The sequence below is a fragment of the Aotus nancymaae genome, unplaced genomic scaffold, assembly GCF_030222135.1.
Source record: "Aotus nancymaae isolate 86718 unplaced genomic scaffold, 86718_ANA_hifiasm-v0.15.2.pri h1tg000017l, whole genome shotgun sequence".
NCBI classification, from domain to species: Eukaryota; Metazoa; Chordata; class Mammalia; order Primates; family Aotidae; genus Aotus; species Aotus nancymaae.
Window position 1 is genome coordinate 1,463,706 of NW_026988429.1, and position 72,089 is coordinate 1,535,794.

General features: G+C 41.0%; 1 protein-coding gene across 1 annotated transcript; it reads left to right on the top strand.

The window, feature by feature from the left end:
* Nucleotides 1-22,100: 22,100 nt before the first annotated feature.
* POLE4 (DNA polymerase epsilon 4, accessory subunit) lies at nucleotides 22,101-30,452 on the top strand. The gene is made up of 4 exons (XM_012452132.2): nucleotides 22,101-22,354; nucleotides 22,803-22,887; nucleotides 23,565-23,606; nucleotides 30,134-30,452. Exons 1-4 carry the CDS (start codon nucleotides 22,136-22,138, stop codon nucleotides 30,145-30,147), a joined length of 360 nt encoding a protein of 119 aa, XP_012307555.1. The 5' UTR covers nucleotides 22,101-22,135; the 3' UTR covers nucleotides 30,148-30,452.
* Nucleotides 30,453-72,089: the final 41,637 nt, after the last annotated feature.

Below are 72,089 nucleotides of genomic sequence, written 5' to 3' on the forward strand. Positions count from 1 at the left end.
GCTGAGCTGTGGCAGACCCCAGGGCAGTTGGGACAAATGACAGCCCTGTCTCTAGACAGGGACATACATAGGCCCTGACCCTTGCTTTTTTCCCTTTTGGGGCCCTCTCTGAATCTCCACTCCATGTGCAGGGTTGACCTGTTACCTTGAGGAACTCTAAGATTTGCATCAATGGAGTTGTGTGAGGGCTCTGTGGCTTGGGCCCTGTCCAGGAGGGCAGCCTGACAATTGGATTGTTTCTGCCGGCTGGTGCCATTGTGTGATATTGAGTCACCAGAATGGTGCTGACACACTGCTTTTGGGTGATCCTCTCATCAGGCACAGGATGAGTTCAGGGTACTGGGCTATTGATGGTCAGCTGTTAGCACCTGGGCTGGGCTGTGTGTGGGGGCCCGTGCCTCAGCTCTCACCTGCTCATGTTCCTCCATGGTACCATCTCTGACTTGTAGCACTCAAAGGCATAGGAATGCGGCAGCCTCCTTCACCTTGTATATCCATCCCCTTGCTGCTGGCACCTAAGGTTGTCACCCCATGCCCTCCTCAGTCTCTGTACCACACATCAGGAAGTCCTCCAGTGGTGGCTGTGCCTGCCTTCTCTGAGGCCTTTAAAGACCCTGGCTTTGCCACACCAGCAGGGTCTTCCAACCAGTGCCTTGCCTCCAAATGATATGGCGATGTTTTGCTTTCCCAGGTCGATCTCAAGCCATTCCCAACAAGGAATGGACATCCTTGTGTGAACAACACAGTTTCTCTTGCTCCAAACACGTCTTCTTGTGTTTGCTCCCTTTTGGTGGTGGTGTGCAGAAGCGGAGGTGCAGGAAATGTGGAAAGAGACTACATTCTAAGAAAGTAGTGATATACGTGGTTGGAAGGTGTGTCATTTATATTAACACTATAAAACCCCAAATGAAAAATAAGTAATCATTCATACTATCCTGAGTATTCTGGGAGAGGCTTGCATTTTTGGTCATCATTAATGAAGGACAGAAACAACCTCTGACAGAGCGGTTGGATGCCAGTATTTGCAGGTGCCATGACAAACGATGCAGCACCATCAGTAAAGATGCAACCAGCTTTACACAAATGGCATCAGAGACCTGCAGAGGCAAAAAACCAAAACCAAAACCATATTGTTTCAATAGAAACAGATTCCAAGAGCCATGACATTGTGAGTGACAACAATGTTGCTGCCTCTTTCTTACCACAGGAAATAAAACATTAACCAAAAGAGCATGGGCAGATGTTTCCTGGATCTGAACAGGAATAGCTGCTGTCTGGACTCTATGAAGAATCTTCACATGCTGTGATAGAACAATAAACACATGTGTAAGTACCTTTTCTCTACAGATTATTCTAATCTTTATTGACAAATGTGAACACCTCACATAGAACTGCACATTTTGAAACACCTCTTTAAATTAAATTGTTTAGATAGACAAGGGTCCTATAAAATATTTTTTCAGGGCTTTGTATACTAGGGGTGGCCCTGGTTACTGGTGATCTTGAAAATACTGTCTCAGTGGCCTGGTGGTGATAAATACCTCACTGGAGTAAGTACAAGGGGAGTGAGAAGAGAGAAAAATTAGAGACAATGAATATAGACAAGTTAATGCAAAAGACTTTTTCTGTAAATAAGAACAAAGAAATGAGGCAGAAGTTGGAGGGGTGTGGGGTCCAGAGTGTGTTTTCCTTTTAGATGCATTCATGTATTTTGTTAGGAATTGTCCAGTGGAGGGAGGAAATTGATGCTTTAGGGAAAGGAGAGAGAAAGAGAGAGAGAGAGAGAGAAAGAGAGATAGAGAGAGACACACAGAGAGAGACAGAGAGAGAGAGAGAGACAAAGAAAAAGACAGACAGAGAGAGAGAAGCAGAGTGATTTTCTTAAGCAGGAAAGAGGGGATGGGAGTCTGATGGGAGAAGTAGAGGGATATCCTCAGAGAGGAGCCATGACACTTCAGTCACTCAGATGGTGGGAAGTCAAAGGACGTGGGTGTAGATGCAGTGGGTGTGCAGATGCGGTGGATGTGCAGGTGCGGCGGTGCCAGCTTGCAAAAGCTCCCAGTGCTTCTATTTCTTTTGTGAAATGGGAATCAAGTTTATCACGGAGGGAGTGAGTAGGTTGCGGAAAAGGTGTCTTATGTTTGAGGAGTGAGGAGAAGGTGTCAAATAATCATCCAGGTGAGCAGGTTAGTGAGCAGCATGAAACTGTTATTGGATTGCTGGCCACAGTAATGACCATTTGAGACCTAATGACAAGATCAGTTGGATCAATCAGTCGGGTTGTCATTGTTGTTTTCTCTCCCCACATACAGCTGCACAGGGGCCAGTGTGGAACAGGCACAGAATTTGATTTCACCAGGGTTGAGGTGCTGGTTATCACCTCTTGCCTCTCAGTACCAAATCCACCTTCATTGCTTGCTTGTGATATTGGAATCTTTCCCCTTGGTTAGCTAGCATGATATTATATGCTTCATCAGTAGGGGATACCAGAGGATGAACAGTATTTCCTAGTTTAATGTGTGTGTGTGTTTGTGTTTCTTTTTCCTAGCCAGGCTTTTGTAGTGCACAGTGACCAGCAGCGTATGTTCCCGTAGGCATCTTCTCCCAGGACCCCAGAAGGTGAATTGCCAATGAGTCCTGCCAGCAGCGCCCTCAGTGACTTCACTGCCTAGTAAGCCATGGCTGTGTATTTCCCATCAAGGTCTGGATCTTGGCTCGGGTAGTGGGGGCTTCTCTTCCATAGTCATTCCACCTCGTGTGCTCTGCCTCAGCCTGGGGATAGTGGCCGCTCCCTGTACATGCCGGTTCTCTATTTTTGTTGTAGTTGTTGTTGGAGACACTCTTGCTCTGTTGCCCAGGCTGGAGTGCAGTGGCAGTGGTATAACCTCGGCTCACTGCAACCTCTGCCTCCCAGGTTCCAGCGCTTCTCCTGCCTCAGCCTCCTGAGTAGCTGAGATTACAGGCGCGTGCCACCGTGCTCGGATAATTTTTTGTATTTTCAGCAGAGACAGGGTTTCACTGTGTTAGCCAGGTTGGTCGTGATCTCCCGACCTTGTGATCTGCCTGCCTCAGCCTCCCAAAGTTCTGGGCTTTCAGGCATGAGCCACCACACTTAGCCCAATAATTTTTTATATTAAACTTTCTTCAACCAAATTATGGTTTCTCTCTTATTTGGACCCTGGGTGAAACAGTTGGGGTTTTAAAGTGAAGAATTGTCAAAGTGATGTTTATCACTTCTTTTCATTTCTGTATTTTTATTGCTCCTACTTTCTGTCTCCTTCCTCAGTAACATAGAAAGTTGTTCAAATGTCTCCATAAAACAAAATGGAAGCCATAGTTGGCTTCTTATCTTCCTTTAGTTACTGCTGTGTTTAATTTTACAATCAAGTTCCTCAAAAGAGTATACTCTGAATCTGTGGTAGAAAGAACTGTTGTTCCCAACTCCTGGTTTCCCTCTATAACAGGGTGACACAGCCCTGCCCGTGGTGTGACTTGCCCATCCTCCCTGAAGGGACGTGTGCACATCCCTGCTCCACCGATGTGGGCTTGGCCTTAATTGTTGCTTTGATCCATGGAACGTGGGTGGCAGTGACAAAGCACCAGTTCTAAACACAAGGTTTATGAGTCAAGGCATATTTTGGTTCATCCCTCTCAAGCTTCTGCTCTCTGCCATGAGAAAAGCATGTCCCACAGTATGGCTGCTTTTTAGGCCTGGGACCTGGAATGACAAGACAGGCGGAGGCCAGCTGAGGGCCTGCTCTGTGGATAGGGTTGTGACTACCCTCCTGCTCTTTTCTGTCTCAGGTTCAGGAATTAAGAAAAGCAACAAAAATATTCCGAGATTTTATTAGACTTTCAAAACTTTGAGTGTTACTCATATTTCATCCTTAGTTGCTGAAGAAATGACTTTCATACCTAGGAGACACTTAAGGGGGTACGTTCTCAATGAAGTGACAGCCATGGGGGAGGGAAAGGCTGATGCATGTAAGAACTTCAAGGTCCTGGCATCTCAGGACAGGTGTTTAGGAGTCCTGTTTACATAAATAAAATAGGTAGAGAGGATATTGAAACAGAGGCTGGGCCCTAAACTCTAGTGTATTAATTTGCTAGAGCCGCCATAACAAAATACCACAAGTGAGTGGATGAAACACTGGCATTGGTTATCTCACAGCTCCTGAGGCAAGACTTCAGAAACCAAAGTGTTGGCGGGGTTGGTTCCTTCTGAGGGCAGGGAGGGAAGGGTCCGTTCTAGGCGTCTCTCCTTGGTCTATCAACAGCTGTCTCCTTGTTAGTATTGTATTCCTGCTGTACGTGTGTCTTTCTCCATATTTCTCCTTTCTATAAGGACACTGGTCATATCGGATTAAGGCTCACTCCTTAATGACTTCATTTTAACTTAATGATCTCTCTAATGACCCTATATCCAAATAAGCTCACATTCTGAGGTACTGATAGAACTACAACATGAATTTTTGCAGAGACAGCATTCAACCCATAAAAACTAGGATTAATATTCCCGAGAACAAGGGGTAAGCAAAGCCTCCTCCTTCATCTTGGGTGAGGGGAGTCTTCTGAGTAGATAAAAAACTCCTTTCAGAGTAGAAAAGAGCTGAAGTTCATCCAGTGCAAGTCCTGAGTGAATTCATTCTAAGGTCCCAAGACAAGGAGAAAGATAAAACAAAAGCAAAAAAGGACGTATCACTGAAGGAGATGTGCTCTACCAGCTTCCAGCAGCAGCAAGAACAGCGGGGACATAAGCTCCAGTGACCAAGGCTGCCCAGGTCACCCTTTTCAGGGGGCAATGGGGGCAGCAGCAGAGGCATAGTGGGTTCTGGAGTCAGAAGACCCAGCATCTTCTACTGATGCTCATGCTGCATGTTTTTTTCAATCTTAGCAACTACAATCAAATTTTGATCCCAATGGGGAGCACTGTTTATAGGTTCAGCTGAGGATTAGGTTCCATAGGAAAGAAAGACAATGAAGAGAAACACATTGGACAAATTGATGGGAGACTGTGCCATTCACCCTCTAGTCTTTGACCATAGACAAAGTTTAAATAAGGTTATGTAGATAGGAAGAAAGACTCGGAATGGGGAAAGAACCAGGTAGGTGACTCATTTAATTCTCCCAAAAGCATTTTACTTATCTGGGCTTCTTTGCAACTCTGACCATATTGTAATATTAATTAGTCACTTGCCATTGTTGATATTTGTGTACCCTCCCACTGCCATACATTTATATGTAGAAGCCTTAACCCGTAATATGACTGTATTTGGAGATAGGGTCATTACAGAAGTAATTAAGGTTAAATGAGGGTTTATAGGTAGGGCATTAATAAGAAAAGACAACAGAGAGCTCCGGCTTACTCTCTCTCTCTCTCTCCTCCCTCTCTTCTTTTTTTTTTGCACATGCACAAAGAAGAGGTCATGTAAGCATGGAGCCAGAAGATGGTCACCATCTACAAGCCAGGAAAACAACCCTCACCAAATTGGCTGGTACCTTGATCTTGGACTTGGACTTCCCAGCCTCCAGAACTGTGAGAAACGAATTTCTGCTTAAGCCACCCAGTCTGGGATATCTTGTTATAGCAGCCCAACTGGACTAATGCAATTTGTTTAAATTATGTCTTCCCTAATAGAATGCAGAAACCAAGCATCTCCATTTCCCAAATATCACGAGTACGTAGCATGGTAGCTTTCACATGGCAGGTACTCAATAAATATTTGTTGAATGAATGATTAGTAAATCAATAACATAGTAGATATTAATGTCCTCATTTTAAAGTGGAGAAAATTGACAGATATAAAAAGATGCTTAATACAACCTAGGGACACAAATGGCATTTCCTTAACCAAAGTTAGCTGAAAGTGAGCCAGGATCAAATAACATCTTCAGATACAGACTACACTAAAGGTTGCTTTAGCTGATCCATGAGAAGAGTCACATTTGTTCCAATTTCACTCTAGTGTCCTCTCTGTAAAAGGGATTAGAATTTGCCAGTCCACGTCTGGTTCATTACCTATAAATCAATGCCCTCAGAATCAGTAGACAGACACAAAGCTTAGAGGAATTTAATTGCCAAAGGCAACGTGGGGATATGAAAGTATGAGCATTTGCTGTCTCCTGAGAGACCTCACAGGGTGGCACTGCCTTGGTCCAGGTTCTGGTCAATGCCCTGCAGGCTTAGAAACTGGATCTGTCAGCACACTGAATGTGGATCCATCTCTCAGCTTCAACTCTAATTAATTAAGCTCAGAGAACTGATGCATGAAGCCAGCATGTCAATTTATTGATTCACAAGAGGAATAAAACCACCACTGTGTCTGGAACACTTGTCTCCACAGCTTGCACATTCTTTCAATGAAGTCAGAACTCCAAGGAGAGCAAGTTATCAGAAGGTTGCTTAGTGAGCATGGAATCCAAACCAGCGAGCTGGTTAGATAATTCAAACATTTAATGGCATTAAGCTGGGAGAGCCGATACTGCCACGTTTACTGTAGGAATGGCCTTTCCTAATGCGTTGGATTATTCAAAGCCATTGGCTGAGGCACCGTCTCCAGTGGGCATTTCTTCCATGGGCTCTACTGATGTTCACTGTCCTCATGCTCCTGTTTATATGCTTTTCATGGCCAACTAACGCTGCTTTGACTGGCTCTTTTAGTCTTTTTACTTGCTAGGCTTTCAGAGACATTCTCTCTGTGTCAGATGACTTTATCCATCGGTTTTGATCTGTTTTGTATAATTCTCAGAGGATAATCTTATTTCTTTAATTTACTCATATTTGTGAAAGGCCTCACCAAATTCTTCAACAGCCAGATAGATAGATGGCTTCTTGTAGTTCTGTCTTACTTTATTTGAAAGATATATTTGAGAACACTTATGAGAGACTTTACGTCTCATCTTTGTACTATGCCCAAATCACTCACTTTCTCCATTTGTAGATAATCTTCCACTTAATTACTACTTGTTGATTTTTAAAATTGGCTCATTGAGTACCATAGACCTTTGAACAATGCAGGAGTTAGGAGTGCCAATCCCCTGTGCAGTTGAAAACCCATGTGTAACTTTTGACTCCTCCAAAGCTTAAATACCAGTAGCCTACTGTTGACCAGAAGCCTTGCTGGTAACAGTTGATTAACATGTACTTTTGTATGCCATATGTACTATATACTGTATTCTTACAGTAAAGTAAGCTAGAGAAAAGAAACTAGCATTAAGAAAATCATACGGAAGATAAAATATGTTCACTATTCATTAAGTGGAAGTGGGTAATCACGAAGGTCTTCATCCTCATTGTCTTCACATTGAGTAGGCCGAGGAGGAGAAGGAAGGAGAGGTTGTACTTGCTGCCTCAGGGGTGGCACAGGCAGAAGAAAATCCAAGTGTAAATGAATCCATGCAGTTCAAACCCATGTTGTTCAACAGTAAATGGCAATGTGATCCATAACCTGGGACATTCCACAAGATAACTCACTGGATATTTCCAACTGTTAATATCAAGAAAAGTTGGGTGGACTGTTCTGTTAAAAGAGTCATCATGATGAAGTAGAATGCTTGAAATGTGATTGGATTCAGGTTAAAAATATAAATGTGACTCTAAGAGATATTGTTGAGAAAAAGGTGGAAACTCAAATATGAACTTGTTATGAAGTGGTCTTATGAACAATTGCTAATTTTGTTTGGTGTAATAATGATAATTATTATAACTATGCTCCAGAGATGTAGGTAGCGTATTTAGGGCTGAAGAGTTACAATGTCTGAAACTCAGTGTCAGATGAATCAGCCAAAAACAAATAAACAATGTCTACCAAATGTCTATTTATCTGCAGAGAGAGAAGCAAACAGGGCAAAATACTAGCAATGTCAACTCTAGGTGAAGAGTAAATGAATATTTATTTTACTGTTCTTTTTTAAAAATTTTACTTTAAGTTCTGGGATACATGTGCAGACCGTGCATGTTTGTTACGTAAGTAAACATGTGCCATGGTGGTTTGCTGCACGTATCAATCTGTCATTTAGGTTTTAAGGCTTGCATGCATTAGGTATTTGTCCTAATGCTCTGCCTTCCCTTATTTTACTGTTCTTTCAACTTTTCTGTCTGTTTGAAATTTTCATACTAAAAGGTTAGAAAAAACAATATAATGTACTATAATAATAAGTGGTTTATAAATATAAGTGGTAAGAATAAAAATTGAGCAATAATTTACTAAAAAGTAAAATTTGAGAACCTAGGAGATAATTCTCTCTTGGGAAATTGGGTAATTACTTCACCTCCGTAGGTTTCTGCATTCTCACTTCAAATCAGGGAGGTAGAGTTGGATTAGGAAAATCTTTAGTGTCTATTGAGGTTTAATATCCTAGAATTTGATGTAAAGTATAAATGTGCTCAGTTTTGTTTGTGCCCTCTTCTTGGATAAAAAGACATCCTTTGACTATGGCAAAAAACAAACAAAAAAACCCCCCAAACCCTGCATCAATTCGATAAATAATCCTCCCCATTGATATCACTGTTTTCTTTCTGCACATCTTCTCACTGATATTTAAATGCTGAGCTTACATTTCCATGGGCATGCTTAATGACTAAATAATAATTGAATTCTGAATCAATCAACTGACCAATCAGTAAGCATTTATTAAGCAGCTCCTTTGAAGCCATCTATCTGTTAGGTGCTGTGGGAGCACGAAAGAAATAGAACATCATCTCTGCCTCAGGGAATTTAGTGTTTTGGGAAAAACCTGAGTGGTATATACAAAGCAGTCAAGGAACAACCTAGGACCTTTTAGTCCATTAGGATTTCCAAAAATAGAAAGAGAATGGAAACTCACCTGGCCAGGAGAAGCCAGTGGGAAACATGCCACAAAGCAAAAAGAGCAGCTCATTTCATTGTGGTCCACCAGTTATTTATGTGTTTATCCTTTTCCCTTATTAAAGTCTGATGTCTTAAAAAAGCAGGAAAGTGAGGCAGGTCAGCAGGGGATGTAAGTTGGGAGGAAAGACAGGTGGAGGCAAGAATTTAGGCAGGAGCCACAGTGTGGGTTGGGCAGGTGAAGGTCAGGTAAAAGAGGGTAACCAGCCATGAATGACCCAGGCAGGAGCCATATCCAAAATGTTAGAAAGATCTATTAGGAAGTTGTTCCAGGCTGGGTATGATGGCTCATGCCTGTAATCTCAGCACTTTGGGATGCTGAGGCAGGTGTATAACCTGAGGTTGGGAGTTTGAGAAATCCCGTCTCTACCAAAAATACAAAATTATTATTCTTAAAAAAAAAATAGAAAAAAGAAAAAAAGGCTGGTCCGATGGTAGTGGGTTATCAGAACTTATTAACATTAATATTAGTGTCACTAAAGTTGGTATACAACCCCTTGCTGCTAAATTTGACTGGCTTAAAAAAAAAAAGAAAAGAAAAAAAGTAGTTGTTCCAGGCCAGGCACAGTGGCTCATGCCTGTAATCCCAGCACTCTGTGAGGCCAAGGTGGGTGAATCACTTGAGGTCAGGAGTTTGAGACCACCCTGGCCAACATGGAGAAACTCCATCTCTACTAAAAATGCAAAAAACTAGCCAGGCATGGTGGCACACGCCTGTAACCCCAGCTACTCAGGAGGCTGAGGCCCAGCTACTTGAGAGGCTGAGGCAGGAGAATCGCTTCAACCTGGGTGATGGACGTTGCAGTGAGCTGAGATCTTGCCACTGCACTCCAGCCTGGGTGACAGAGTGAGGCACTGTTTCAAAAAAAAAAAAAAAAAAAAAAAAAAAGTCATTCCAGGAACAAGGGTAGAGTCAACACAAGAGGGGAACTTAGCTACTGAGGTCTACAGAAGGCTAGGATCTGAGTTAAGCACCAAGGTTAACTCCCAGGGAAGCCAAATGTTCATAAAAGGAAATCTTTCCAAATTGTAAATATCAGAGCCTGCAAGGGAAAGTCTAGCTCCTCTGTGCCAGGGGCTGTGTTCCCACTCACCAGCTCCACTCACTGACTCTGTCTGTGGCCGGTGCTGTGGGCTTCTAAACTCTTAGCTTCATTAGCTGCACCTGCCCTTTTTTCCCATAAGATATCAGGACCCTCAGAATCTTCCTTCTTATCAGAAATTTGGGTTTTGATCTGGGTCTCTGGACTGAACTCTGACACTATTTAAGTGTTTGCAGACTATTTTGACAGAGGTAGTGATAATGATGCCAAAAAAGGGAAGCCAGTTTTTATTAGAATGTTGGTCATCTTGAATAATCCATTCCCCCACTTCCACGGGACAACTTCAAGGAGATTTATAAAAGGCAAATATGATCTCTACTAATGAGATATCTTCAGAAGACAGAATTAAAGCAAAATTAATGCACACAGAATTCCTAATTTCAATATATTTATTATTCACATTTCTCCTAGACACACATACACACACACACACTCTCTCTCTCTCTCTCATGCACAGATAATTCACAGTGACTAATCCATTCAGTACTGTGGACATAGTGGCTAATCCATTCAGTACAGTGTTTTCAAGGGTAGTAAAGATAATTTGCCTCCAACGTATTCTATTCTTAGGGACTCCCTGCTAAGGTAATTATGTCCTCATTCATGTCTGGCATGAATGTTTGCTCTTAGAGTGATGATGTGAAATATCAACATCCTGCAGGACCTAGTCTGGCCTGGAAGAAGAAGAGATATGTCATCTCTATGGTCTTTGATCTCGGTAGGCATATTTATTCATCAGGTACACAAATGAAAATTTACACCCTCGGCCACATTTTGTAAACTGTTTCTTCATTTGTTGCAGTCTTATTCTGATGGGAAAATTTTCCTTTCCTTTTCAAATTTATTTTATTATTATTTTTTAAATTAGAAGAGCAATGCATATTCTCGTAACCATAGAGATAACACCAAGATCTGAAGAGAAAAACTTAATAATCTCGGCCTCCTACAACCCTTTCTTCCCAGCCTCCCTAGGTAATAGCAAATGTTAATAGCCTGGTACCTCTGCACATCTTCCTTCCTTCATGATTTCTCTACGTGCACGCGTGCATGCGCACGCACACACACACACACACACACACACAGACAGTATGTGTCCAGGGGTCAGAAGTGGCTACAGAGATGGAGTCTTTATTATTAGGGTGAGAAAATGATAAGACAAAACAAGTCACCCTTCCATTTCTACCTCCATGGAATCTAAATTTGTATTTTTTATAGCCTTTTCAGCACTGTCTTAATGGTCTTGAGAACATAGTACCTTGAAAATGTAAAAATAGAGCCAAAAGGGTGAAAGCTCCTCTCACTGCTTCTGACAGGGACGGTTACTTCTGTGGGCTTTAGCTCTGCCAGTTCTCCCTAGACTGGGGCAGGTGGGTAGTGACCACCAGGATTTCGGCATATATTAAGTGCCAAATAGAAGCAAATATTTGTTTCTATTACTAGAGTTAAACAACAGAAGCCTGTATTCTGACCAGAGGCCTGAAATCTACTACTTGTGAATTAGTTAAGCAGCCGCCAGTCGAATGTGAACCAGCCTGGAGTAGGGTGGGCTGCAGAGGCAATCAAGGTGTCATGAAGACCCTGTTTCTTTGCAGCATGGCCTCCCAGCCTAAAATATACAATTAGGTACTGGAAGGCACACTTTCTGATTGTGGAGAAGCCATCCAATTTGGCCATGGTTTTGCATAGGAGCTAGGTTGGAAATTCAACTAGAGCAATTTAATGTCTAATGGCAAAGCTTCCTAATCATGGAATGAAAGCTACCTCAAAGTGCCTGGAGGCTTGAGCTGAATGGTGAGATCTTCATTGCCCCGCCTTCTCTGTGCTGAAGTTTGCTGACTTGAGGAGACCTCCCCTGAGAACAAACCCTCCCCCTCAGCAATAATGCTCAGCCCTGGCAAGTCAGTCAAGTGGGAAACTTGCAGTACACTTGGCTCAAAGGACTCACCAGTTTGCCCTACTGAAGGATGTTAACCTTTGCACACTGTTTTTGACATTTAATTTTTCCTTCAATTTAGTGCATGATTTTTTTTTGTCTTTCTAGTAAATTTATTTAGTTAGTATTATTCTTTTCCTATTTTGTCTTTTAAACTTCTGGTTTTTAATCTTTCATATTTTATATTATTTGTTTTTGGTGTTCATGCTTCTTAATCTCTTTTCTGCTATTTTATCTTATTGTCATGATAATGGTATAATTTTATTTTCAGTAAGCCCCTTTTAATAACAACTTCATTTATTTCCACATAAGGTTTTATCTGGCTTTGACCATGACTATGTAAGGGGACAGCAAAATGGAGCCACAGTGGGAAGATTGCGTAGCGATCCCATGGCCAAGTAAAGAGGAAACCTTTACCCCAAAGAAGCCTTTTCAGCAACCCAACTACTTCATCCATTTTTCTCAAAGTTGAATTTTCTTTCACAAAAACCCTTGACTTCGTTATTCAGTAGCTCCTCAGACATAGAAAAATAATGTCTACATCTACCAAGGAGATATCTGAACCACCAGTACTTTCTGTAGCATCTTCATTTTGGTTGACCTGGGCAGCTCGTGGGGCACAGAGGTGAAGGGAGGGGTCTGAGGACGGAGTCCCCAGGGCTGTGGGAGGAAGGTCTAGTGGACTGGAACCATTGTATCTGTCTGGGGACTCCCTCCTCAGACCCATCCCTTCACAGAACTGGACAGAGGCTCAGATGGATAAATTGACAGAAGTCGGCTTCAGAAGATGGGTAATAAAAAACTATGCTGAGCTAAAGGAGCATGTTCTAACTCAATGCAAAGAAACTAAGAAACCTGATAAAAAGTTAGAGAATTGCTAACTAGAATAACCAGTTTAGAGAGGAACATAAACAATCTGATGGAGCTGAAAAACATAGCACAAGAACTTCATAAAGCATACACAAGTATATCAACAGCTGAACCAAGCAGAAGAAAGGGTATCAGAGTTTGAAGACCACTTTGCAGAAATAAGGCATGCAGATAAGAATAGATAAAAAAGAATGAACAAAGCCTCCAAGAAATATGGGACTTCATAAAAAGACCAACCCTGCAATTGATTGGAGTATCAGAAAAAGATCGGGAGAATGGAAACAAGCTGGAAAATACACTCCAAGATATCCAAAACACTTCCCCATCCTAGCAAGACAGGCCAACATGCAAATTCAGGAAATACAGAGAACACCATTAAGATACTCCATGAGAAAATCAAGCCCAAGACACATAATCCTCAGATTCTCCAAGGTCAAAATGAAGGAATAACTGTTAAGGGCAGCCAGAGAGAAAGGCCAGGTCACCTACAAAGGGAAGCCCATCAGATTAACAGCGGACGTCTCAGTAGAAACTCTATAAACCAGAAAGATTGGGGGCCAATATTCAACATTCTTAAGGAAAAGAATTTTCAACCCAGAATTTCATATCCAGCCAAACTAAGCTTCATAAGTAAAAGAGAAATAAAATCCTTTCCAGACAAGCAAATACTGAGGCATTTCATTACGAGCTCCTGACAGAAGACTAAATATGTTAAGGAAAAACTGGTACCAGTCACTGTAAAAAGATACCAAAATATAAAGAGCAATGACACTATGAAGAAACTGCATCAACTAATGTGTAAAGTAACCAAATAGCATCATGATGACAGGATTGGATTCACACATAATAATACTAACCTTAAATGTAAGTGGGCTAAGTGCCCCAATTAAAAGACACAGAGTGGCAAATTGGATAAAGAGTAAAGACCCATTGGTGCGCTGTGTTAAGGAGACCCATCTTATGTGCAAAGACACACATAGGCTCAAAGTAAAAAGATGGAGGAAAATTTACCAAGCAAATGGAAAGAAAAAGAAAAAAGCAGGGTTGCAATCCTAGTCTCTGACGAAACAGACTTTAAACCAACAAAGATAAAAGAAGACAAAAAAGGGCATTACATATGGTAAAGAGAACAATTCAACAAGAAGAGCTAACAATTCTAAATATATATACACCCAATACAGGAGGACCCAGATTCATAAAACAAGTTCTTAGTGACCTTCAAAGAGACTTAAACTCCCACACAATAATAGTGGGAGACTTTAACACCTGACTGTCAATATTAGACAGATTAATGAGATTTGAACTTAGCTCTGGATCAAGTGGACCTAGTAGATGTCTATAGAACTCTCTGCCCCAAAGCAACAGAATATACATTCTTCTCAGAGCCACATGGCACTTATTCCAAATTGACCACATAATTGGAAGTAAAACACTCCTCAGCAAATGTAAAAAAACCTGAAATCATAACTAACAGTCTCTCAGACCACAGAGCAATCAAATTAGAACTCAGGATTAAGAAACACTCAAAACCACACAATCACATGGAAATTGAACAACCTGCTCCTGAAGGATTTTGGGTAAATAATGAAATTAAGGCAGAAATCAAGAAGTTCTTTGAAACCAATGAGAACAAAGAGACAACATAACAGAATCATTCACAAAAATCAACTCAAGATGGATTAAAGACTTAAATATAAAATCTAAAACTATAAAAACCCTGGAAGACAACCTAGGAAATATTCTGAACATAAGACCTGGCAAAGATTTCATGATGAAGATGCCAAAAGTAGTTGCAATAAAACCAAAAATTAACCAACTAAAGAATTTCTGCACAGCAAAATAAACTACTGTCAGGGAATGGTGGCTCATGCTTGTAATCCCAGCACTTTGGGAGGCCGAGGCAGGTGGATCAGTTGAGGCCAGGAGTCCAAGACAAGCCTGCCAACATGGCAAAAACCCACGTCTACTAAAAAAAAAAAAAAAAAGTCAGCCAGAATATGGTGGCATGCACCTGTAATTCCAGCTACTCAGGTGGCTGAGGCATGAGAATTGCTTGAACCCAGGAGGTAGAAGTTGCAGTGAGCCAAGATTATGTCACTGCACTCCAGCCTGGGTGACAGAGAGAGAGAGAGAAAAAAAGAAACTATCAACAAACTAAACAGACAACATACAGAATGGGAGAAAATATTTGCAAACTATGCATCTGACAAAGGTCTAATATCCAGAATCTATAAGAAACTTAAACCAATTAACAAGCAAAAACCACACAATGTTATTAAAAAGTAGGCAAAGTAAATGAACAGACACTTTTCAAAAGAAACATACACACAGCCAACAAGCATATGAAAAAATGTCCAACATCACTAATCATTAATGAAATGCAAATCAAACCACAAGGAGATACCATCTCATACCACTCAGAATGGCTATTTAAAAGTTAAAAAATAACAGATGCTGGTAAGCTTGCAGAGAAAAGGGAACACTTATATACTGCTGATGGGAATGCAAATTAATTCAGCCATTGTGGAAAGCAGTGTAGTGATTTCTCAAAGGACTTAAAACAGAATTATAATTCTATCCAGCAATCTCATTATTGGACCTAGACCCAAAGGAATATAAATTGTTCTATCATAAAGATACATGCATGCATATGTTCATCACAGCACTAGTCACAATAGCAAAGACATGGAATTAACCCAGATGTCCATCAGAGGTGAACTGGATTTAAAAAATGTGGTACATATACACCATAGAATACTAACGCAGCCACAAAAAGAGCAAGATTATATCTTTTGTAATAACATGGAACTGAAGGTTATTATCCTAAATGAACTAACATAAGAACAGAAAACCAAATACCACATATTCTCACTTATAAGTGGGAGCTAAACACTGAATATACATGGACACAAAGAAGGGAATAACAGACACCCGGGTCTGCTTGAGGGTGAAGGGTGGGAGGAGCATGAGGATCAAAAAACTCCCTATTGGGTACTATGCTTATTACCTGGGTGATAAAATAATTTGTACACCAAATCCCCGTGACATGCAATTTACCTATATAATAAACCTGAACAAAAAAGTTGAGAAAGGTCAAGAACTGCTGCCTAAACAATTTATTTAAACACTGAACTGATTAAGAGTAACCTTTTCCTTTGTATCTTTTGTTTCTCCCTTTTCTTTTTCTTAATGTGCTTTCCCCTTGTAATGAGTTGGTTTTTAAGTGCTTAAGTAATTCCTGTATCCCAAGATTTCCAGGGACAAACTTATGATACTTCAGTTTTGTTCTCTTTATTTTTTCCTTTTAAACAGTCTGGTGTTTTTGTTGTTGTTGTTTTTTCTTTTTGTTACCCTAGTATGGCCTCTATTGTCCTTATGATTTAACCATTAACCTCCCAGATATGTGTCTGTGTATGTATACATTTATGTACAGATATATATTCATGAACAAATATAGTTACAATGATGACAATGATGTCCTGTTAAAATAAATTAATTGGAAGGCCATTAGGCTGAGTGCTCAGCCTAATGCAGTGGGTTTCTACATAGCCAAACTGAAACCCAACTCAGCATGAACAGCCATATCGCAGGAAAACAAAGCTTAAGTTTAACCAGTTAGACACTGTTGGGATGGAATTTTTCCCTTGACCTTGACCCCCTTTGTGGGAGGCAAATGGAGTAGCTTGTTTCACTCAGCCTGCCACTGGCCACTCCTCAGGATAGGGAGCATATGAGCAAGAAGAGTGTGGGAACCAGAGTGAACTAATGCTGGAACTGGCAGGTTGCTCCTCTCTGGAGGGAGAGGGCTCTGTGCAGGGCCCTGTAGGAGTGTCCCAGTCTTTGCCCTTTCGGCATTTGGGTTCTTGTCCAGTGTCCAGGAAGAATCAGATTGCACAAATGGATTGAAGGTAGCGTATATCGAGGATTTTGTTGGGTGATGGAAGTGAAAGTGGCTGTCAGCAGAATGGGGAGTTGGAAAAGGGATGGTGCAAGAAGAAGGTGATTGTTCCCTGAAGCTGCACTGTCTGAAGTTAGCTGCATCTATCCATAGTCTCAGACACTCAATTGCTTCTCTGCTTACTGCTCAGCCATTTGTATCCCTGATGCTCAGCTGCTTGTATTGCTCTGCCAGTTAGTCTTTTTATGTGCACAGGGTAGGGGAGGGACAGGCCAAAAAGGCTACATTCGGGTGGAGAAACAGGGTCAGCTGTTTTCTCTTAGGGCTGCAGTTCCAGGCTTAATGGTGGGGTTTAACTGGAACCCAGCCATTCTGTAACACTGCCAACTCCCCTCTAACTAGAAACTTTATGGCTATTGCTCTACGTTAACCAATCAAATATTTTCTTTGTCTTGCTTCCACAAATACTTTATAAAACATTTCCCCTCCCACTACCTCAGTGGAACACAGACCCACTTGTGGTTTGGCACTACATGATTCATGAATCACTATCTGCTCAAATCAACTCTTTAAAATTTTAATGTGCCTAAGTTTATCTTTTAACAACACACACATGTACATACAACACATAGATGATTGTTTTTAAAAATAATTCAGAAATGTAGTGTTACTGATTCCTCCACATACATATCTCCTGGATAGAACACTTACCCTAGTAGGGTGGATAGCAAGCTGTCTTTAATCTCTAGTTTATTACATAAAATACCTCACAAGTTAAAAGAAAAACTTTAGACAAGTTAAATTTTACAGAGTTTAATTGAGCAAAGAATGATTCTGAATCAGGCAGCCCCAACACAACCAGAACAGGTCCAGAGTGACTCTAGGCCTGCTGCATGGTAGGATAACACCTATGGAGAGAGAAAGGAAAATGATGTCCAGAAAACAGAAGTGATACAGAAATAGCTGGACTGGCTACAGCTTGAAGTTTGCCTTATTTGAACCTGGTTTGAACAGCTGGCTGCCTGTAATTGGCTGAAACTTGGCTATTTCTTATAAGAGTAGGTGACCATTTTCACATCAAGTTACCTTGCATTTCTCTACATATGAAGAAACCTTTAGGCCAAACTTAAACTATGTACAGAGACAGCTTTAGGCTAACCTTCATTTAACACACATCAGTTTACTTTTTGCACTAATTTTCATCACATAGCCTTATAAAGATATTTTTAGCCTTCATTCTATTTGAACTGGAATGTAAACTTTGTGTGTGGCTTTTTTGAGCTTTTCAACCTCTGTCTTCCTGTTTCTTCTGCCTTTTTTCCACGGAAACTCAAAAATTGTGAAACACGATTTCCCTTTCTAACACACCTTAGTGCTGTTGAACACTCATAGGAAGTCCTGTCTGGTCTCCACAAACCCTTTGTTAGTCATAGACCAGGGAAAGAAGGATGGGACTGGGTCAAGTTGGGAGACATTCAAGTGATGAGGGAAAAAAAAAACCCAAAAAAACAAAAAACATGAAGGGAGAAAAAACGGAGAAAAGGAGGAAAGGCAAGGAAGACAAAATTGGGAAGAAAAGGGGGTTGAAATGAGAATCTTCTGAAAGCCAAGTTGACTCAGCCCTTTCAAGAAATCTTAACTCCTCCTGCCCCTGTCAGAGGTATGTGAACCAGAGCAACTCCATCTTGAATAGGAGCCAGGCAAAATGAGGCTGAGACCTACTGGGCTGCATTCCCAGATGGTTAAGGCATTCTTAGAATTTTGGTCACAGGATGAGATAGGAGATAGGAGGTCGACATAAGACACAAGTCATAAAGACCTTGCTTAAAAACAGGTTGCAGTAAAGAAGCTGGCTAAAACCCACCAAAATCAAGATGGCCAGGAGAGTGACCTCTGGTCGTCCTCACTGCTACACTCCCACAAGTGCCATGACAGTTTACAAATGCTGGCAACATCAGGAAGTTACCCTATATGGTCTTAAAAGGGGAGGTGTGAATAATCCACCCTTTGTTTAATATATAATCAAGAAATAACCATAAAAATGGGCAAGGCTGCTCTATCTATGGAGTAGCCATTCTTTTATTCCTTTACTTTCCTAATAAACTTGCTTTCACTTTATGGACTCACCCTGAATTCTTTCTTGCATGAGATTCAAGAACCCTCTCTTGGGGTCTTGATCGGGACCCCTTTCCTGTAATTTTTCTGGTGACCACGAAAGGGATTATAGTGACGAAACCGTTGACCCAAAGGCTAACTTTGGGTAAGTGGTAGGGTCGGGTAACACCCCCACTATTGTCAAGTGTCTTATGTTAATTCAGAATTTAGGCCAATTTAGTACTTAGCTACTTTGAGATTGCTGGAATATAGCTCTTGTGAAGTGTTCTTGTGCAATGTGACACAAGAATCTGGCCATGCTTTTGTGAATTTTGTGTGGAGCTTTCCATGAGTGAGCGAGTGTCCACAAATATAATCTGAAGAGAACTCAGGACTGAGGCCCTAATGGCAGCTCTGGTTCAATTTTCAGCAACTTATATCCTCTTCTGAAGATTTAAATTCTGGGCCAAGACTCTTATTCTCTTATAGTAGAGTGTCTCTGTGCTAACTCAGGGTTGGGGCTCAGAACATGATACCCCAAAGTATGGTACCTTAAAATGCTGAGTACTTTGAACTGAAGAAAACTGGAAAGGTCTCAGAAGCAAGGTCTTTGTGAACTTCTCCTGTTCTGTTTCGCGCTGTAAGCAGTAGAAGTTATTCAAGTTACTGACAGTGAATTGCAGCAACCTCTATTCTTGTCTCCTCAGAAGAAAGCCGTTGACTGAGGGGCATAAGGCAAAAGAAGAGACTGAGGCAAGTTTTAAAAGCAGGAGTGAAAATTCATTAAGCTTTAGAGCAAGAATGAAAGGAAGAAAAGTACATTGGGAAGAGGCCCAAGAGGGTGACTTTAAGGACAAGTGCAAGGTTTGACCTTTTGACTTGGGGCTTTATATGTTAGCTTATTTCTGGGGTAGAATCCCTTCTACCCTGATTCTTCCCAATGGTCTGCTAGTGCTGGGGAGGGGAGCGCGTGCAGTGTATTTATTGGAGTTGTATGCATGCTCATCCGAGGCTTTCTTCCCTTTTCTAGTGGAATGCCCCCAGAAGGTCATATACCAGTTAAATTCCACCATTTTGCCTCTTAGTGTGCATGTGTGAGCTTGCTTGCCCAACTCCTGAGATCTCATCAGGAAGCTGCTGATCACATTTCACGGTTTTTCTATTTATAGGGAAACTGCCTTTCCCTGGCATTGACTGTGACCAATTACTTTAGAGAGGTAGTGTTACCACTGCCTGACCATCACCTGATGGTTGCCTGACATTCCTGGTGGAGTGTGGGGGCCCTAGCCTTCCCTGTTCGTGTCTGACTAGCTACCCACTGTAACACCATCACTCTTTGCAGTGAGTCATGGAAACCAGAATTCCTCTTTCCCAACGCAGGTCATAGAAACTAGAACTCCCCTTCCTCCAAGCAAGTTGTAAAACCTAGAAAGGTTATTCTCTGCCTTCTCCCTTGAAGACCCTTATTCCAGAAGAGTCCTGCCCTAATACCAGAAGAAATGCTACACAGAAAGGCCAAGAAGAGTATGAACAGACCAGCCTTGCTGGGTTTCCCCATTCAGTCTATTACCATTAGATCATCATCATTCCCTTTTTGTCCAATCACATTTCTTTTTAAGACACAGGGTTTCTGTCGCCCAGGCTGGAGTGCAGTGATGCCATCGTTGCTCACTGTAACCCTGAACTCCTGGGCTCAAGCAACCCTCCCACCTCAGCCTCCCAAATAGCTAGGACTATAGGATCACCATGTCCAGCTAATTTTTTTTTTTTTTTTTTTTTTTTGGAGAAATGCGGTCTCCATCTGTTACCCAAGTTGGTCTCAAACTCCTGGGCTCAAGCTGTCCTCCTGCCTTGGACTCCCAAAGTGCTGGGATTACAGGCATGACCCACTGTTCCAGGCCTCTAATCACATTTCCACACAGCTATTTGTGTGTTATCAGTGTCAGCTGTGACCCTGATAATGAGTAAAGAAAGGTGTCACACCTTTCCACCCCTACACCAGTCAGAGTGAGGGGAGTGATTTCAGATGTCATTTAATTCAGCTTCATCTTGGCTTCACCACATTCTATTGAGTGTGTGTGACTCAGTAACCACTCTGCACCTTGTTTCAAATGTTTGAGAAACAAGGCTAAGCTTATTTTGTAAAATAAAGTTAAGATATTTACCTCAATAGGGTATTATGAAAATTACAGAAGTGTGATTTACATAAATATAAAACTTTGAATCATGCACATAGTAAATGCTCAAAAGTGTTCACTATTATTATGATTGACTTAGATTAAACCTGTTGTAAATATTAACTGTTCCTCTATGCTATCAGATCTCAAAGTGTAGTGTGGGGATTCATGGGGGTGGGAAATTTCTACAGATCCTTTTCAGGAGTCCATGAGGTCAAAATTATTTTCTTAATACTACCAAGAGGTTGTCTTTTTTCCTTCTCATTCTCTTAAGTAGATGCAGTACAGTTTTTCAGAGCTACCTGAGAAGAGCTAATGTTAACAACAGAAGCAGCTAGAGAATCCAGTTCTCACATGAAATCTGACAGTAGACTTTTCTTACCAAATTTATTTTTAAAAAAGTCACTTGTCATAAAAATGTTTGTTAGCTTGTAATAAATTAGTGATTTTTAAATCAGTGTTTTAAAACTTTGTTGTAATTCCAATATAGTAAGTATTGATATAACCGACAGAAAAAAGCTCCTTAGGCTCTTTAATAATCTTTAAGACCATAAAGGGATCTTGAGGTCAAATTTGAGACCCAGAGCTGTGATGCAACCACTTTTTGAACAAACGTGGATGCCTCATTACAACTTCATCCCTTCCAGGCTCCACATCTTTTTCTTGTTTCCTCTGCCTTGGCTGAATTTCTTCCTTTCTGCCTGCCAAAAGCCTTACCCCTCCTTCAAGAGCATCTATAACTGGTTATCCTTGAATTTGGTCCAGATTTTGCTGCCTTCTTGGCACCCTCTTCCCCAATGCTGGGCCCTCCTGGGAATGTCCGGGCCTCCCTCGGACACGTGCCTACGAGGATGTACATTCTTGTGTTGACGGAGGCTCTCTTGCGAGCTGGGTCTAGACTTCTCCCCTTACCAGCCCCGCACCGGCACCAAGGGCGGTGCCTGGGCTCCACAGGCCCAATGGGACTAGAGGGTGGCTGGTAGCGTCAACCAAGTCCACAATAGCCCAGAGGTGGCCAGGCGCACGGGAAGAGCTAGAGCCCGGTCCCCGCCCACTGGGATTCCCGGGAGAGCCCCGCGCGTAGGGGCGGAGCCGCGCGCCAACACAGGGTGTGGCCTCCAGCCCGCGCGGGAAAGGGCCTGCGCCGCATGCGCGCGCACAGTCGGCGGCCGCGCAGCACGCTCAGTGCCGGGATGGCGGCGGCGGTGGCGGCGGCTTCAGGAAGCGGGACTCCCCGAGAGGAGGACGGACCCGCTGGGGATGCAGCGGCCTCGCAGCCCCCAGCGCCAACGAGTGCGCCTGGGGCACGTCTCTCGAGGCTGCCTCTGGCGCGAGTAAAGGCCTTGGTGAAGGCGGACCCCGACGTGACGCTAGCGGGACAGGAAGCCATCTTCATTCTGGCACGAGCAGCGGTGCGGCTGCAGCGGGAGGGCACGCGGGGGCTGGGGGAGGGGAGCGCGGGCGGGGCCTCAGGGTTTTCCGGGGGCGGGGCTTAGGGCGGCGTGGGCAAGGTTTTGAGATGTGGGCGTGGACCCGGAAGGCGGAGGGAAGAAGTCGGGAACCTATGCGAGTTGTGTGTTTTGTTAACACTCTTCATATTGAGGACCCGGATAGTGAGTGACTTTAATTTGTATCTCCAGGGCCTCATACAGAACTTGTAGGAGTCTCTAGTGAATGAGGGAGAATACTGGGAAGAGGGTAGTGGAATCCACCTTCATGAAGTCCAGGACAATCTTAACTTCCAGAACATTTTCTTGCCCCTGAGCCATTCTCCCTTTCTGCCCCAACTCACAAACTGGAGCCCTCACCTCCTCAGTGTGCTAGAACCCATTACTAAAACTCTGCTTTTTTACTATACAGGAGCTATTTGTGGAGACCATTGCAAAAGATGCCTACTGCTGCGCTCAGCAGGGAAAAAGGAAAACCCTTCAGAGGAGAGACTTGGGTAGAGTGACACTGCGTGTCTGGGGACAGACAAGGGAGAGCTGGGCTGGTTTCCCCTTGCGCGGATTGAGAAGACATCACTCTGATCTGAGAGGTGCCACAGCGTCTCTCCCCATGATGGTTTCTGTTGGCCACAATGCCAGGAAACCCTGCCTGTAGTGTCTGCCTGCTTGGGGTGGTGGGGGCAGAGTGTGAAGGCGTCTGGGTTTGCGAAAGCTGACTGGATCCCTTCATACTTTCTGCCAAATTGCACCTGAAAAAGATACTTCTTTTTCACTTGCAACTGGGGATTTGATTTCTGACTCTTGTCTGGCTGGTAACTCTCACCTTTGTAAACTTTTATAGACCATATTCTCAGGCTCCCTGCATGTATTGCCACATTCTTCTCTGATGACTTTCAGAGCAAAGTGAATAAGTAATATAGGTTTAATTTAGGAACCTCCCAGCCCCCTGCATTGAATGGATTTGCCTATGGTTTTCTTAATCTTCTAGAGAGACAGCTAGTATATATAAGAGTTGCTGGTAGTGTAGATATGGATATCAAGGCAACAAGGGACGCATCTTATAAATGTGCTCATTTGCCCAAAGCCTTATGCCCTTCACTGCAGATTGTGCTGTTTTGGGACTGACGTCAGCATGGCTGGAATTAGTCAGGTGTTCCTTTACCTTATGTTTCAGATAATGCAATAGAAGCTGTGGATGAATTTGCTTTTTTGGAAGGTGAGTTCTCTGTCAGTGGGCAGTCATTTCTACCTGTCTTTTGCATGTTGATGTGAAATTGAAAACCTCATAAAACGGATGCCTGGTTCTTGTTTTTGTAGGGATAATTCTTTCTCCATACTTGCTATTAGGATAGAAAAAAGTAACTTGCTAAACTTAATGAGTTTTGGTTTTCTTCTTTGGGGAATTAAAACTTCTACCTAAAAATTGCTAACCATAAAGAAATAGAAGGGAATATAAAGATCCCAGTGGAGTTAGATGAATTCAAAATTTTGATTCCTGCCTTGGTCGCCATCCCTAGCTATCAAGCTTGCCACCCTTATCATGTTAGAGATCAGAAACAATTGTCAACATTTAAAGGGTCACTGCCTGTTCCTTTTTCTTCAACAATCTGTGTGAAGTGATTATTTTGCTGCAGTAAGACTTGTTCTTGTCTGTATTTATTTGTTCTTAGGAGTCATGGATTAACTTGTGTACTAACTAAATTTTGTCTTTTTGTTTTGTTTTGTTTTGAGACAGAGTCTTGCTCTGTCACTCAGGCTGGAGTGCAGTGGCACAGTCTTGGCTCACTACAACTTTCATCTTCCAGGTTCAAGCAATTCTCTGCCTCAGCCTCCTGAGTAGCTGGGATTACAGGCACCTGCCACCACGCCCTGCTAATTTTTGTATTTTTAGTAGATACGGAGTTTCACCATCTTGGCCAGGCTGGTCTTGAACTCCTGACCTCGTGATCCCCTCCCCCACCCCACCCCCGGCCTCCCAAAGTGCTGGGATTACAGGCATGAGCTACTGTGCCCAGCCAGTTTTGTCATTAAAATAGCAAATGTTTGAAATACCTCATTTTAGCTACCTTGCCTTAGAGCTATTTCTGCTACTTAATTCTTAGATCAGCTTACTCTTCACTACATATATATAGTCAAGTGCTGCATAGTAACTTTTTGGTCAGCTCTGGACTGCACACGTGAGGGTGGTCCCATCAGGTTATAATGGAGCTGAAAAATTCCTGTTGCCCAGTCAGTCATAACATCCTAATTAAATACATTACCTTTTCTATCTTTAGATATGTTTAAATACACTTACCATCGTGTTACAGTTGGCCTGCAGTATTCAGTACAGTAACATGCTGTTCAAGTTTGTAGCCTGAGAGCAATAGGTATACCCCGTAGCCTAGGTATGTAGTAGGCGATACTGTTTAGGTTTGTGTAGGTACATTCTATGGTGTTCACACAGTGGTGGGATTGCCTAAAGATGTGATGCATCTTTCTCAGAATGTATCCTTGTTGTTAAGCAACACATGACTGTATTTTGATTGAATAGCTTAGCAAAAGCCATGTACTCTCAGTTCATTCTCCCAGGGTGTTCTCATTACCTCCTCCAAGCCTTATTACTTTCATAAGTCTCTTGATTTTTTCCACTGTTTTTTACTCCTTTGTTCTGCATCTCCATGTCAACTTAGGCCACTGGCCCTTTTGATAGATATTTTCTAAATGTCTCATTAGATACATTGCCATGGCCAGCTACATGCCTAGACTATTGAGCATTCTTTTAATTTGTAGATTTTTCTTCAGCATCTCTTTCCACCTACTCATTTTTCTTAAAATTAACTTTTGTTAGTTGCTCACCTAAGGTAGGCACTCCTTGTGACAGACTTTCCATAAGTTCTCCAGTCAAAAATGTTTGGAGCCTACTTTACCTCTTCATGTTTAATGACCAGCTCTTCAAAGACATGAGTGATATGATCATATTTGTAGTTTAAGTACACAGCATTGCGGCTCTGGGGATAATAAACTGGAGGGACTAGGAATAGAAGTGGGGAGGTCTTATGTAGTTTTCCTCTCTAGCCTCTGTCACAGCATAGTGCTTGGCTTGGATTTTTAATAAATGGCCATTTATTGAATGGTTGCTGTGTTCATTTTCATCCTCTGCTTTCATCCTCATTTATCTCTGTAATGGAATCCCTCTGCTCTATCCTACATTGGTAGATGTGAATGTTAGCCATCATAGCACCTACGGGTTCAGTCTGCATTGTATTTTGTTGTACTTAGTAAAATAAATGTTCTTACGTCCTTAGATGTGTATGGTATAAGTAAAAACTTTTTTTCTTTTTTATAAGCAATATAGATTCATGTTTAAAAATCAAATAGTTACCTAATGGCTTACAATGAAGTACAGCTGCTGCTGTCCCACTGTGTTTTGAGCTTTTCTGGTGGTTATGTTTATTTCTAACTAATATGCTTACCCATTGATTTGTCAGTTGTAGATGGTATGTGTTGACTTCCTGCTGTGATAAATGAAAATTTGGCTAACCTGTAGAACCCCATAAATCCCCTCCTGACTTTCTGATTTTTGGTAATTGTATCAATAGTTTTAGTTTCTTTGCCTTTGCAGTTTGTATAACATACTAGAATGTCTTTGGTGGTGATTGTGTCCAACTTTTAATGTATTTCTTGACTCCCCAGTTTGTAAAGTATGACTGTTAGTGAACATATCCCTTTTGCCTTTTTAGTTCACATGTAGCTCTCAGTTTGTGTTGTCTATACTGGTACTTTGACGTTGTGAAAGCTAATAACATTTATATCTTATCACAATTAAATCTTCCATGCTTTATCTCTGGTTGATTGTAGAAGTTGAAAACGAAGACTGTGAACAGTCTTTTTCTACCCTCTCTCTGTCCCTTAATTCCACATTCAGGTCCCCTCCCTGCAAACAATGGTTGCTAGTTTTCTTGTGTAATCTGGATATTTTATACAAATATGTTTATATATATATTCTTTTTCTAAGTCTTATGAAATACAACACATGTAAAGTGTGTGCTGTAAATGTGAAGTCAATAAATGATAAAATGAACACCCTTGTAACCACCATGTAGGCCAAGAGATAGGCTATTGTCAGCTCCCAGAAGTCCCACATGTATTCATTCTTCATCATACCTCTTCTCCCCTTTCCGACATTACTGTATCCTGACTTTTTTGGTAAGTACTTCCTTTTCTTTATAGTTTACTATATAAGCATGCATCCCTGAACACTTAGGTTTAGTTTTGTTTTTTTAAACTCTCTGAAAGTGGAACCAAACCATAAGCATTTGCTGGTCAGCATCTGTCACACAACTGTTTTCTTTAAGTTAACACATTTATGAGATTCATCTGTGTGATTGCACATAACTCATTTGTTCATGTTCCTTGCTGCATGGCAGTACCACAGTTGAACTATTTCAATGTTGATATTTGGGAAACCTTTTTTTTCCCTGTTATAAACAATTTGCCATGAACAGTCTTGTACATGTTTCTCTAGGGTGAATGTGTATGTATGTATGAAATATATAATACTGCTGGGACCTAGGATATATAAGGTATTCATATCTCCATCTTTGGCAAGTACTGCTGAACTTCCTGTATTCCAATTCACATTCCTACCAGCAGTGCATGATAATTCCCATTGCTCCTCATTCTTACCCGTACTTGGTATTGCCAGAGTTTGATTTTTGACAAGCTGGTATTGAATGTAAGTGATAGTTGCATTGTGGTGTTAATTCATATTGCCCTGATTATGGGTGACATTGAGCATCTTTTCATGATCATGTCCAGTTTTTTTGAGGGGTGTCTCTTAGTGTTCTGTTAGGTATTTTCGTTTTTTTCTTATTGATTTATAACAATGCTTGGTATATTTTATTTCGTTTTTAATTTTAATTTTTTTTTTTGAGATGGAGTCTTGCTTTGTCATCTAGGCTGGAGTGCAGTGGCTCAATCTCTGCTCACTGCAGCTCCCCCTCTCAGGTTCAAGAGATTCTCAAATAGCTGGGACTACAGGCATGCACCACCACGCCTGGCTAATTTTTGCATTTTTTGGTAGAGATGGGGTTTTACTGTGTTGGCCAGTCTGTGTTGACCTCAAGTGATCCATCCGCCTCTACCTCCCAAAGTGCTGGGATTACAGGCGTGAGCCACCGTGCCTAGCAGTGCTTGTTATATTTTAGATCTTAATCTTTTTTAGTGTATGGGAAATATCTTTTCCTGCTGTTTTACACCTTAAAAAGGTTGTCTTTTGATAAGCATTAAAAGATAAAGGTAGTCAAATGTATCAATTTTTTTCTTTATAACTAGTGCTATTTGTATCCATTTTAGAAAATTTTCCCTACTCTGTGGTCATGAAGACATTCTCTTGTATGCTAAAATCTTGATAGTTTTGTCTTTCATAACAGTGGTGTTGAATTTCTGTGTATTGGGTTGGGGGTCCAGTCTCATCTGTTTCTTCATAATTAGATATCCACTTGTTCATAACACCTCACTGCTTTGCAGTGCTGCCTTTCTTAGCAGCTATCAAGACTGTTTCTGGCCTTTCGGTTCTTTCCATTGTTCTATTTGTATCTCTTTTGCATTGATGGGTATTCTCACATCAGTATTACACTGTCTCAGTTATGGTAGCTTTATCTGAGAGAGCAAATCTTCCCACCTGGTTTTTTCTAAGTATCTTTGCTATTTTTGAATTTTTGCATTTTCATATACATTTTAGAATCTGTCAAATTCCACAAAAAGGGATATTAATTGAGATTGTATTGAATTTATAAATTACTTTGGGGGAGAAATGTTATCTTTAAAATAGTGAACCTCTCAGTTCATAAATATAGTCTACTTTTCCATTTATTAATATTTAGTTTTTAATAAAATATTTTACCTGAAGAAATCTTGACATTATTTTGTTAAATGTTGTTCTCTAGGTACTTACTATTTTTCATGCTATTGTGAATGGTATCTTTCTAAGGAAAATTTTATTTTCTAAATATTGCTGTATTTAGCAATACAATTGATTTTATATGTTAATTTTGTACCTAGCATCTTGCTTAGCTCCTATTTTTTGTTTTTTTACTTAAAAATTTTGTTTTGATTCAGTTCTTACTAATTTTAATGACATATCTGTTGATTTTTGAATTTCATTAATTACATAATAGTATATCATCTGCCAATAACAATAATTTTGTGAAATTCTTTCCAATCCTTATCTTTTTATTTGTTTTTTCTTACCCTACTGAACTGGCTAGAATCTCTAGTACAGTGTTGCATGGAAATGGTAAGAACAAGCATTTTGACTTCCAAGGAAAAGCTTTCAGTATTTCCTTAGTAATTATACTCACTGTAGATTTTATGTAGATTTTTTAAACAGATTATGCATGTTGCATCCCTGTTTATAAGAGAGATTAGTATTTTTTTCATACCGTAAGCATCATACAATTCATTGGTAATTATATGCTTTTTATCTTTTTTTTTTTTTTGAGACAGAGTCTCACTCTGTTCCCCAGGCTGGAGTGCAATGGCACAATTTCAGCTCATTGAAACCTCTGCCTCTTGGGTTCAAGTGATTCTCCTGCCTCAGTCTCCTGAGTAGCTGCAATTACAGGCTCACACCACCATACCCAGCTAATTTTTGTATTTTTAGTAGAGATGGGTTTTGCCATATTGGCCATGCTAGTCTTGAACTCCTGACCTCTGGTGATCCATCTGCCTTGGCCTCCCAAAGTGTTGAGATTATAGGAGTGAGCTACCACACCTTGCCCACTTTTTATCTTATCTATTCTCTGGAAAACTTTTTGTAAGATTGGAATTATTTTGTTTTGGACTATTTGGTGGAATTCAGTGATGCTGTTAGAGGGGTTGCAATGCCAAATTTGGTTATTGGATAGTTTAGATTTTCTGTGTTCTTACTGAATTTCTTCTCTCTCCTTATTTTACCAATTTCGAAGAGTTGTGTGTTAAAAATCTGCTATGATTATGGACTATTTCTTCTTACATTTCTGGGTCTATCATTATATATTATGAAACCATGTGATTAGATATATACAAATTTAATATTGTTACATATTATTGGTGATTGAGGCTTTTATATTTGTAAGTTGGCTATTATTATTTCTAATTGTGCTTTGTTGCCTAAAGTCTATTTTGTTTAATAATATTAAAGCTTGTCAGCTTTCTTTAGTTAGTATTTGCATGGTATGTGTTTTTGTAAATTTTTAATTTTTATCTTTCCATGAATTTGTAAACAGGATTTAACTGGATTATTTTCCTAAATTCAGACAGTCTTTAACTGGAGCATGTAGTTCATTTATGTTTAACGTAATTGGTCATATCTATGAGTTTGAATCTATTGTTTTAGTTTGTCCTGCTTTCTATATTCTTGTTTTATATAATGTATTATTTCCTTTCATTTTTGGCCTTCTTTTAGATTATTATTTGATTTTTTATCAGCTTGAAAGTTAAATATTTCTATTCTTTTAGTGATTACTCTATCAGTTAACTTTGTAAGTCCTTAATTTATCAAAGCCTAGTTAGTACCTTTCCCCTCATTCTGAACAAATTGAGATCTCAGAATCCATTAACTCAGTTTTCAAATTCCTTGTCCCCTAATTTATATGCTGTTATTGTCATGTATTTTTGATTTGTCTTTGTCAAAAGACTGGGCATTAACTTTGCCCAGTTTGTTACGCTAACCCAGCTCCTGAGGTCTCGTGCTGTACTCATTGCTCTTTGTATGTTTAGGTACTTTGGATTGATTGCTGAGTGGGACAGTTTTGTGAGCCTTCATCTGCAGCCTTCAGTTCACCCCTCTCTACAGGCCTCAGCTTTGAAGAACGGAGTCTTTGCACTTAAACACACTCTTCCTGTTCTGCTGTCACCTATGCTGGTATAAGCAGAGATCTCATCAATTAGCTTTTCTCTGCAAGGTCTTCCACTACTTCTGTCTTCCATGTCAAGCCTGGATGCAGCCGCTGCTGCTTGGAGCAGAGATGAAGAAATGTTCTGCATAAATGGCTTACTGAATGATGAGGACCAGAATAAAGGTTTTTGATCAGCTTTAGTCTAGTGTGCTTTATAATCTCACCTTTGTTCTTGCCCTGTGACTGGAGAGCCACCATACCTGGTCACAGACCTTCCTGATCTTTCCTTCCAGCCATTCTAACCTGCAGTCTTTTCATTAATTTTGTTCTCTTATTTTTCCAGCACATCACCAGAAAGTGGTTCCAGAATTTATGGAACACCATTTGTCCTCAGGAGTTCAAATAAATATGGTCCTAGTTTGAGCCAGTTCATTATTTTGTTAAGTTTTATTGACATATAATCCACATACCCTATATTTCACCAATTTAAAGTGTACAATTTAGTGGTATTTAGTATATTCACAAATGTGTACACCAATCACCACAGTCGATTTTAGAACATTTTCATATGAATGGAATCATGTAATAATGTGGTCTATTGTGTTTGGCTTTTTTCACTTTTAAGTCTTATCCATGCTATAGCATGTACCAGTACCTCATTTTTTTTTTTTTTTGAGACGGAATTTCGCTCTTGTTACCCAGGCTGCAGTGCAATGGCGCGATCTCAGCTCACCGCAACCTCCGCCTCCTGGGTTCAGGCAATTCTTCCTGCCTCAGCCTCCTGAGTAGCTGGTATTACAGGCACGCGCCACCATGCCCAGCTAATTTTTCGTATTTTTAGTAGAGACGGGGTTTCACCATGTTGACCAGGATGGTCTCGATCTCTTGACCTCGTGATCCACCCGCCTCGGCCTCCCAAAGTGCTGGACCTCATTTTTTAAAATTGTGATAAATTGTACATAAAGTTGTCCAGTCTTCACTGGTCTATGGCAGTTTCTTAGTTTTTCCTCATTTTTCATGACCTTGACAGCCTGAGTAGTGCTGGCTGGGTATTCTGTAGGATGTCCCTAACCAGGGATTGTCTTGTTTTGCTTGTGGTTAGTTCTATAACATTGCATGTGATTTTGAGCATTAAATAGACCCCAGAGGCCCTTCTCTAGGCCTCCTATTATCATTGCAAATGGGAATTTGAAAGGACATCCTTTCAAATTGACGTATTTTGTTAAATGTTATTCTCTTAAGTACTTAATATTTTTGATGTTAATGGTATCTAAGGAAAATTTTATTTTCTAAATACTGCTCCATTTTCAAGATAAACTCAGATTACAGTTTGTAGCTCATTAGTGGGATGTGAAATCAATGTGTGTTGCTGCTAGCATTTTGAAATAACTTGAATTTAGTAAAAGTAAGTGTTCTAATTGTTTCATTTACATGTGTGTATATTTGGTCTTTGTGTAAAATGTATGTGGTAGGCAGAAGGGAGGCCCCATCACCTTCACCTTCACTGGTTTTATGCCCATGAACATGTTACATTACATGGCAGAAGAGATTTTGCAGGTATCAGATACATTACAAATCAGTTGACCTTCAAGTAGATTATCCTGGATTGTTTGTGCAGGCCCAGAGTAATCACATGAGCCCTTAAAAACAGCTTTCCCCAGTTGAGGGCAGAAGAGGCTGTCACAAAGATTTAAGGCATGAAAAGGACAAGGCCTGCTGCTGGCTTTGAAGATGGACGGGTCATAAGGCAGGAAATGTGGGCAGGCTTTAGACGCTGGGAGTGATGATCACCAGCGAGGAAACAGCCTCAGTCCCCCACCTGCATGCAACAGAATTCTGCCTGTAGTCTGTCCAGTTGGATGTGGATTTTCCCCTCAAGCCTCCTCCTAAGAGCCAGGCCAGCTGACACATTCAGACATTTGCTTTGGCCTTGTGAAACCCCAAGCAAGAGATATAGTCATGCCATACTGGACTTCTGGCCTATAGAACTCTGAGGTAAATAAGTGTTGTTTAAGCTACTGAATTTGTGGTAAGTTATTATGGCAGCAATAGAAAACTAATATATTTCTTACTGAAAGTCAAGGTAAAAAGTCAGAAATACTGCTGTAGTGGAAAGGATCCTGGACAGGGGTGGAGAGATACTGGTTCCCATCCTGCTACTCATTACCTCCCGTGATGTGGTAATCACTCACCCTTCCTGAGCTTTCTCTTACCAATCAAGTAGATTATTTTAAAGTTTCTTCCACATGACATATTTTTCTTTTGCGAACTTCATTTTTTTCTAGCAAAATTTACCTCTTTCGGTGTACAGCTCTGAACTTTAATAAATACCTAAAATCATCATCACAATATATAGAACAGTTGCATCACCACAAAATTTCCTCATGCCATGCCTTTGTAGTCAACCCCTCCCACCACCATTCTCCCTGCCAACCAGTAATCTATTGTCCATGTGATTTTGCCACCTCCAGAATGTCATATAAATCAAATCACACAGTATGTAGCTTTTCGAGTCTGGCTTCAATTTAGCATAAGGCATTTAAGGTTCATCCATGTTGTGTGTTATCAGTAGTGTGTTCCTTCTTATTGTTGAATAGTGTTTTGTTGTATGGGATGTAAGTACCACAATCTGTTTATCTGCCAATTGAAGGGCATTTGAGTTACTTCAGGTTTTTGGTGATTATGAATAATGCTACTGCAACATTTGCTTATAGGTTTTTGTGTGAACATGACTTTTTGTTTCTCTTGGGTATACAGGAGTGAGATTTGCTGGATCTTATTGTAAGTGTATGTTTAATTTTTTTTTTTTTTTTTTTTTTTTTTTTTGAGACTGAGTCTCACTCAGTCACCAGGCACCAGGCTGGAGTGCAGTGGTACGACCTCGGCTCACTGCAACCTCCGCCTCTCGGGTTCGAGCAATTCTCCTGCCTCAGCCTCCTGAGTAGCTGGGACTACAGGCGTGCGCCACCACGCCCAGCTGATTTTTTTGTATTTTTAGTAGAGACGGGGTTCCACCATGTTGGCCAGGATGGTCTTGATCTCTTGACCTCGTGATCCACCCACCTCGGCCTCCCAAAGTGCTGAGATTACAGGCGTGAGACACCACACCCGGCCGTATGTTTAATTTTTAAAGAAAATGCCAACTATTTTCCAAGGTGGCTGTACTGTTTTGCACTTATACCAGCAGTGTTTAAGAATTTCAGTTGTTTTGCATCCGTGTCAGCAGTTGGTATTAACTTAAAAATTTTAGCCATTATAATAGGTGTGTGATGGTATCTCATTGTGGTTTAAATTTGCATTTATCAGATATGTGTTGTGTAAATATTTTCTTCCAGTTCCACAAGAAGTTATATTTTGAAAAATTCCTATAAATGCTTCTAGCTGCACTCAGCTCTGTTGGTGAGATGACTCAAATGAGGTACTTGTGCCTTCCAGGGGACTCCTCAGTTTTCCACCTTTTGGTATAAGCCCTGTGGAGGGGCAGGGCTTCCTTTGTGGTCAGCAGTTCCTGCATCCTCCGCCTGCCTCAGTGTCTATCAGTCATGGGCTAATGGATCAGAAAGAGACCAGGCATTCCCAGTGTATCTGGCTGGGAGCACTACAGTGGAATTTCCTGGTAGTATAGATCATGCTTGGGGATGGGGAAAAGCAAGCTATTGAAATCTGATGTTAACAGTATGAAGGCCTAATATTCAAAAAGAATCAGAAAATTATGCTAAAAAGTAGAAAACTTATTTATTTATTTAGCGATGGAGTCTTGCTCTGTCACCTAGACTGGAGTGCAGTGGCATAATCTCTGCTGACTGCAACCTCCACTTCTCGGATTCAAGCGATTCTCCTGCCTCAGCCTCCTGAGTACCTGGGATTACAGATGCATACCACCACACCCAGCTAATTTTTTATAATTTTGGTAGATTCAGGGTTTTATCATGTTGACCAGGCTGGTCTCAAACTCCTGACCTCAAGTGATCCATCTGCCTTGGCCTCCTAAAGTGTTGGGATTACAGGCATGAACCACTGTGCTCAGCCTAGAAAACTTTAAAATGTGTTCCTGATTTCTTCCTTGTATCTGAACCAGGGAGTCTGACATTCTTCATTCAAGGCTTCATATCTCTGGCACATCTTAACACTTAAAGCATTTTTCTTTTTTTTCTCCTGATTAGCTCAGAATGTTCTCTGTACCATCTTGCATTTTTAAAATACTCTTTAAAGTTTTGTCTTTCTTTCTCCTTCCTTTCCTATAGGAATCTAGTTTCCCTGATCAGATTTACAAAATCTAGCTAACTTGGAATCTTCAAGAAACAATGCATGGTATGCTGTATGCATATCTGGATCAGGACAGTGAAGTAGATATGTCTCACAGTCTCTCTAATGCCTAATTTAATAAATGAGCAATCCCCACTCCCCACCACCAAGTTCATACAAATTAGTAAAATATTTTACCTCAGCAATCAAACAAGAATGGGGCACATGCAGTGCCACAAACTTCAACCAGTAAATAAGGAGAGGCATGGAAGATTCTAGAATTGAGAGGAAGTGTATTACACAGTAAGGTTTCTCACCCCATCTGCCAGAAGTCATAACTATATGTCACCCAAATTTTGAGAGTTTTTATACTCCCTGTCAGGAGGAAAGTAAACCAAAGGGTTGGTAGCTTTTCCCTTTTCTGACTGTGGAGAAGTGGAAAGTGTTCCTGGGGAGAAATGGGTGAAGCAGACAGAGATGGAGATGAACTCTTCAGTGGATGTGAGGGCTATAGGCTAAGCTAGAGGATGCATCCAGAGCTAAGGGGATGGAATGCAGCTCCACGTAGGTGGAGTAAATCCTCCAAGTTGGCACACCTTCTAAGCTGAATTCTCCCTCTCCACTCCCCATACCTTCAGGCCAAGTATGTAGAAATATGTAGAAGCGCCCTCAGACTGTAGCTCAGTTGAGAGCACAGATTGACCTTAGGTATGGTGGGAAGTAAAGTGGTCAAGAAAATGGATGTTGGAGCCAGAATCCCTAGTTCTAATCTGCCTCTGCTACTTATGAGGCATTAGAGAAAGGAGACTCTGTGAGACATATCTGCTTCACCACTAAGAGATTAATAGATTAAGTTACTTGAAACCCCGTCTCTACTGAAAATACAAAAAAAAAAAAAATTAGCAGGGCATGGTGGTGGGTGCCTGCAATCCCAACTACTTGGGAGGCTGAGGCAGGAGAATCACTTGAACGTGGGAGGAAGAGGTTGCAGTGAACCGAGATGGCGCCACTGCACTCCAGCCTGGGCAACATAGCGAGACTGTCTTAAAAAAAAAAAGAGAGAGAGAGAGAGATTAAGTTCCTTGAACAAGTTACTTAATTGTGCTGAAACTTTCTCATCTGTAAAATGGGAATAGTGATAATACCTCAGGAATCTTGTGACGATTAAATGAGTTAATATATGGAAAGCTCTTAGAAGAGCAGCTGGCACATAGTAAGTGCCATATAGTTGTGTCAGGTAATATTGTTATAATTGCATCACAGCAAAATGGAAAGACTGCCCAAACAGCAGAGTGAAAAGAAGTAGCACAACTATATAATAAGCAACAGAAAAAACGAAAAGTGTCCAAAAGGCATGGAGCCCAGTATAGAAGAAAGCATAGCCCAAGGAACAGAAGAAAATTCCTCCTGAGTGTTTGAATCACAGAATAGTAATATCATAAACTCAACGAAATGAGCCCAAAAGCTAACTAATACATAAAGAAATGAAGCGGAGGTTGCAGAACTCACTTTTCATTGCCAAAGTCAATTTATACTCTCTAAAATGGAAACATGATTTAAAAAAATAGCTTGAATTTCTTAAAATTTTACAGTCTGTTAACCTTCAAGGACTGTGTTCAGAAATCATTTTTCTTTTGCCAAAGAAACAGTTAAAAGTCCAACATAAAGTTCATTTTCACTTGGAGTTTTTTCCTTCTGTTAAATTTTTGTAAAGGCAACTTTAGTATTTTATAATTGAAATAATTACATATTATTTTATGTAAGTATTTCTGTTTACCTGTCTGCTCATTCAACCCATCTTTCTCCCATGGAAGCATGTGTAAAGTGATTTTTATTTAATGACCGTTATTTCTAGGTGGTGCATTTTTTTAAATCCTCATCTGTATTTTTTTTCTGCATTGCTTAGTATATGATGCACATTGCTGTGACGTGAGGAGCGACCAGAAGAACTAGGAGGAGATTGGAAGAGCTTGGTGATACTAGGTTGGGATTAAACAGTAAATCTCTGAGTTGGCCCTGAGATTGCTTATCTCAATGTTGTCTATTGGTTTTCCAAGAGTGATAAAATCTTCCAATTTTCTGGCAGCCAGATTATACCTTTTTTCCTGTTTTCTCTGGGACCTGAGAGGTGATAGCTTCCCTTGGACAATAATCCCTGTTCCAGTACAGGAGTTAGAGCCCCGAAGGCGAGAAGGATCTCACTTGTAGAGTGCTACAACATGCCGGGCGTTCTCATGATGCATTACTATACCCACGTCACAGAAGAGGAAGTAGGCTCAGAGATATTAAAAGAGTGAGCTTGAATGCTCACAAGTATTAAGTGGCGGAGCCTAGCCTGAATTGTGATTCCATGATTCTATCCCCATCACTCTCTAGGAATGACCTGCATTCAGCCACAAATCTCTTCTAGGTGGTCTACATAGACTGTATTGTGCCCAGATAGGTTAGGGAAAGTTGCCTTTTTGAGCCCCTAGCCTCACGTCTGGTATACTGAAGAAGGCAGCATGTTGAGGCAGAAAGGCCATGGAATCAGAGTCAACAAACTTGTTAACTCTCACTCTGCTCTTTCCTAGCTGTTCAGCACTGGCAGGACTTTCTGCCTTCCTGGGCCACTGTTTCTCTGAAATGAGGAAGTAGACATGATAATGATAGAGGGTGTGCTTGGAGCATTCATTGTTTTGGGCCCTGTGTTAAGCACTTTAGGTACAAGATCTCATTTAAGTTTCTTGACAACTCTGTGCAGAAGGTACTATTATGACCTCAGTTTTACAAATGAGAAAACTGAGGCTTAGACCTAAGGTTGCATAGCAATTAGGGTTAGAGCTAGGGTTTGAATCCAGCCAATGTGATTCCAGGGCTTATATTCTCAGCTAGCTATATTGTGACAGTCTCTAAGATCCTTGAAAGCTCTCAAAATGAGGTTTCCAGACACTGGAAACACATCTTTGGACAACGGTAAGGTGAGGATGGACATGACACACAAAGGTATTTACACTTACACACACATACTCTCTGAAGAGAACATGTCATTAGCATGATGAATTATTGGCCACTACCCAGTTCTCTATATTTGTAACTCTCCCTGGAGAAATGGAAATCTGGGGTAATGGGCAGATTTTGTTTTTAGGAAGTCTGACTTCTGAGGGAATGAGATTGAAGGCCTTAAGTGATTCGCTAACTGGGGAGCGAAATCAAGGAGTGAGTTATGGCCAGCAGACTGCTAGCTCCTTCCTCCACTGCCACCAATGAAGGATTGAAGAGGTGGCCCAATGTTGCCTTGTGGTAAACCCTCACAGCAGCACCTACATAGCCCCACTGTGTCTGGAAACAATCACAGTCACATTCAGGTACCTTTAAACACTGCAATCATAGATCCAACTTCCTTTGTTCTGAGCCCACCTTTACCGAGCCACAGTTTGATGCTGACTTGGCTTCCCACGTAGCTCTGTCTGTAGGGAGAGAAGGTGCTTGTTATGGGAAGTTTGACTATTTGCATTCACTGTGACATTGGTTTTTCTTCGTGAATGAATGGGGCCATTTCTGGCTATGATTTGTCGATCCTTGCTGCTTCATTGTGGGGAGATGAGAGGAGGTGTTGGCCATATGTACTTGGAGTATTTCAGTCCTCGTGAGTGATTCCACTTACAGATTGCTGACTTGGCAAGCCATGCACAAGCAAGGGATACAGGCAAGGAATATATTCTTAGAAAATTGTATACTACCAGTAAACACATACATGAAAAGAAATTTCCTACAGGAAATGATATAGAAAGAATTGAGACATTTTTGTCACTCATACTTGGGAGACTGCAGACTGTATTATGCCCATATTCATAAAATTCTATAAATGTTTCTATGTTTCAGATGATTTGGTGGAGGAAGAAAGAGAAGGGAAGAGCTGTAGAATCAGGAGATGAGCTGCCCACATTGAGGGTGTTGGGTATTGGGAACCAGGTCCAAAATAATTAAAACACAAATTTCCAATATCAACACAAGACAGACAGCACTGCCGCTCACTGACTGTTGTGCTGAATTACCTGGCAATGACAGGCACCGTTTTCTGTATTAGCATAAAGGTTAATTTGTTGTAACATATATGCCTAGAACATACTGGCTTAAATAAAGTAATTTTTTTTTTTCCATGTAGCATTTCAACTGATCTAGACTAGCAGGGCAGCTCTGTTCCATGGGGTCATTCTGGGACCCAGGCTCCTTTCATCTTATTGCTTTGTCTTTCCTTATCGTAGCACTGTCCAATAGAATTTTCTGTGATGAAGGAAATGTTCTACATTCATGGTGTGTAATATGGCAGTCAGCAGCTACCTCTGGCTGTTGAGCAGTTGAAATGTGGCTAGTGTGACTGAACCAATGTGATTAGTTCAAAATAAAGACTGAACTAAAATTTTAATATTACTTGATTTTAATTAATTTAAATGTAAATAGCTGCAGGTGGCTAGTGGTTACTGTATTTAAAGGAGCAACTCTAGATCAAAGCTGGGAGGTATCCAAGTCTAGTTTGAGTTTATAGGAAGAGGAAAGAGAGTGTTAGTAGGGCAAGGTGCTTGTTTTTAAGTTGGCAGTGACCCAGAATTTGCACACATTATTTTAGTTCAAATCCCACTGATCATACTTAGTCAACTGGCTGTCCCTACTTCAAAAACACCTAGGAAATACAGTCTCTGGCCAGGAGGCCATGTGTCCAGGTACAACTCTATTATTATGGTCAAGTGACAGATAGATTTTAGTGGCCATCCAGAAGTCTCAGCCACAGTATCTCATCTTTGCAACTCTTAGCTGTGTGTCTGTGTAGAATGCTCACATGAGCATTTCTAAGCCTGCTTTATAATAACCATCACAATTTCATGAGGTTATTGTGAGGGTCGCCGTGAGATAATACTAGGAAAGCTCTCAGCACAGCGCTTGGCACATAGTATTCAGTGAACATTAGACATTGCTATCGTAGCTTTTGTTTTCTATAATCTTGGCCTTCAGTAACGCATACTGAGCATTCCAGACTTTCCTGTTCTGAGTGTGGGTTGCCTATGGTAACAAAAGCTCTAAATAAGAAATGAGGGCTATTTCAAAGACACATAAGGGAAACACCAGACATGTACATCAGACATTGCACTTGGCTAATGAGAGTTTGTTTCTGAGAAAAAGGTTCATTTGATGTGCTGATAATCCCAGGTTTCTTGGCCTGAGACATATTCACTGAGATTATTAATGTTACCATGAAAGGACTCTTTGGAGACAGCTGGAGATCTTTTACCCAAGACAGACAACATGCCCCTTGCACTCCCCACTCTCTAATAGAGTGCAGTACAGCAAAAGGAGAAAGACATGCTTTTAAAAAGATGTCAGTGCTGGTCAACTCCTGGTGCTTCTTGATGAGCTGATAATGAGCACATCTCTACCTTATTAGAAAAGATAAATAGAGACTGACCAGGGCACTGCAGGGCAGTGACAGCTGTAGAAATTATCTGCTTCATCTCAGGAATTTCACACCAGTGTCACAAAACAGAGATCAACATTTAGCTTTTAAAATTACATGAGTAAATATAATGAATTAACTAGAGACTTTCCATGCATTTTAAAGAAATGTGTCATTTCAGAATAAGCTGTGAAATTGTATTTCAAAACATTGCATGACAGTATTTCTTATTTGTCTTACCTGCTAAAAGAAACTGTGCTTTCCATGTTTAGAAATAATAAGATACTAATTTGGTTAATGCTGGATGAAAATTTTAGGGATAATTTCTGAATTCTTCCTCTTTCTGTTGTTACTACATGGTACATGTTAAAAACAAGAAGCTAAATTGGGTTGTCGTTTTCTCTTAATGTCCCTAGTAATCGTGAGTGACATGGATTACAGTGATTTCATGACACAGTTTGTAAAAGTGAGGTCTGTAATTCAGAACAAGTATCCTAGTAGAGAAAAATGCCAGCCATAACTGAACTGGGGAAAGAAGATTCCCAAGAGAGCTTGTGATCTATGGCTGAATAGACCTGTGGAGGAATTGACAAGGGGATTCCACTGTATAAAACTTCTGTAAAGGGTGAAATTTTTCCCGGGGTCTGATTCTCACAATTTTATATAGCTAGTGGTTTAGGAATGATGGCATAATCTGTCCTTGAGGAAAGTATCTATTAGAGTTAGCCCTGAGAGCCAGGATTCAAAAGCTGGGGACAGATGGATGGAGGGTCTTCCTTCAGTTGAAGCTAGGAAGACACTACCCAGTATTTTAAAAGAGAATTTTGCAGTGGTGAGACACTGAGAATAAGCATGCCATCACAACCGATGAAATCTGATGAAGAAAAGACAGTTAAGTCATTATTCTTAGGGAATGCAGTTCTCCTGTGACAGCCCTCAGGCCCTTGGATAAAGTCCAGATTGCTTGGTAAGACTTCATAAAATCTTTGTGATGGGACTTTGCCCACCTTTCTATGCTGATTTTCCCCTCTCCCCTCCCTGTGCTCCAGGCACTTAGGAGTTCCTGAGGAAGCCCTGGTCTGAGGCTTCGTAGATGCTGTTCCCTCTGCCTGGTGTACTTTCTGCCTCCTCTCCTCTCCCCTGTTTGCCTGCCTAACTCCTACTCATGGTTTAAGTCTGAGGCCAGGAAGGTTTTCCTGTCCACCTTCTAGAGGCAGGTAGATGCCCTTACTCTGGGCTGCCGTATCCCTGTCTCTCCTCATCACAGGACTTACCACACTGTTGAGTGACTGCCTGTTTCCCAGTCTGAGCCTCCCATTAAATCGCCAGCTCCATTAGGGAGTGATGGGGTCTGTCTGCTTTGTCATTGCAGCCTCAGTGCCCCCACTCAGGGTCTGCTGTAAGACGAATAGAAGATTTGTCTTAAAAATCTCATTAAGATGTTTTTGGTTTAAAAGAGTAGTATGTAAATCTATGATTACTATGGAAAATTAAAACCACAGAAGACAGATTAAAAAATGAAAGTTCTTTTTACTACCGCTCCACAATCAATCTCACCATCCCCACAGGTAACAACTGTTACCAGTTTGCTGTGTTAAACTTCCAACCTTTTTGTATGCAAATTTCATATTTATAGATATGTAATATTAAGGCAAAAAGCAAGCCATATAACGGTACATATGTGAAACACACCCAATTTATGTTAAAAAATGAGGCCGGGCGCGGTGGCTCAAGCCTGTAATCCCAGCACTTTGGGAGGCCGAGGCGGGTGGATCACGAGGTCAAGAGATCGAGACCATCCTGGTCAACACGGTGAAACCCCGTCTCTACTAATACAAAAAAAATTAGCTGGACATGGTGGCGCGTGCATGTAATTCCAGCTACTCGGGAGGCTGAGGCAGGAGAATTGCCTGAACCCAGGAGGTGGAGGTTGCGGTGAGCCGAGATCGCGCCATTGCACTCCAGCCTGGGTAACAAGAGCAAAACTCCGTCTCAAAAAAAAAAAAAAAAAAAAAAAAAAAGTGTGAGTAGTTAACATTCTAAGTTGTAAGCAACAAATGAACCATGTTGATTTTAAACAGAAAAATAATTTAATTTAAAGTAGCTCATAAAATAAGCAGGAAGGCTAAAGAAGCAGATTTGAAAAATGGGCAGGAAGAACAGGAAGCTGGCCAGCCAGCAGCACAGCTAACCTTCCCCACAGAACAGGTCCCACGAGGACCCCGTAGCTATCCCGCAAGCCCCAGGCTCCTGAGGGGGCACCCCACCGTCTCCATCAGGGCAGCTTACTGCTGATCAGCAAATGCTGATTGACGCTGCCACTAGCGTTATGATGAAGTCCAGTTCACCCCTGTCCCCCACTGGTCTTTGCACTGTTAATTTTTGACTCAGAGGACTAGTCAGAGGACTGGTCAGGGCTAGGCAGGAGACTTCAGCCAGCTGCAAAGGGACTGAACACACAGGTACCTGGAGAAAGGTGGCCTCTCCCTCCTACTAATTCTCCTTCTTCCCAAGGTTTTCTTTTTCCAGCATTCTTTTATTTTCTTCTAATGTTTAAATTTTGGATCCATCTTGGATTAATTTTGGCCCATAGAATGACAGGGATCCAACTTCACTGATTTTCTGAGTACTCAGTTTTCCATATACCATTTTATTTTATTATTTATTTATTTTTTTGAGACAGAGTCTTACTCTGTTGTACAGGCTGGAGTGCAGTGGCATGATGTAGGCTTATTGCCATGTCTACCTCCCGGGTTCAAATGATTTTCTTGCCTCAGCCTCCCGAGTAGCTGTGATTACAGGTACTTGCCACTACACCCAGCTGAGTTTTGTATTTTTTTAGTAGTGATGGGGTTTCACCATGTTGGTCAGGCTGGTCTTGAACTCCTGATCTCAAGTGATCTGCCTGCCTCAGTCTCCCAAAGTGCTGGAATTTACAGGTGTGAGTCACCGGGCCTGGCTTCCATATATCATTTTAAAAGTAATCCTTTCCCACCCTGCCCTCAGTTCATGATGTTCTGCAGTGCCACCCTTTTACTGTATTAAATCTCTGTGTGGTTGAATATATGCATTTATGGATTCTCTATTCTCTTCCACTGATCTGTCTATTCCTGGACTAGTACCAAACTATTTACTTTTAATGTCAAATATATGTTTTTTGAAACTTTGGGCTTTGAAATAATTTCAAACTTGAGTTGCAAGATTAGTACAAATAATTTCCATCACTTAGATTCACATTTGCTTAATTTCTCACTCTCTTTACTACCTACACTGTATTATCAATGAAATTTTACTTCTGAACCATTTAAGAGGAAGTTGCAGACATGATACCCTTTTATGCCTAGTTTAGTAACTATTTCCCCAGAACAAGACATTCACTTACAACACCACAGTACCATGATCAAAATTGGGAGATTTATCATTATTACAATGCTATTATCTAATCTAAGGAATTTATTCAAAATCTGTCAGTTGTCTGAATAATGTCCTTTACAGTAATTTTCATAGTCATCTTTTTTCTGGTTCCATTGCAATCCAATATCACTCCATTTATATAGTTTTTATGTCTTTTTTGGTCTTCTTTCATGTAGATCAGATCTTCAGATTTTTTTCCCCATAATTTTGACATTGTTTAAAGAAAACAGGCCATTAATTTTTTTTTTAGATTATAACTTGAGTTTGTACAATGTTTTAAAAAGTCACACAATGTTATTTGTATCTGCCAGGCTCCTGGCAGAAAACACAGGCACTCAGGCCATTGAAGAGATTTTAGTAAAGAGACAATTTTCAGAGATATGGGCAGAATTAAGGAATGCAATAGGGGTGGTGAAGTGCTCAGGGGAGGGCAACAGCAGAAGCCAATCCCATGTCTAGGCCTGAAGGAGCAAGGGGAGTGGACACAGGACAAAAGCCAGGAGAGAGCCAGAGCTCGGAGAAGTAATGAAGCCCCCGCCTGGGAGCTCTGCCCAGTGCAGGATGTCGCAGGGGTTCAGCCAGGCCCCAGGGGCAACGGAACAGCAAGGTCAGCTTCCTGGGGCGCAGGGCAGGGCAGAGGAGGGCAAAGAGTGGATGGGGAAACAGACAGTGGGACTGCAGGGCAAAGCCACAACACTGGGCACGATGCCAACAGCATCAAATGAGGAACATGTTGTCCACCCCTACCCAGTCCTGCTCCTCGGAGAAAACCACCTCCAGCTGTCCTAGTTCATTTCCATCATGTTCTACTGAGCCCTTGCATATTTCTAAACAATATACTGCTATTTTTCAACTTGTCAATTGACTTCCTTCCCCTATTTTCCCTCTGTCTACTTCCATCACAGTTACATATTTTGTTGTTGTTAAATCGATAGTCAATGTTCACATTATTATGACTGCAAAGATTGTTTAAGCCAAGGGGTTTCATGATGATTGAGCTTTCTTTCTTTTCAAATTCCTCATTTTTTTCTGGAGTAATAAGCACATTTTTTTTTTCAATTTGTCTAGCTTTTTACAAACTTCTTGCTAAGCTCATCTAGACTCTCTAGCAATATTTTTCATTGCTCTAACATATATGTTCCTTTTATTTTATGTTCCTGTCCGCCTGCTCCAATCTGGATTGGTCGGGCCCTAGGCCTGCTACCTGCTGTTATCTGGAAGTTTCCCTTTGCTGTTGTGGTAGGCAGAATTATAAAGATGTTCTTTAAGATTCCATCCACAGGTTCTTCAGTCAGATACTGGTCTAGTTTCTACTGTGGGAGACTTTGTAGATGTTAGGAAGGTTACTAATCAGCTGACCTTAAAATAGAAAGATTATCCTGGTGGGCCCAGTGTAATCACATGGCTCCTGAGAAGCAGAAGAGGAAGGCAGAAAAGTCAGTCAGGGAGATGTAGCTGGACAGATGAGGTGGAGGGAGAGGTGAGAGAGCTTTGAAGCATGAGAAAGCCTGACCTGCTGTTGCTGGCTTTGATGATGGAGGAAGGCAGCCATGAGCCAAGGATTGGGGTGGCCTCTAGAAGCTGCTGAGACTGAACCCAAGGAAACAGGAGCCTCCATCCTACTGACACAGGCCAACCTCCAAACTGGGGCTCAGCCAGGGAAGATTCTTGGCTTCACTCAGGAAAGAATTCAAGAGGGAGCTGATGGTGAAAGAAAACAAATTTGTTAGAGCAGCAAACTGGCTGCTCCGTAGAGGGCACAGGGCTATCTCACAGGGTAGCACAGAGGGGCACTTGCAGATCGCTTGGTAGCTATATTTATACCCACTTTACTTGCATGCTACTTAAGGGGCAGATTATTCACAACATTTTTGGAAAAGAGGCAGGGAGTTCCTAGAACCATATAAAGTAACTTCCAGGTAATTGCCATGGCATTTGCAAACTGCCATGGTGCTGGTGGTAATGTCTTATGCAAATGTGTTATAATTCCTAGTCCTAGCTGGTCTTGGCTGGTTTAAATCAGCTTGTATTTTGTTCAATGGGGTCTTGTGATCAGTGCTCGGAAGATGAGTCTTGCTGATGTCCTACCTTACCACAACCATATGGAACTGAATTCTACCAACAACCTGAATGAACTTGGAAGCCAACTTACCTCCAAAGCCTCCAGAAAGGAATGTGCCCTATCAACATCTTGATATAGTGTGAGGCTATAAGTGGGGAATCAGCTAAGCCACTCTGTGCCTGGGTTTCTGGCGTGCAGAAACTGTGAGGTAATAAACTTGAGTTGTTTTAAGCCATTACATGGTAATTTTTTAAATCAGCCAGAGAAAGCCATTACAGCTGTTGCCATGGCTTCACTCTTCTCTTTTCTGTATCTGAGTCCCTATTTTCTAGATCCTTTATTTTCCTTATGGAGCATGTTCTCTAGTACAGCTGTTTCAAACATTGTGGTCTCAGGATCCTATTACGTTCTTAAAAATTATTGAGGACCCCAAAGACCTTTTGTTGATGTGGTTATCTTTATCAACATTTATTTACCATCTTAGAAATTAAAAACAAGATATCTTTAAAATATTTATTAATTTCAAAATAATAATACAACATATTACATATTAGCATAAGTAATATTCTTTATGGAAAACAACTATGCTTTTAAAAACAAAACAATGACTGAGAAGAGAGGCATTGCTTTACATGTTTGCAAATCTCTTTAATGTCTGGCTTATTAGAATATAGCTATAGGGGTTCAGCATATATCACATTTCAGAAAAAAAAAAGAGAAACTGGATGCTCAGATCTGCTTTGATGTATTGTTTTAATCATGGTCTGTGAAGAAAATCCGTTCTCACACAGATATGTAGTTGGAAAAGTGAAGACCTCTCTGATTTCTGAAAGGATCTCTGAGCCCCAGAGGTCTCTGGACCACACTTTGAAAACTGCTGCTGTAGTATCTTGCTGCTCAAAGTGTGGCTCAGGAACCAGCAGCAAAAATGTCATCCAAGATCTGTAGAAATGTGGAATCTCAGATCTTCTGAATCAGAATGCACAGTTTACAAGATCTTCAGTTGATTCTTGTGCTCATGGAAATTTGAGAGGCACTTCTTCAGTAGCTTTTTGGCAAGATAGTATTCCGGATACCTTAATTGTCTGAAAATTCCTTTCTTCTAGCCTCATGTTGTCTTGGTAGTTTGGCTGGATATAGGCTAGATGCTAGGTGGATAATCATTGTAGTTTTCCATTTTTGTTTCTCCGGAGAATAAACCAAATGGTATCAAGTGGGAGAGTTGGGGACATTATTTACTTGGCAGAGTTGGGGAAGGGACAAGGGGTTTCTCAGTGCCCTGTAAATAGACTTCCCACCTGTCTCCCTGTTTTCAGCTCCTTCCCTCATTCCTGCCTCCCTAGGAACATCGTCCTGAGACTTTATGGGGGTCTGAAGGGGCATTGTGATCTTGTCATTGTTATATCATCCTCTACTCTGATTAAAGTACTTTACAGTCATTTCATAGTCATCTTCTTTTTTCTGGTTCAGTTGCAATCCAGGATCATTCAATTTATTTAGGTTTTATGTCTTTTTTGTCTTCTTTGATCTAGATCAGATCTTTAGTCTTTGTTTGTTTTCCATGATTTTGACATTTTTAAAAGAAAACAGGCCATTAATATTTTTTAAGACTATAACTTGGGTGATGTTTTAAAAAGTCACACCGTATTATTTATATCAACAAGGGTCCTGGCAGGAAATACAGGCACTCAGGCCATCCAAGAGACTTTAGTAAAGAGTCAATTTTTGGATGTGTGGGCAGAATTAAGGAAGGCAATAGGGATGGTGAGGTGCACCATCCTTCCTGCCTTCCTTAATTAGGAATAAAGACTATAAAGGCACCTCATTTATAGCTTCCTCTGCCCCTCCCCTTCTCTTTGGATTTTTGATTTTCTCTTTTATTATTTCACTCTCCTTTTAATGGCATTTCAATGGTTGTGTTTGCCCAGGAGTGCCCCAAATGGTTTTAATTACCAGAACTCTACAAAATGTTCTGCTCTCTGCTGGGGCCATAAGAGTTTTTCTGGACCATCTTTTATTTTTATTTTTTCGTAGAAACTTTATAATCAGCTTGTATGGTCTCCCCACCCCCCAATCTATTGGCATTTTTATTGAGATTCTATTAAATTTATAGTTTAATTTAGGGGAGAATTGACATCTTCAAACTATTGAGTCTTTCAAAGACAGGGTATGGTTTTTCATTTATTCAATTATCTTTTATGTCCCTCAGTAGAATTTTAAAATTTACTTCTCATAAATTTTGCCCATGTCTTGAATTTTATCTCTTTGGTTGCTGTTGTAAATGAGATCATTTCTTCCCATATACTTTGTAACTGTTTGGTGTTTCACTTATCATCCTACCAATGAGGTCTTTTGATTTTGTTGTGTCTAAGTCTCCCTCGTATCTTAAACTGTATTCACTAGATGTTGGTTTAGTTTTAAAAATGATACATGATATTATAAACAAAATTAACAAATGAAAAGTAAATTTTCCTCTCATTCTGGTCCCCAAGTTCACCCCTAGAGTTTATCACTGTGGGTTATTGCTTGTATAATTTTTCCAGAGCTTTTTATTTTAGCTTATACATGGATATATGTGTATGTAACAAGATATTCTTTCTTGTTGAAATGATATTCTTTTTCCCTTTTGGATGAGGCCCAATATCCTGGACATACAATAAAGGCCTTATACTTCCATGGGTTCAGCCATCTTTGTAGGCTGTGCTAAGAGCTTTTAGGTGAGGGTTGGCTGCATTAGAAACCTTCCCTCTGGCCAATGAGAGTAGGGGGTGTAGAGGCCGAGAGGTGTCTTTGGAGTTTTCTTCTTTCTCTTTTCTTCTCTCTAAGAGTTCTTTAGATGCAAAGCCAGGGGCTCTTTCTTCTTCCTTCTGGGCCAGGTAACATGCTGCTGATTAAAGCCTGCCTTGGATTGAATGAGCTTCCTTCTCATGACTTCCCTGTTGTCACTGGCTTTTGCTTGGGTCACCTTCACAAACAGTCAGATTTCTAGCTGGTTTGAAGAAACCGCTTTGTCCAGGCGCGATGGCTTATGCACTTTGGGAGGCCAAGGTGGGCGGATCACTTGAGGTCAGGAGTTCAAGACCAGCCTGGCTAACATGGTGAAACCCCATCTCTACTAAAATACGAAAATTAGCTGGGTGTGGTTGTACTTGAACCCGGGAGGCAGAGGTTGAAGTGAGCCTAGATCACGCCACTGCACTCTAACCTGGGCAACAGAGTGAGACTTTGTCTCAAAAAAAAAGAAACCACTTCAAAATTACTTGATAGAATAGAAAAATCAAGGCTCTGTAAACACATGAAGTTTTGTGCATCCTGTTGGCCATTTTCTTAAATGATAGATGAGAGAGAGTTATGAATCCAATGACAAGAATGGCCACCGTGCCTGCCTGTACAGAAGTTCAATAAGTGATAAAGGATCGGGAGCAATGGAGGGTGATTTTAAGTGTCACTTAGGGCTCCAGTCAAAAATTTTTGGGGGAGTTACTCTCCTAGAGATTTTCATATTGAACATCACCAGAAATTCCCTTTAAAAGATAACCAGAAATTTATCCTTCTTCATGCTTTATAAGCACAGAGCAAGAATTTTTTTAGGTGAGCATACACTGAGGGTGCAGAACATAAACAAAGAAAATTCTCCATAACCCAGCTTGCTGGACTTAGAAAGGTTGAGTGACAGTTACAAATGAAAGGCCTCCTAGATATTTTATTTCCTGTGGTAGTTAAAGGAGGAAATGTGTTTTTGGAAATATTTGCACAACAATAATAAAACTGTGCCCAACTTCCAAAAATCTAGGTTGATTAAAATATTTTTAAAAATGTAAATTGGATTTGAAAGTGTTGTTTAAATATTTTCTGTTCTGTATTGACATTCAAGAGGGCAGAAATTGGGGAGAGGGAGGAAGGCATCTAGGTGCTCAGGTTAGAGTTCCAGAGATGCATCAGTTCCATGGTTGCGTCTCTGCTTTGTGTGCCAGAAACTCAGAGAGAGTCTCATAAAAAAACACATTCACAGGAGACTCATGCATATGGATACTCCACACCCTGAAGGTGAGGCACCATGAAGACCACCCCTGCATGGGGCTGTGGGTGAGAAGGATGAGCAGCAGGTGCAGTCTGTTTCCCATTGCTGTGGCCTTTGGTGCACCCCTCCTCGGACCATCTGTGGCTTCCTCTGGCTGGGGTCTGTGATTGAGCCATTTGAGGTACTTGCCTCTTCTACTTCATCTCAAACTTCTGTATCCAGCATTGCCTCAGTTCCCCATCAGAATCTACCCTCTGTACCCCATGCCAAAGATTGAAGATAAACATGTTGCCTCGGGGAAGATGTTTTCAGATATGTGTATATAGAGAAGTGCCCCCCATTATGTTAGGACTTTACAATTAATCTGGTACTAGGCTTGAATTCCAGCTGAGTGGGTGCTCCCTTCTGAGCTTGAGGCCAAGACCCTTGGTAAGTCACCTACACTTGCTCCTGGCAGCTGCTAGCCAGGATATGGCAAAGTGTGGGAACTTCCTGGTTAGTCAAAGGTATTTCAGTGATTCCCATCTGATTCATGAAAATTACGGTGTTTGCTTCTCTTCACATTCCACCCTCTCTTCTCTTTAACCAACACGTTTAAGAAAGAAATAGGAGGGAAGGAGGGGTGGGATTAGGGTTGGGTTTTGCAGTTGCAGAATTTTAGTGGTCAAGGTGACTGAAAACATTATATTGATGTCTACAAATCCTAGTGTCCCTGACTCTACTTGGGTTTGCAAGGTCAAGGCCAATGCCCACTGCACAGCACTGGGAGCCATATTATAAGAGGACCTCAGTTCTGGCAAATCTCTGTGCTGTCTTGGGAACTGGTTCTGGTAGAGGCAAACCATCTAGTTTGGGAATGGGAGTTGCTCACTACTAAGCTTGCTTCCTCAAAGAGTCTGTGTTGAGGTTGCCTGAACCATGGCAAGTGGGAGAGCAATGTAGAACAAAATTTTTAGTTTTTTGAGTTCACTCTTCGTTAAGTATGTGTGTTATATGTGTGTCTATGTGTGTGTATACATATGTGTGTATATATATATAAATGTGTGTATGTGTGTGTACATATCTACAAATGTATATTAGATTTAACATGTAGCATATGTATTATATATGTATTTTGTGGATGGTGAGGTTGTATGGGAGAATGCAGTAGACACTGTGTATATGCTATCATCTTACCTGGAAGTTCAGGATATGTAATCTGAATTTGCTTAATCAATTAATTCATTAATTAACAGCTTACTAACTAACCTCAGTGACCTTCAATGGTTATCCAGTGACTAAAAGTATGTAACACTATGCCAAGAATGATGAAAGATTAAAAAAAAAGTTATGTGCCCTGTCTTCAAGAAACTCAGAATCTTTGGGGAAGACAGGTACGTAATTTATCACATTTTACATCTGTCAAAAATTAAGTGTTTAAAGAGAAGTATACAACAAGTAACGTGGAAGCTCTGATGAGAAAGGAATCAATTCTGTCTGTGAGGATGATGGACCAGACCCCTGAGGAAGTAAGTTTTGAAGTACTCTGGAGGGATAAATGGAATTTCACTTCAATGGTTATAAAATAATTAGTCTTCGCTACAACACTGTTTTTTTTTTTGAGATGAGTCTCTCTGTGTCACCCAGGCTGGAGTGCAGTGTTGCGATCTCAGCTCACTGCAACCTCCACTTCCAAGGTTCAAGCGATTCTCCTGCCTCAGCCTCCCTAGTAGCTGGGATTACAGGCACGCAGCACTGTGTCTGGCTAATTTGTGTATTTTTTAAAGTAGAGATGGGATTTCACCATGTTGGCCAGGCTGGTCTCGAACTCCTGGCCTCAAATGATCCACCCATCTCAACCTCCCAAAGTGCTGAGATTACAGGTATGAGCTACCATGTACAAGCTTTTTGTTTTTTTTTTTTTGAGATGGAGTTTCATTCTTTTTGCCCAGGCTGGAGTGTAATGGCGTGATCTTGGCTCACTACAACATCCGCCTCCCAGGTTCAAGAGATTCTCCTGCCTCAGCCTCCCGAGTAGCTGGGATTACAGGTGCCTGCCACCATGCCCAGCTAATTTTTTTGTATTTTTAGTAGACATGGAGTTTCACCATGTTGGCCAGGCTGGTTTCGAACTCCTGACCTCAGGTGATCCACCTGCCTTGGCCTCCCAAAGTGCTGGGATTACAGGCATGAGCCACTGTGCCTGGCCTGCTGCAACACTTCTTATATTTGTATGGCAGTGACACTGACTGAGTAGCCTCACACGCTTTATCTTACTTAATTGAAATAATAACTTTGCAAGTTTAAGTAAGAGAGTATTTTTTTTCAGGTAAGATTGACATTTAGAGAGCCTTAATGACTCCCCCAAAGTGACCCAGTTATTTGGGTGAGGGAGGGATATAGATGTGAAGCTAGTATCTTCTATCTATCTCCAAGTACTGCGAGAGCACTTTCCCAGCCCTTGCTTTTAACAGGCTAACCAGAGGTGCATTTCCGGAGTTTGCAAATTTTGATCATTCATAGCTTAGTGATACGGGAATATTTGCTCCTTAGTTCAGTTAAAATCTGGGTTCTTGTCTCGCAACCAGGAAAAATTAGGCATGTGAGACATTGAAAGGTGAGGAGGACGGATTCATTAGGCAAAAAGAAAGCTCTCAGCAAAGAAAGAAGGAGTCTTTCCCACAAACTCCCACGTCAAAGATTGAATACCAAGCCACCACACACAAGCTGAAGAGGCCTGGCTCCTCCCCCTGTGTAAGGCATGAATTCCTTGGTGGTTCCACCCCATTCTCCCAGTGCAGGCATGCCCAAGCAAGACCTTCTGCAGGTTCCTTTATCTGCACAAAAACGTCTGGTGCAAACACTTGTGGGGTAGCTAGGAGATTCTCCATGGACCCTTCCTTATCTGCCTCCTGCACTACCGTTACTAACTAGACTCAGTGACCATCAATGGTTCTCCAAGTGTGGTCCCAGACCAGCAATCTCAACATTACATGGGAACTTGTTAGAAATATAAGTGCTCAGACTCCATTCTGCACCTGCTGAATCAGAAATGGTGGGGCGGGGTCCAGCAGGCTGTGTTTGAACAAGTCCTCCAGGGGATTCTGATGTAGGCTTAAGTGTGTGAACCTCTGGTATAGATGATCGAGTAACACAGTTCTGAGGATTCTCTTAAATTAAAATAAATGATATGAAAACATGGGAACTGACTCTAAAAAAACTCCAACAACAGGCCGGGTGCGGTGGCTCACGCCTGTAATCCCAGCACTTTGGGAGGCTGAGGTGAGCGGATCACGAGGTCAGGAGATCGAGACTATCCCGGTCAACATGGCGAAACCCCGTCTTTACTAAAAATACAAAAATTAGCTGGGCGTGGTAGTGCTCACCTGTAGTCCCAGCTACTTGGGAGGCTGAGGCAGGAGAATTGCTTGAACCTGGGAGGCGGAGGTTGCAGTGAGCCGAGATCGTGCCATCGCGCTCCAGCCTGGGCAACAAGAACGAAACTCCGTCTCAAAAAAATAAAAAACAAAAAACAAAAAATCAAAAAACTCCAACAACCCAAGTAATCCTTTCAGTATCAGCACGTAGGGTACATCATGCTTTCCTTGTCTGAGGACACTTATCGAATAGGACGATGTGGCATAGGGCTGGAATAAATTTGGTGTTTAAACTGCACGTACTTCTTTCTCTTTGAGAAAACACAGATATATTCATAGTCACAGAAAACAGGGGACCTCGAATGCAAAAGTCAAGTTCTCCCGTAACTAAAATACAAGGTTACATGTTGCTTCAGAATGCAGAGATGGATTTTTGACAAGGATTACCCACCAAAGAGACCCCTATCCTGAAAACTTCCAGTTCACACTTGAGAACATGCAGTTCCCAAAGAATTTCAGTAGAAAGATGGGAGAGATCCTGATGTCATAGCATTTCATTCTCTTGAATAGTTGGTGTGAAAAAAAAAGAGGGATGAGGGGATTCTGTTACCATGACAACATGGAGAGGCCTGGCTGATACCCTGGAGCTGACAAAGCTGGGCATCCCCATTCCACAAGAGAGAATCAGGGCTGTTGAGGCCTGAGGATTGGGTAGAAATGAATATGCTTCTATGCCTGTACACTTTTGCCACACGGCCTGAGTTTTAAAAAACCAATTCAGTTAAACAGCATGCACAGCGATTGTGGCTAATGAATATCTTTTCATGCATTTCCCCTACTCCCTCCCGCCTCCATTTTTTTTTTTTTTTTTTTTTTTTGGTCTACTTTCTATTCATCTCTCTCTGAATAGCTTCAAACCTGCTTCCTCAGGGACAATTCCTCATTCACTGGTACTCAGCAAACCACAGCATTCGAAGGCTCTTCTACTGAGTCCTGCTTTACTACATTTTTTTTTTATACACATAAACTATGTCCTTCAGAGGGGACAAACAATAACTTTACTTCCTGTGTCTTCAGGAGCTAAACAGCAAAGCTGTCCATCATCTTTTTTCCTCCTTTCTTTTAAAATAAAAACAGCTAGCAATGATGTGTGCTTATTGTGTGTTCCATCAGACCTATTAGAATGGTAGAAGACCAATGTTACCCAATGGCTTGTTAAAAGTGCAAAATTTGGTGCTTTGTCCCAGATCTGCTCAATTAAAAACTTTTTAGAGGGTGCGGCCCAGGAATCTCTTTTTAATAAGTCCTTCAGATGATTCTGATATACATCGAGTTTGTGGATCACTGTACTAGATACATCTGAGTGTTTCATATAGTTTATCATTTAATTTTCACAACCACTCTTAATCTAGGAACTATTATTATCCTCTGTACAGATGGTGAAACTGAGGAGCAGAGAGTATGAGTAAATTGCTTAAGGTCCCTGTGGTATATTGCTTCCAAAGATGTGAGCAGCAATCCCTCCTCCTTTTTCAATGTGAATTTGTCACTTTTCCCTATCAAAAGGTGCAGTCTATTTCCATCCTCTGTAAACTGAACTGGTCTATGACTTTCTTTGATCAGTAGAACACAAGGAAAGTGACATGGTGCAACTTCCAATGCTAGGCCTAAGAGGCCCTGCAGATTTCTGTTTTCACTCTCTTATTCCTCTCACTCTCCAAGAAAAGTCTAGGCTATCCTGCTGGAGATGAGCCACATGGTAATAGGGACCTTGGAGAATGAGCAACTGGACCATGTGGAGAGAGGAGCCATGTGGAGAAGAATCAGTGTGTGCCAGCTGACAGCCGGCACCAAGGCCTAGTTGTGTGACAAGGCCATCTTGAACCTTCAGCCCAGCCTCATCAGTAGCTGACTCCAGCCTCATGAGCCTTGCTAAAGCCACATGGAGCAGAGACTTGCTAAATCCTGCTCAAACTCCCAACTCACAAAATTCTGTGCAATAAAATGGCATTGTTTTAAGCAACTGAGTGTTGGAATAGTTTGTTACACAGCAGAGGAGAATTGAAACAGTCATATATTTGTCAAAAATAAATCAATAAAAGAAAATGAGAATTGTTATTTTATTAATGTATTGGCTTTAAGCACAAATTCCAGTGCAAGAAATTTGGTAAGTTGTGGAACCATGTACTATATATAATACTTATTTTTTTCCAACTAAGCTAGGTAATAAGAATGATAGCTAACACTTAGGTGGTACTTATAACGTACCAGGCAGTAAGTGCTTTGAATGTATTTTAATTTGTTGATTTTTAAAATAATTTTTGAAATATATACTAAGATAACTGATTTTTAGCCTTTTTTCTAATGCAAGTTCTTAAAGCTCTACATTTTCCTCTAAATCCTGTATTTAGCTCTACGGTTTCCTAAATGTATAAAGCTCTACATTTTCCTCTAAATACTCTATTAGCTGCATCCTAAACATTTTGATATGTCATATTCTAATTAGGTTCAGAATAATTATGATTTCTTTGACCCAAGAGTTTTTCCCTAGAAGTATATTGTTTAATTTTGAGATTTTTCTAATTATCTTTTTATTACTTTTTTCTAGAATAATTCCACTGTAGTTAGAAAATAATATTCTGCGTGTTTCAAACATTTAAAATTGATTGGGACTTATTTTGTGGACTAGTATATTTTTAATTTTGGCAAATGTTTCACATGTACTTGAAAAAAAAGCATATACTATAGTTGATGACTGGGTTCCATAAACTTTTGATGTTGTTGTTAATTAAGGGATAATGATTCCTTTAAGTAAAGGACCTCTCTAAACAGAAAAATATTGTTTACCCTTAAGAGGCCCAGAGGCCCAAGATTGGAATTACAGGAACATAACAATTTTTGAATCCTTTTTGTTTTATTTTAAAATTAATAGTTTACATCAATTGTGCTGTTGGCTCAGTAATATATCTGTGTTTACTTTGAGATAAAATAATTTTTCCAACCACATGCACCAGGAAAACACCAGCTCTGAGACTGACTGATATCTGACACGTAGGCAACACACAATAAATATTTGTTGGACCAGTGAATAAATGAATTGATTGGCTTTGCCTGCTGTCTTAGCCACAGGATCCTCTTTAATGATGCTGTAGGCTCACCAGTCAATTGCGGCCAGCACATCTTCCTCAAGAGACTTCCCTGATATCTGCTGGAAAACTTGTAACAAATATGAAAACTCTGATATCTTGAATGCAAACTGGGCCCCCAGAATTCTGTAATATCCAGCATGCTCAAACACGCTGTGGTTTCAGCTGGGGCCCAAGTAGACCTAATTTCAGCCTCCTGGCTCATCTTTCCCCAACCTAAAGCAAACTGCTAGGAAAGCTATGTTCAGGCCCAACCTGACAGTGGTCTCCAGCTCAGCTGGAATCCAAGCTGACGTCCTGGGTCTCAGCAGGTGTTGCAGCTTGCGTTGTGCTTCCACAGGGCAAGCCTATGTAACTGTGTTTCATGCAGGGAATAATAAAGGAGGTACTGTGATATATCTTTATAGATGTGGAGATCATTTTTTTCCAATGGAATAAAATCACTAGCCCTGCATTTGTGAGTAAATTGAATATATAGTTATAAACATTCCCATGAAGAAAACTCCAAACTCAAATTGTTTCACTTCTGATTTTTAGCAAACATTTAAGGAAGAAAGAATATAAATTGTATATATAAACTCTATCAGAAATTAGAGGAGGGAATATTTTCCAACTTATTTTATAAGGCCAGCATAACTCTACTATCAAAATCAGACTGACATTACAAGAAAAGATAGCTACAGATCAATATCCTTCTGAACATAGCCACAAAAGATCTTGACAATTAGCAAATCAAATCCAACAACATAAAAAAAGATATAAAACAACGTGACCAAAATGGGCTTAATTCCAGATATGTGTGTTTGGTTTAACATTAAAAAAAAATCAATGCAACAATCACATTAACAGATTAAGAGAGAAAAATCAAATTATCATCTCAGTAGATGCAGAAAAAGCATTTGACAAAATTTTCAACACCCATTTGTGTAAAAAGTTCTCAGTTAACTCTAAATAGGAGGGAATTTCTTTAACCCAATAAAAGTCATCTTCAACAAACCAAATGAATGAAATCTCCTCACTCTTTGCCCACAGATCTTTGCTTTTAGGTACAGACACCAGTACCAAATATCTATTTAATGCTTACTCTGTGCCAGACTGTAGCCCAAATTCTATGCTAGTATCATCTTATTTGATTATCTTAATAACCCTGTGAGATATATACTATTATTCTCATTTTGAAGATAATAAAATGATTCACAGAGACATCAACTACCTTAAGATTACACATACTGCTAGTAAGGGGAGGAGCTGAAACAGTCTGATTCTAGGGCCCATGCACTTAGCCATTGCATGATGTGCCCCTCTTCTTATCTGAGTTTTGACTTTCAGGCTTAAACCAAAGGGCAAGCATCCAAGGCAGAGAGTGAAGCCTGGCCATGCAGTAGAAAAACTTGTCGAGTTTTCAAAAGCCACAAGTGTCTGCCAGACCATGTCCTATGGTTTCATCAGTTGTACACAGTAGTGGCGGACCTACATTTTAGATTCCCAACCTCTGAGATTTTGATTCTGTGTCATGAGGGTAGGCCAGGGCATCTGCATTTTTTAAAAAAGCTCCACAACTGGAAGGAGAACCACTCACTGTAGAAAGTGTTCTCTGTGCTTGACCCTGGACTGGGTACCTTGATCCTCAGAAGCTTTACCTGAGTACAGCTTTCACAAAGGTGTTACTATCTTAATTGTGCCTTGTTAAGTCTCGATTTCTCATACATGCTCCCATTTACACATTCTGTGCTCAGTGCATATGCAATGTTTATTACCTAATTCTTTCTAAGAAAATGCTGATTTTGTTCAGAATGGCACTATTCCCAGCTAGTAAACTACATTTCCCAGTTGTCCTTGCAGCTAAGGGTGGCAATGTGACACGGTTCTGGCTGATGAGATATAAGTAGAAGTTGGCAAGGATATTTTAGAAAGATATTTGTTTTCATGATATAGATAGAGCTCCTTTAATCCTTGCCACATTCTTCTTTTTCCTGCTTCCTGGAATGGAGAGCAGGTTTTAGGCAACTTGAGATGACCAAGCTCAGAGAAGAGAAGCAGAAACATAGATGGTACCTGGGGCACTGATGCAGCAGCCATGGACCTCTAACCTTCAGTCTTAGTATGTGAGGAAAAATGATACCCACAAGTTAATGTTTGTGCCACTGTTACAGGCAGGCAAAATACAACCTCTAACCCATATGCTTTCAATACACATTTATCGAGTGCCTGACTTTGTTGGCTGCCAGGGATATAAGCCAGGCTCTTTTTTTCAGGAAGCTCACAGACTGGTTAAGAGGGCACATGTGTAAAATCAAGAGTAATAGAGTGCGATAACAGCTACTGCAGAGATGAACACCGATGGCCAGTGAAGATCAACTCTGAATAGGCTGAGAAGACCACTGAGAAAGTGATGTTTGCATTTGGTCTTAGAGAATGAGTTGAAATTTGCTAGATGGATTTAGAATGGGGTGGTGAATGGGCATTGTTGGCAGATAGAAAGGCATGTGTGAATATCTGGAGTCCTAAAACAGCATGGCATGCTCAGAGATTTCAATGTGGTTGATCTGTATGCAGGCTGAGGGTAAGAGGTAGTGTGCAGTGGGTGATGGACAGGCTTATACGTGTATAAAATAATATACAGGTGCCACGTGTAAAAGATACTTTTTCTATCAGTTGTCTGTTCTTAGGAGTCAGCAAATGATTTTTAGCAGGGAAGTGATTTGATGAGATTCATGTTTTAAGAATCCACTCTGGCAGCAGTGTGGAAAATGGACTGGAAAGCACTGCAGGAGAAAGACTTGAAATAAAGCTGAAACCAGCAAGAGATGGTGAGAGCTTATGCCAAGGCAGTGGCAGTGGGGCTGGGCAGGAAGGGATGGAGAGGATTTTGATGGACATTTCAATTCCATAAAATGATCTTTTTGGCTTATTATGGGAATGTTTGCTCATTGGGACTTCATATTTCTTCATATTACCTTATTTCATTTTATTTTGAGAGAGAATCTTGCTTTGTCTTTCAGGCTAGAGTGCAGTGGCGTGATCTTGGCTCACCGCAACCTCCGCCTCCCAGGTTCAAGTGATTCTCCAGCCTCAGCCTCCCAAGTAGCTGGGATTACAAGTGACTGGCACTGTGCCCAGCTAGTTGTTTTGTATTCTTAGTAGAGACAGGGTTTCGCCATGTTGGCCAGACTGGTCTCGAACTCCTGAACTCAGGTGATCCACCTGCCTCGGACTCCCACAGTGCTGAGATTACAGGTGTGAGCTACTGCATCTGGCCATATTACCATATTTTTGATTTTTATTGGAACATTCCCTTTGAGCTTATTTTGCTTTCTTTTAGATGTGTGCTATAGTAAGAGTTTCTCTGTCCACATGATGATGGTTGAATGCCTTTGTCTCATTGATTTCTTCCTGAGTCTTACAAAAGACTTTCTCAGCACCTGTTGATCTTCATGTCTGCTCTCAAGGGAAGGCTCATGATTGGCTTGTGTTAGTGGGTCACAGGTGAGCCATATATCAGAATCCTCTTCTGGCTATGGATTATTCCAGCACCAGCACCGCTCTCAAGAATTGCTAAAATATATTGTTAGCTCTTTCTATATTTCTCTGAGAGGAAGCCTACGATCTTAAGGCATGCTCTCTATTATGTATAGCAGATGATGGGCACTTGGGAAGTTCAGCTTAGAGAGAACCCCAGTATAATGAACTCAGATTATATTTTAGAGAGTACTCAGAAAACATTAAGCCTCCCAGTATGTCCCTTAAGAGGGAGGAAGAGGAAGGATTCATAAAAATATTGTAGCAACTAATTTTATGTTACCTACCTTTAGATTAAAGTTGTTCAAAATGATTGACATTGCTCCTTCCCCAAGTCCCCTGTGGCTTTCATCTGCAGATATGCATAAGTACACGCAGATGTTATGAGTTTGAACTGGGACTCACTGGGTGTAACCCTGTTTCTGGTTGCTGCTGTAACAAGTTACCACAAACTTAAGGACTTGAAAACATACCAATTTATTATCTTACAGTTCTGGGGCTGAAATGTGTAAAATGTATCTTATGGGGCTAAAATTAAGGTGTCAGCAGAAATGTGTTCCTTGTGGAGGTTACAGGAGAGAATCTGTTCCCGGCCTTTTCCAACTTCTAGATGCTGCCCACAGTCTTTGGCTTGAAGCTGCATTGCTCTGACCGCTGCTTCTAACACAACATCTCTCCCTTTTACCCCCCTGCCTCTCTCTTGTAAGGACTGTGTGATTATATTGGGCTCACCCAGATAATCTGGGATCACCTCCCCCTCTCAAGATCCTTAACTTCATCGCATATGCAATGTCCCTTTTGCAATGTAAGGTAATGTCTCACAGGTTCTAGGAACTAGGGCATGCACATCTTGGGGTGGAGGGCATTATTCTGCCTACCACCCCAGATTCAAACTGGAGGACCTGGTCTGAAACAGGTGGCTTAGGAAACCACCCTGTGGCCACAATGAAAGATAACGTAATGAGTGATGGAGGCTATCTTACCTTCTAATCTTAATGAGATTTTACTTCATAAGCCCCAACTTTTCATTCATAGCGATCAGAGCAATTCCAGATCACATTTTTTTTTTTCCTGAGACAGAGTCTCACTGCATCACCAGGCGCCAGGCTGGAGTGCAGTGGTGTGACCTCGGCTCACTGCAGCCTCCACCTCTCGGGTTCAAGCAATTCTCCTGCCTCAGTCTCCCAGTTAGCTGGGATTACAGGCACAAGCCACCACATCCAGCTAATTTTTTTGTATTTTTAGTAGATATGGGGTTTCACCATGTTGGCCAGGATGGCCTCAATATCTTGACCTTGTGATCCACCTGCCTCGGCCTCCCAAAGTGCTGGGATTACAGGCTTGAGCCACTGCGCCCGGCCAAATCACATTTTTAAGGGTTGTTTCCTGTCTTTCATATTCACTGAACTGTAAGCTCCATGAGGGCAGAGACTATGTGTCTATCTTATTCGTCACTATCTCCCACATCCCTGGCTGTGGCAAACAGTAGGGGTAACCTCCCACTAGCTATTTCTACCTCCTCTTTTTTTTTTGAGATGGATTCTCACTCTGTCGGCCAAGCTGGAGTGCAATGACACCATCTCCGCTCACTGCCACCTTTGTCTTCTGGGTTCAAGTAATTCTCCTGCCTCAGCCTTTCAAATAGCTGGGATTACAGGTGTGCACCATGGTGCCCAGCTAATTTTTGTATTTTTAGTGGAGAGGGTGTTTCACCATGTTGGCCAGGCTAGTCTCAAACTCTTGACCTCAGGTGATCCTCCCACCTTAGCCTCCCAAAGTGGTGGGACTACAGGCATGAGCCACTACACCTGGCCTTTTCCTCTTCTTTAATAATTAAATCTCAGTTCTCTTCTCAGGGTATTGTGCTTATCTTCAAGGGATGAGTCACAATGGTTTAAGTCAATGAAGTAATCCTTTCTTCCTTTGCCAGTGATTGATGTATAGATGGCCATGTGATCCAGCCCCAGTCTTTTGAGGGCTTCTGGAAAGATCTAATCCCTTGGTGAAAAGAGAATATGTGAGTGGAAACTCTTTTTGTCTCTGATCCTTTTATCCCTCCTTAGGAGGCTGTGATGCTTAGGGCTGTGGAAGACATTGGAATACATGGAATACATGGCTTATTCACGAGAGGCGCTGAGGGGAGAGATGGAAAGATCTTGGGCTCTTTATACTGTGGTTGAGCTGCTGTAGCAATTCTGGCACTATGTCCAGACTTTGCGTTCTGTGAGATAATTAAATGTTTTCATCATTTAAGCCTTGTTAGCCAGAGATTTTGTTACTTGTAACCAAATGCACTTAAACTGATAAACTGTCACAGTGTCTGGGGTATGGCAGAGATGTCTAATGAGTAAATACTTCAGTTGACAGACATGTCCTCACCACAACCTTGGAATTTCCTAAAAGAAAAGAAATCCACCTTACAAGCTAGGCCCCTGCATATGAAAAAGAAGCTCCTGAGGACTAGGAATAGCTAAGAAAATCTCTTCTGTTTTGACTTTCACCATGAGAAGGGGAATGATTGCATTATGGGTGACTTGGGTGCTTCAAAGCAAATTATCCTATTTAATGCCAAACCACTTCTTCCCGGCTGATTAGCTTTCTTTGCCCAATTCCCACTGGAGTGCTCCCAGCTGGGAACCGTGTGCCATCTGCTGAGTTTCAGGTAGGCGAAACCAACAGGCAGATGCTCCATCTTAGAAAGAGACAGCAAGGCAACTTGTTTCTGGGAAATTCCTCACAAGCCTCCTGCCTACGACTACAGAACTGGACACTTAAATACCCCAGAACCAATCAAGGAGGTTCTAGGCCTCCTGGGGAGTTTTCCGAGGTGCCTGTCTAAGGCCAGAGTGGGTGGTTCCGTGTGTGGCTGTGCAAGGTTCATACCTATGTGCATTACCTGGGTCCCAACCAAAGTGTGGCCCCTAAGGCCACTGAGTGTGGTGCTGTTCCTCTGACACTCAAGACACTGCCTGCTTTGACCTCTGCCCCCAAGTTCAGGCCAGGCCCAGGCAATCAAGGGATGGTATATTCACGAATATTCCAGGACTTCCCTGGAACAATAGCTTACCAAAACGTCATGGTCACGCTTCCTCATCTTCACATCGGCACACAGGCATGCAACCACACCCTGTGTTGGTGGTATGGTGGCTTTGTAAGGGACCACACTGCCCAGTTGCACACCTGCCCCTGCTCTACCCCATCCTCACCAGCTGCAGCTGGAGCTCTTTGGCTTCCATGTTTCCCAGGGACCCTGGTTTCAGGCTGGGGCTCCTGGTATGAATCCCAGTGGGACCTCACCCTGCCCGTCTGCATCCACCTCTGATGACCTGCAGTCTGAAGCTGGAGGTAGCATACTGCCTGGGCACTAGAGGGAAGCTGCTGCTGCTCCAAATCCTCTCTTTATCTTCGGCCTCAACCTCCTTCTCACTGAACCTTCTAATCCCATCGTGTCCTTGCACCCTGTCCACCGGGGTCAACACAACCATGGCACTCTACTCCCCATTACGCAAGCTCCTCCCTTTTCCATCTACTCATGTTTTATACTCCTCAATCTTTAGCTCCCTGGTGCTCTTCCATCGTACCAGGTTACCAAATCCAGAACTCCTGTTTCTCTCCATCTCTTCAGATTGTCTGACCCAGTTATGTATTGTTTCCCTTGCTCAGATTCTTTTTGGAACACAATTTCTCAAATTTATACATTATCCCCATGGTCTAATCATTAACAAAAAAAATCACCATTTGCCTGGATTTGGTTTGGACAAATCCACCTTTGTTTTTTTCTTTTTCTTTCTGGTTTTCCCCTAGTCCCGGAGATCAGGCTAAATTGACTTTTGGGATTTGCAAGGGTAAGGGCCTGTTTCTGGATCCTGGGGATCTCACTAAGGTGTTACTGGGTGAGGAGGCCTTGTTCACCTGCTCCCTTGTCCATGTCTCTCTTCCTCTGGAATTTAGCCTAGCAAAAATAAACTGTGTTATGAGTAGCCAGAGCATCCATGAGATTGAAATACTGTCCACAGCTGTCCTGTTTACATGATTAATGAGAGAGTCTTTGCCTGGCTGGATATGATGAGAATTCAGGATTGGCATGGAAAAGGGAGGCTCTAATAACAAAGAGAGGCAAGCAATGGTCTATCTTTGGCGAGCAATTATTTTAGAGAAAATATTACATGAAAACAAAGACGTATGCTCACTGCCTTCCCCTTCAGGTCAAGTAGCCTGAGGGAGTTGACCATTTTTGGTTTTAAATTCTTTAGATGTCTAAGCACATAGACCTGGAGAATAACAAATGCCCTTTTTAAAATGCCACTACTCCCTCTCAGTCACTACTGGTGGCAGTGGACACTGCTGGAAATGCTTTGGGAGGCAACTAGGCCAAATGCAGCAGGCGCTCAAAAAATATTTACAGTTTGTGACACAGACATTTCACTTCCGGGAGTAAGTCACAAGGAAATAATCCCAAATAAGGGAAAAAAGTAATAAACACAAAATTGTTTGCTGCAAGCCCATTCTATGATAGGAAAACATTGGAACCAACTTAACTACTCAATGGTAGAAGGATGATTAACTTATATTGCATTCCCCTATCAAATACTATGAAGTCAGAAAAATTTTAATTACAGAGACAATAGCAACATAGGAATGTAATGATGTAAAATTTCATGCACACTTAACTGTAGTGTCTTAAAAATGTATGTGCATGTAATCAAAGATACATAAAACAGGAAATAGCTATTAGATGGCAAAATTCTTGGTAATTTTTTCTTTTTATATCCACCCAGTGTCAAGTTACTATATGTCCTTTATAATATATAAAATAAACACATACAATGCAAATGGTTAATAAGTGGGGCAAGAACTAGCATTATTTAAGGGGCGATTATGTTTCAGCTATTATTTATATACATATTATCTAATGTAATTTTTATTTCTCGCTTAAGTGGTGTCTCTTTTTGATTTTTTACACAAGAGGAAACTGAGGTTGAGAGAAGCTGATTGAGGGTGAACAGGAGGTGGAAAGAAGGCAGATAAACCTTTAGCATGATTTGGAATTTGTCCAGCAGCAGGACAATTAAGTGTCAGGGTTGAGAGAGCCCATTCTACTCACTGGCGACATGAGATGGTGAGGGCCAGTTCTCTCCTCAGCTTTTTCTTCTTGTGCTTCTGTCCTGGCAGGGAATTGAGGGACGAACTATTGGTAGTACCAGTGGATCCAGGAATGCTGCCCACCTCTGAGTATTCTAGGGTTCCTCCTTCCCAAATGGGTGACGTCCTGTGGAGCATCATTCCCGCACTTGGGAAACAGGATGTGGTTGTGAAACCCACCTGAAGATTCTCAAACACACATCTTGGGGATGCCCAGAAGAGGTGATGCAATAGGTGTCCTAAAATGCCTAAATCAGGGGTTCAGGGACTGTCAATTAAGAAGAGAAAAGGGTGAGCAAAGTAGGGAACTGAGGAGGTGTGACGGAGAGAAATGGAAGGACCCAGGGAAGTCAGAGAGCAGAGGCAGTGAGAATAAGGGCACTGGAGAGCTTAAAGGACAGGAAATCATGGCTGGAGTTAAAGTTTCCAGAAAATGACATGTTCCAGATTGCACCCTGGAAGTGTGTCCCTGTTATGGACTGAATTGCAACCCCTGCCAAACTCAAAGTCCTACTATTCAACATGAGCGTATTTGGAGATTGGGCCATCAAGGAGGTAGTTAAGGTTAAATGAGGTCATTTAACCCCAATAAGGGTCCCTCCTTATTGGGTCTTTAAGGAGGTACTTAAGATTAATTTAATGGGTGAGACTCTAATTAAATAAGTCTCTAATGGGAAAACATAAAGTTCTTATAGAGGAAGAGACAGCCCAGAGCTCTCTCTCCCCACCTGCACAGAGGAAAGGCCATACGAGGACAAAGAGAGAAGATGGCCAGCTACAAGACAGGAAGAGAGCCTTCACCAGAAACCAAATTGGTTGGCATCTTCATCATGGACTTCTAGCCTCCAGAACTGTGGGCAAATAAGTCTCTGTTGTTGAAACCACTCAATCTGTGGTATTTTGTTACGGCAGCCTAATCAGTGTGGGGTAGGGGAAACTATGTAACTAAGATAGTCAAACTGTAAGGCTGTTGTGTGGAACAGTTTACCTATATGAATTATAAGAATGCCCCTGAAGGCTGGGTACAGTGGCTCATGCCTGTAATCCCAGCACTTTGGGAGGCCAAGGCAGGTGGATCACCTGAGGTCAGGAGTTCGAGACCAACCTGGCCAACATGGTGAAACCCTGTCTCCACTAAAAATACAAAAAATTAGCCAGGTGTGGTGGTGCATGCCTGTAATCTCAACTACTCCTGAGACTGAGGCAGGAGAATTGCTTGAACCTGGGAGGTGGACGTCGCAGTGAGCTGAGATGGTGCCATTGCACTCGGCCTGGGTGACAGAGCCAGACACTGTCTCAAACAAAACAAAAAATGCCCATGAAGATGATTATAAAATGAATCACAATGTTAGCTAAGCTTACTGGGCACTTATGGGCCAGGAAATCAAAGTACTTTAAATGCATTAATTCATTTACCCCTCTACCACTCCTATGATATAGGTGCTACTATTTCATACCCACTACACATGTGAAGGCACTGAGGTGAAGAGAGGTGAAATAGCATACCTAAAGTCACAGAGCTAGTCAGAGATGGGGCTTGAACCACACACATAGGCTGGAGAGCCCACACCCTTAACCACTTTTCTGTATTGGGATGTGGGATATGTTACATATCAAGGGCCAAAGAAAGGAGGTACTCAGAAAGGTGAAGAAAGAAAGGTTTGCTGAAGTAATTGGCCAGATCAGCTGGGCAACTCTGGATGCTCAGTGGGTGAAAGATGTCAGAAGATGATCTCCTTGCCTCTCACCCAGAGGGAGAAGAAAACCTATGGTGTGAGCTTTAAGGGATATACAATTTTTGTATGGGGATGGAAGAGAAATGGTGTGAAATTAAGAATGGGCCACTGGGCTCTGTAGCTCTGTTCATACCACCTAGCAAGCTGCATCCACCTGAAAATGTTGTGATGTGGCAGAAGCTCCATGTTAAAAGTAGGTGCTGGCTAGAGAGGGTGCCTTCAGGATCTGCTGCTGCCTGCAGAACTGGAGTTTCCTCCTGACCCACCTCTCAGGGATGGCCTGAGTCTCCAGCCCTCCTCAGTTCTTAGAAAGAGATATTAGTGAAGTTGTTCTTAGTTTTAGCAGTCTAGATCAAGTCAAGTGATGTAAAACACACTAGCTTAAACAGAAGCTTAATATGAGAATTATTAAATATGATTTTAAAAAAAGGCCAGGCACGGTGGCTTCTGCCTGTAGTCCCAGCACTTTGGATGGCCGCGGTGGGCGGATCACTTGAGGTCAGGAGTTTGAGACCAGCCTGGCCAATGGTGAAACTCTGTCTTTAAGAAAAATACAAAAATTAGCTGGGTGTGGTGGTACACACCTGTTGTCGCAGCTACTGAGGAGGCTGAGAGAGGAGACTCTCTTGAATGTGGGAGGCAGAGGTTGCAGTGAGTTGAGATAGCGCCACCACACTCCAGCCTCCAGCCTGGGTGACAGAGCGAGATTCCATCTAAAAGAAAAAAAAAAAAAAAAAAGGTAAGGAAACTATATAGTACCCTAGGGCTGAGAGAGTGAGTACCCAAGAAAAAATTAAATTGGAAAGATTTTAGATGTAATTGAATAAGGTATGATTTATTCCACCTGATAGGAAAAATGTGTGCTGGTTTTCCCAGTCCGAAGCTGGGCTGGGGTTGCTGAGTGAGCAACAGGCCACCTTCTGAAATGTCAGTACAGGAGCAGGCGATTAGTAACTGGTGGCAAGGGCATGCTGGAGTCTGGGCACTGACAGGCGGAAGGGCTTCAGAGAATGTGATATTCTCTGAAATTTACAGAATTTGCACCTCATCTCATCATCTTCTGAGGGCCAGCATTGGGGAGTTCATGTGGACATCCTAGAGATATTTTGTGATAAAAATAGGAGCGTGTGGAATCTTGCACTATTCATAAATGAATTGCACCTCACAAGTGGTCAACAAGACTTATAATGGAGATGATTTGATCATGAGAGGAAATTCCAAGGACCAACACTTCCAAATGGGAGGGGACACAGACTCCTAATTTTGGCGTTCCTCCTTTATGCTCTTCTGATAGTCCCCTGCCATCCCCTCATTTGTTATGGGGTTAAGTGATGGAAGCAGGGACAGACCAGAAGGGGGCTGCACTCTGTGAACAGATTCACAACCTTGTACATTTAAATAAAATAAAACCAACTCTGAGTCCCCATCCTTCTGGGTGAGAGGGGCACTGTTTGCAAGGCTTTCTCCCTCAGTCCTTCTTTTCCTCAGAATGGTATAAAGGTTCCAGGGGCTTTATGAAGAATAAAATATTTGAGAACGACTATGAGGTTTTTGGCTACTGTTGAGTGATGTGTGCGTGTGTGTGTGTGTGTTTTTTTTCCTTTTTCTTTCTCTTTTCCTTTTTAGTAGATAGATAAATGGGGGAAGAAAAGGCTAACCTAATAAGAAAGACTAAAGTGTTCCACAATTGTTTTGCGGGTATTTCTCATAGTCTATTTGCCTAGAAAGCAGAGCCCAAGGCAAAAGTTTACGGTGTAACTAATAAACTGAATTCAACAACACCTTAAAAGGATCTTACACCATGAACAAGTGGCATTTATTCCAAGCATGTAAGAATGGTTCAACATATGCAAATCAATAAATGTGATACACCACATTGACAAATGAAGGATAAAAATCATATGATCTTCTAAATAGAGATAGCAAAAACATTTGACAAAATTCAGGATCCTTTTATGATAAAAACGCTAAATAAATGCGACATAGAAGAAATGTACCTCAACATAGTAAAGGCCCAATCCCACAGCTAACATCATACACAACAGTGAAAAAGCTGAAAGTCTTTCCTCTAAGATCAAGAAAAAGACAATAATGCCCACTTTGGTGACATCTTTAACATAGTATTGGAAGTCCTATCCAGATCAATTAGGCAAGAAAAAGAAATAGGAGAAACCAAAATTGGAAAAGAAAAACTAAAATTTTCTTCGCTTGCAGATGGCATGACCTTATATACAGAAAACCCAAAAAAGCTCTACTCCCAAACTACTAGAACTAATAAACAAATTAAGTGACAGAACACAAAATTAACATGCTAGCTATACATGAACTATACATTAGTTTCTATACACTAACAGTGAACTAGCCCTTAAAAGAAATTAAGAAAATGATTCCATTTATAAGAGCATAAAAAAACCTTTGAAAAAAATTTAACCAAGAAGATGAAAGTTCTATACACTGAAAACTATAAAGAACTGATAGAAGAAATCCAAGAAGTCACAAATAAATGGAAAAAAATCCTATGTTTATGAATTGGAAGAATTAATATTGTTAAAATGTTTATATTACCCAAAGCAATCTACAAATTAATGCTATCCCTATCAAAATTCCAATGACATTTTTCACAGAAATAGAAAAAGCAATACTAAGGTTTATATGGAGCCACAAAAAAACAAGAATAGCTATTGCCATCTTGAACAGAAAGAACAAAGCTGGAGGCATCACACTACATGATTTCAAAATATACTACACAGCTATAGTAATAAAAAAGCATGGTACTGGCATAAAAACAGATGCATAAGCCAATGGAACAGAACAGAAAGCCCAGAAATAAACTCACATGTTTGTGATTAATTTGTCTTTGACAAAGGTGTCAGGAGCACACATGGAGAAAGGATAGTTTTTTCAATAAATGGTGTTGGGAAAACTGGATATCCCCATGCAGAAGAATGAAATTGAACCCTTATCTCATACCATTTACAAAATTCTTCTCAAAATGGATTAAGACTTAAACATAAGACCTGAAACTGTAAAACTAGCAGAAGAAAACATGGGACTTCTTGACATTGGTCTTAGAAATGATTTTTTGGATGTGACCCCAATGCAAAAATGGGTAAATGGGATTACATTAAACTAAAAAGCTTATTTTGTACGGGAAATGAAACAATCAACTGAGTGAAAAGATGTTCTATGAAGGGGAGAAGATATTTGCAAGTCATGCATCTGATAAGCGGTTAATATCCAAAATAGGAACTTAAACAATCCAATAGCAAAGAAACAAACAACCTGATTAAAAATGGGCAAAAGACCTGAATAAACACTTTTCAAAGAAAACAAAAATGGCTAACAATTATGTGAAATGGTGCTCAATATCACTAAGCATTAGAGAAACACAAATCAAAATGACAATGGGATATCACCTCAAACATGTTAGAATGGCTGTTATCAAAAAGACAAAAGATAACAAGTGTTGATGAGAATGTGGAGAAAAGGGAACGCTTGTACACAGTAGGTGGCAAAGCGAATTAGTACAGCTATTATGAAAAACAGTATGGAAGTGCCTCACAAAATTAAACATATAACTACTATATGATCCAGCAATTCCATTTCTATGGTATTTCAAAGGAAATGAAATCAGTATCTCAACAAGATATCTGTGCTTCCATATTTATTGCAGCATTATTCACAATAGCCAAGATATGGAATCAGCCTAAGTGTCCATCAATGGATGAATGAATAAACAAATTGTACATGTATACCTACATGTACATAAATATCATTCAGCCTTAGAAAAGAAGAAAATCCTGCCATTTGTGACAATATGAATGAATCTAGAGGACTTTAAGCTAAGTTAAATAATCTAGGCACAGAAAGACAAATGCTGCATGATCTCACTGATATGTAGAATCTAAAAAAGTCAAACTTATAGAAGCAATGAGTAGAAGAATGGTAGTTTCCAGGGGCTTGGAGTTGGGAGAAATGGGGAGATGTTGGTCAAGAGTACAAGGCTTTAGTTAGGCAGGATGAATAGTTCTGAAGGTCTAATGCACAGTACAGTGACTCTAGTTACTAATGCTCTATGGTATACTTGAAAGAGTAATCTTAGGGGAGGGACAGCAGGGGGTGGGGAGTTGGGGAGAGAGAGCTTGGGGAGAAATGCCAGATGTAGGTGATGGGGTAGAAGGCAGCAAATCACACTGCCATGTGTGTACCTATGCAACAATCTTGCATGTTCTTCACATGTACCCCCAAACCTAAAATACAATTAAAAAAAAAGGCAAAGAGTAATCTTGTTTTTTTAGATGTGATTTCACCATGTCGGCCAGGATGGTCTCAATCTCCTGACCTCGTGATCCACTCGCCTCAACCGTAATCTTAAATGTTGTCACACACAATAATAACTAAGGTAATGCATATGTTAATTAGCATGATAGTGGTGGTGATCATTCTACAATGTATATATATATCAAAGCATCAGATTGTACACCTTAAATATATATAGTTTTATTTATTTATTTTTTGAGACAAGGTCTTGCTCTATTGCCAGCTATGCTGGAGACAAGTGGTATGATCATGACTCATTGCAGCTTCGACCTTCTGGACTCAAGTGATCCTCCCGCCTCAGCCTTCTGAGCAGCTGGGACTACAGGCACCTGCCGTCAACTGGCTCATTTTAAATTTTTTCGTAGAGATGAGGTCTCACTATGTTGCATAGTCTGGTCTCAAATTCTGGGCCTCAAGTGATCCTCCCACCTTGGCCTCCCAATGTGTTGGGATTATAGGCACGAGCCCCTGCACCTGGCCTACATATAATTTTTATTTGTTAATTTTACCTCAATAAAGCTGAAGAAGAAAAGTTTATGGCTTAATATTTTGTTTAGGAATGCAAACCAGTGGTGTGCTGGAGCTAGCTTGAACTGTCTCACAAAAGCTGATCATTTAATTTTCAGAGATTGTTGTTAAACACAGCCATTACTAAAAATTAAATTACATAAATTTACAATTAGAAGAGATTCTATTAAAAATAAAAGCAATAAATACCCCAAACTCATCACTTTCTAATTATTTGACTATATTTTCCTATTATCTATGCTTTTGAGGTTATTTACATTTATTATGGAAATAACAAAAAATGTGTTAACAGAGCAACTCCACTTCCAGTAACATTATGTGGTTAGGTTGAAATCAGACATTTTGGGAGTACTGCACATTACAGATAGAGGCAAAGGCTAAAAATCAGGGCTCGATTTGTCTTGTTGATCGTGTAGAGTTAAGAGTTAAGAAAGTGAAGAAGAAAATGTTAATAATACAAATTAAACTTAAAAGCATGTTATATTTGGAGCCATTACATTGGGAATACTACATAAAATTAAAATATTCTTCCAGAATATGAAAACTATTGTCCAATACAACAAAGAAATTGCTCATGCCATGATGAGTGAAGTTCAGACACATGTCTTTGTACTTTCCCTTTCATCTTACTTACAAATTCAAATAAAAATCTCAGCCAATATTTACATTGGAACTACACTTTAGAGCCAGATATTAAACATTCACCAGCACATCACTGGCACAGGTCCCAGACATCAGGAGTGAGGGAAGAAGGAAGTGAGGTAGGGAAAGAAATAGTGCAAATATAAGAAGGTGTGAGTTCATATCCAAATGAAAACAGGATCTCAAACAGATATATGCATAACCATATTCGTTGCAGCATTATGTTTTATGGTGACACAGTTGTTTGTCATCAGAAATGGAAAACATGGAACTGC

What these genes read in the sequence shown, in the direction of transcription:
- POLE4 (XM_012452132.2), top strand. Translation starts at nt 22,136, where the DNA reads ATGGCGGCGGCGGTGGCGGCGGCTTCAGGAAGCGGGACTCCCCGAGAG. An exon ending in TCATTCTGGCACGAGCAGCG is followed by an intron (nt 22,355 to 22,802) that starts GTGCGGCTGCAG and finishes TTTACTATACAG; the next exon opens with GAGCTATTTGTGGAGACCAT. An exon ending in CCTTCAGAGGAGAGACTTGG is followed by an intron (nt 22,888 to 23,564) that starts GTAGAGTGACAC and finishes CTTATGTTTCAG; the next exon opens with ATAATGCAATAGAAGCTGTG.